The sequence below is a fragment of the Melospiza melodia genome, chromosome W (assembly GCF_035770615.1).
Source record: "Melospiza melodia melodia isolate bMelMel2 chromosome W, bMelMel2.pri, whole genome shotgun sequence".
Taxonomy (NCBI): Eukaryota; Metazoa; Chordata; class Aves; order Passeriformes; family Passerellidae; genus Melospiza; species Melospiza melodia.
In genome coordinates this window covers 39,347,483-39,419,571 of record NC_086225.1, presented here as the reverse complement: position 1 = coordinate 39,419,571, position 72,089 = coordinate 39,347,483, and the positions used below count along the sequence as shown (strand labels likewise).

Sequence of the window (72,089 nt, the reverse complement as noted above, 5' to 3'; positions counted from 1 at the left end):
TTGCCAACCTCTGTCTACCGCAAATGATCCAATACCCTTTTGGCAATTGCCGTGGATATTGGTCCGTCTCCAGAAACACATCCCAACTGTTTGAAACATTTGCTGCCCTGAGAAGTTTTTTCGAACAAATGTTCCAATTGAAGGAAGGACTGTTTCCATTGTCAATTCCACCTGGTTTACCATTGGATTCTTTTCTGACCAAAGGAAACTCTTTCACTGGCACACCAACCAAACAGGTTGAGAAAGGCTTTTCTGGTTCCGAATTAGACAGACATATAGTATCCGATCCGGCAGCCTTGGCTAAGGTCACCCTGACATTCGTTTTCAGTTGATCCCCAGGCAAATCTGCACGACAAAAAACAATTAACATCAAGCAAAACAAGTATACCATTTGATTCTGCCCCATCTCTTTCAAGAACTAAGTTTTGGCAGAATTCTTTCTAAACAAAAACAATAACCTAAATTTTCAGCCAAAAATTAGCTTTGTTAAACAAACATTCAGCATTCAATTCGTATACTCATAAATAACATTGGCACAAAATCAGAGTTCATGGGTTCCACCGATGCACAAAGAACGTCAGGCACAAGAGGCGTCAGGCGAGACCCGGGATCCTTCGATTCGGTCCACGTCTGCGTACTCGCTTCCTCAGTTCTAGGCTCGACAACAGGTTCTGAAGTGCGATATGGTTTGACGTTTTTGGCAGGAACCCACTTAATTCTTCCAGCACCTGTGGAAATAGAAGCATACCCTTTGCCCCACGTTATTAATTGAAACGGGCCTTCCATCTGTCCAGAGTCAGGGTTTCTAATTAGAAGAGGAGGATGTTCTTTCAGTTTTGCCTGTGTGCTATTTGAAAAGTGTCTAAAGATTGGTGGATCTGGTTCTGTACTTGAACTATTTAGAAAATTAAAACCATACAAAGCCTTACTCAGTCTCATCTGTGGGGTGATTTCCGTTCCCCCTCTCTGTTGATCTAATATGCGTTTTAAGGTTTGATGTGTTCTTTCAATGATTGCTTGGCTTGTGGGAGAGTGGGGAATACCAAAAATGTGTCGAACACCCCATTCATTTAAAAATGTGGCCAATTTTTGAGATATGTATGCGGGACCATTGTCAGTTTTTACTTCTTGGGGTCTACCCAATGAAGCAAAAGCTTGCAGGAAATGATGACAGGCATGGCTGCCAGTTTCACCTGTGTGAAGGGAAGCAAAAACTGCACCAGAGAACGTGTCTATGGAAACATGAATATTTTTAAATTTACCAAAAGAAGGCTATTTAGTAACACCTGTTTGCCACAACTGTAGGCTTTGTAAGCCTCGGGGGTTGATTGCTCCTGTAGAAACAGGAGGTTGTACCAATTGACAGTCAGGGCAAGTATGAATGATAGCTTTAGCTTGACTTTTAGTGATTTGGAACATTCGCATGAGTGCTTGTGCATTTTGGTGGAAAAAGGCATGACTCAATTTTGCTTGTTCAAAAATATTTGGCAATGTGTTAGAAATGACCATTGTCAGCTTGTCCGCTCTTGCATTTCCTTCCACTAAAAATCCAGGAAGTGAAGAATGCGCCCTAATGTGAGAAACAAAATATGGATTAGTCCTATATTGCAAAGTCATAAAAAGACATGAAAGCCAACGATGTAAAGTTTCATTACTAACATCCTTTAAAATGGAACCTTCTATTCTCCTGACTACATTAGCAACATAAGCAGAATCTGTGACCAAATTGAAAGGCTGAGGAAACAGCTGAAAAGCTCAAACTACTGCAGCAAGCTCAACAATTTGAGGGGATCCCTCTACTGTTTGAATATCAGATTCCCAAACATCAGTCTTTTGATTAAACCAAGTCACAACGGACTTGTGGCTTTTACCAGAGCCATCAGTGAAGAGAGTCACAGCATGTAAAGGTTCTTCACTTAATTTAGGTTTTTCTCTGAAACTCAATTTTGCTTGCAGTAGTTTGTGAGCTGGATAGTGTATGGAACAAACACCTGGAAAACCTAAGAATGCATATTGTAAATCATCAGAATTTTGCATTGCCCAATAGAAATAATAATTTTTCAATGGCAAATAGATAACTGAACATTCTTGACCTGCCAAAGTTAACAATCTGGTTCTAGCCTTAATTATAATGTATGCAATCATTTCTAAAACTGAGCAAATGGTCTTTGAAAACCTGTAGGGAGGAAAAACCCATTCCATTATTAACAAAGGATCTTGTTCTGTGGCATCCCACTGGAAAATGAGACCACAAAGCTGCATCTTCTCTCCTAAGATTGCAAGAAAGAAAGGATTTTCAGGAACGCAGCGATGAGCTTGTCTTTTTTGAAGAGCTTCTGTGACTTTGTCAAGAGCAGCACGAGCTTCAGGGGTTAAAGTTCTTGGCGAAGTGATGTCGCAACTTCCTCTCAGCAAATGGAAGAGCGGACTCAGTTCATCATTGGTGATTCCCACCATCGGTCTGACCCAGTTGATTTCTCCTAGAAGTTGTTGTAACTCTTGTAGGTTGTTGACTCTGGTTCGGATCTGAATTTTCTGTGGTATTATTGTCGTCTTCCATCGTCTTCCATCATCTTCCATCCCAGGTACTTCTAAGGTGAAACTTGTTGAATTTTCGTTGCAGAGATTTCAAGTCCAGCTTTTTGAATTTCAGCAACAACACAGTCGCGAGTTTCTTCCATCTCTTCCTTACAAAGGACTCCACCCTTAAAGCCAATTTTTCTTTCTCTGTATCTATAGATTGACAAAGACCAGAACAACCATGTTTTTGCTTAACTGAAAAAGAGTTCCCCGGAACCACAATTTCCCGAGTGGAAGCAGCCACCTCAGCCTCCACCCCAGGCCCAACAGAATCCAATTCAGGTTTCAGTGTCCCTGCACAAACAATTTTAGGAAGTACAGTCACTTTTTCATTTCCATCTTTTACACACTTTGTTCCATCCCCCTTACAAGAGTCACATATTTTTACATTAACAGAACAACGCGAAGAAAAGTCCAAAAGAGTCTCATTTTTTCCCAGAGAGAGAGAAGAAAGATTTTGTTCAACAGAGTTCAAAGCGATACTTTCAGCATTTGCAACAACACTTGTAACATTCTCCGATACTCACACAGTCTCCGGTTTACTGGAATTTAATGAGACAGAACCAGAAGCTTTGTTTTCTGAGTCCAAGTTGATCTTATTATTATCAGTTTGTTTAAAACAGTGCTCCAACAGCGCTCTACAAACCGGCATAAGTTCTCTTAAGCTTTCATCTTTTTTGAGAGAGACTAGTTTATAGATTCTCCAGTTTATCTGATCCCGAAAATGAAAAGTAAAAGCAGACTGCAGATTTAAATCTTGCGTATTCGCTTTAACCCAGATAAGTAAGTTTTTAAGCTCAGTTTTTGAAATTTCAGAGTGACCTTTTTCTTGTAACATTGTCCCTAATTGATGAAAAACATCCCATTCAACTTTTGATAAATTCGTTCCCATTTTTGTGTTCTTTTAATAATTTTCTTTTTCGCTATTTTGCCTCCCCACGTCACCCAAGCGCTCTCCCGAGATAAGTTACTTACAATTTTCTTGGCTTCGGCGGGAGAGATGATACAGTGTGCTCCTTGTTAACACTTGGGTCTCCGCAGCTGGTACTTCCACGATTTTTCTTTGTTTTTCTTCTATTCTACGTCCTCACACGAGGCACCAATGTGCGGGGGACGGGACAGGTATAAGTCCAATAGTGTCAGGAACCCACGCCTTAAAAAAGGAACCCACTAGGCCGCGGCAAAATATCCAAATATGGATAACATGGTAACCAGACCAGTGAAGAGATTTTTGCTTTTATTTCCAGCACATCAGTCTCAAAATACAAAATGGAGACATGACAGCTCACTGATCCACACCAAAAAATGTCTTCTTCAACAGGGCTCATACAGCAATACATAAAATCATCTCAGACTAGAATTCAGCCAATCAGACACAGAAAACACATCTTGACAAGAATTCTATCCAATCTTATAAAACATAGGTAATCGTAGCTAAAACAAAGACTAGTTGATAAGAGACAAAGAACAGAGTTCTATTCATGCTAACCTTCTAAAGATATACATTAAATAACCTTGTTGCCATTTTTCACGTCTACTGCTTGGGAAACTTTTCTGCTTGCATGGAAATCTTTTCTGCTTGCATGGGAAACTTTTCTGCAATGCTAACAAAACTCCAGTCTAAGGCCTACATACTTCTTTTTAACCATTTCTTAATAATCCTCTAACCTTATGGATTCCAACATCAGGCCTTTATCAGTTTCATAGCTTTGTGCCATAACAAACACAATTCAACCAACCACCATGCACCACGCTGTGAACACACGACGGTTCTAGAACTTGTTGATTTACCTCTAATTCAGCTGCCTCACCTCCCACAGTCCTTTTCTACTTAGCCAAAGTAATGGGCCTCAGCCCAAGGCCTTCCTTTTTTAAGCTTCTAGCTATATGCAGCAGCAAACCACTACTTTCTTCTGTGCCAAGACTTTAGGTAGACGATTTGCATCTGCCCTTCCAGTGAAACCTAATGGGGAGAGAAAAGCCTCTCAGAGATGTTTAGTCATTCCATTTTCTAGACAGGCCAAATCCAAAGAAAAGCAAGCTATGGGATTGTGTACTTGCTCTTACAAAACACCTGCTGCCCTCTGACAATCAACTAGCAGAAAACCAGCCAAACTGAGACTTGAGGCAAACGACCCTTGGAAGGGAAGAATGATGTGATCAATCAAGACAACACTTTTCCAGGCTACAGAGATATTGGAACTGTCAGCAAAGGCTTGAGAGCAAAGGCTGAACAAATGGGGAAAGGGTAAAAGAATCCCAAGAAAAACATGACCAAAGGTTAAAACAATTCCAAGAAAAACATGGGCAAGTAACCTGTTGAAGCCTTCAGGAAATCAGTGGCCGCTGATTGACATAGGCCATTCAAGTTAATTGACCCCTGCACCTTCCACTCCTTTTTCATAGGGTGAATTGAGACCAAGGAATCACAATTCCTTGGATTCTGTTCTTAACTTTAGGAGAGAAGTACAGCAGCTGAAGTACCTGTTACTGATGTGATACCCAGAAACACAGAGTTGACACATTTCATTCTTGGCCAATCACAACAAGCAAGACTAAGAGGATAAGGCTGGCTTATTTTCATGACATTTTTCTTGTTTTACAGCCTGCTCTGATTGCAGTGAAACATTTTCATTAGCTTCTCTCTGCAAGGAGAAAGTCCAGTTCACTGTCCTGCCCTACTGCTGCAAGTATACCATTTGGTTTGTCGAGCCAAAAAATTGAATTGGAAGGTACGGAGCTAAGAGCCGCTCCCGGGCGTCTTTCGGCAGAAGCCGCGCTAAGGAGAGCACTGTGAGCGGCACAATCGTCTTTGCGGGAAGAAGCCGCTTCTTCGCCTCCGGGAGCCGGAGAGAGCGGCACCTTCGGAAAGGTGAAGAAGGAAGCTGTACAACACTGGGATTGTGTGCGCAGCTTGCCAACTGATAGAAAACAGTACCTTTGCACTCTCCTGACTTTTCCAATCACATGAACATTCGATTGGAAGCTGTTTTGGACAACTTTTCTTCCTGCCAAACACTTGGCAGACATCCGTGCAACGTCTAGAACACGATGGGAGATGTTTTCTGTGCTGGCACAGTTTTTCCTAGCAGACATAGTGGAAAAGCTTTTTGCCGAGATGTAGATGAGAAGAGGCGCTAAAGACGAAGGTAGGATGCTCTCCGGAGCTAAGAGCCGCTCCCGGGCGTCTTTAGGCAGAAGCCGCGCTAAGGAGAGCACTGTGAGCGGCACAATCGTCTTTGCGCGAAGAAGCCGCTTCTTCGGCTCCGGGAGCCGGGGAGAGCGGCAGCTTCGGAAAGGTGAAGAAGCAAGCTGTACAACACTGGGATTGTGTGCGCACCTTGCCAACTGATACAAAACAGTACCTTTGCACTCTCCTGACTTTTCCAATCACATGAACATTCGATTGGAAGCTGTTTTGGACAACTTTTCTTTTCTTCCTGCCAAACACTTGGCAGACATCCGTGCAACGTCTAGAACACGATGGGAGATGTTTTCTGTGCTGGCACAGTTTTTCCTAGCAGACATAGTGGAAAAGCTTTTTGCTGAGATGTAGATGAGAAGAGGCGCTAAAGACGAAGGTAGGATGCTGTCCGGAGCTAAGAGCCGCTCCCGGGCGTCTTTCGGCAGAAGCCGCGCTAAGGAGAGCACTGTGAGCGGCACAATCGTCTTTGCGGGAAGAAGCCGCTTCTTCGCCTCCGGGAGCCGGAGAGAGCGGCACCTTCGGAAAGGTGAAGAAGGAAGCTGTACAACACTGGGATTGTGTGCGCAGCTTGCCAACTGATAGAAAACAGTACCTTTGCACTCTCCTGACTTTTCCAATCACATGGACATTCGATTGGAAGCTGTTTTGGACAACTTTTCTTTTCTTCCTGCCAAACACTTGGCAGACCTCCGTGCAACGTCTAGAACACGATGGGAGATGTTTTCTATGCTGGCACAATTTCTCCCTGCCAGATATAGTGGAAAAGCTTTTTGATAAGATGTAGACGACAAGAGAGGCTAAAGAGTGGATGTAAGCAAATGACACCCATCTTCAAAAAAGGCAATTCAGAGGACTCGCGATAGTACAAACCAGCCAGCCTCTTTTTTATCCCCAGGAAGTTGATGAAGCAGCTCTTCCTGGAAATCCTTGCCAGGCACATGAAAGACGACCAAATAATGTAGTTAGCATGATTTTTCAGGGGAATTTCATGCTGAACATCACTTTAAACTCCTCTGATGAATCAACTTGACTGGTAGATGAAGGGAATATTATCTGCCTGGGCTTCAGGGCGGTTTTTGACATATCTCTACATGGCAGCACACATACATATGGAAGCAATAGTGCAAAGGGGAGGGAATCAGTGTCTTTTCAGTGATGCTGAGGGAAAAGACAAGAGGCAGTGGGCACACACTGAAATACAGGAGATTGCCTTTGAACATCAGTAAATGTTTCTTTGCTGTGAGGGTGACTGAACCACGGCACAGACTGCCCAGAAAGATTGTGGAGCCTGGATCTTTGAAGACAATAAAAGTACACCCAGATAGAATCCTGGGCAAGAGGCTCTAGGTATCCTGGTTTAGGCAGGGGGGTTGGGCCTGGTTAGCCCCACCAACCCCTTCCACTCTCTTTCATTCTGTGCTAGTGAATTCTCTTCAAGATGCATTTCAAGCACTGGCATGACAAAGTTCTGTGCAGACAGAGATCCAAATGGACATGGCATCTAAGTTCCTTAAGCAGTGTTCAAGAAGAATGTAAAACTCTGGCACAAGTGTCTCTTCCCTAACTGAATCCCTTTCATGGGAAAATTCCCAGCTCTAGAAAGATCTTCTGATACGCATGCTTAAGACTGACACTGGCTGAGCAAATTTCTCCCTATGTGTATCTAAGACCAGTTAGGATCTTCACCCAAAGTGCTGTCAACATAGTCACAGAATGCCTATTGTTAAGAAGTGACAGCTTCCATCAGAATGGCAACTATTGGTCCACAAAATGGATTAATGGATGGGAATTATCTACGTGGGTTAAAACAAAAATAAAGAGTTGGTCTTTATTTATCAATTTCATTGCAATATTGATAAGGGAAGAAAAAGATCTAAGTCCTTGACTTTCTGAACTCGAGGAAAGATTTTAAAAATTCCTTGTAAAAATGTATGATCACAATCAGACTATTGAAACCATTTTAGTTGGGAACAAAGTTCCAAAATTGTCTAGATAGTGGCAAAGAAGCCAAGAAAATAGGAAAGAAACAAAAAGAGAGCAAAAGAGTCAGCTTCAGTGTACAAGCTCGTTCTAGAAGTAGTCTGCTGGGAAAAGGAACCCCCAGCTAAATTTCCAATGTATTCCTGCGCTTGATTCAGTAACTGGTCAATGTAAAAACCAATCCTTTTGTACAACTTCTTCCAGCAACAAAAACTCCAACAGGTTGACACTACCATCATGCCTGTTCCAGACATATTTAAAAGAGAAATGATGATTTTCTTGAAAACCTACTTGCATAAAAGTTGCAAGATGGTGGAGGGATTCCCACATCCTCCTTCCTCCATCTGGCTTGAAAGTATATTTGATAAAATATGCAACAAAGCACATGATTTATATGGGAGAGTCAAATGGATGATTTGGGAATTGATCTCTTGTTGATAGTAAACTTCATATCCACTCGGTGTGACCTTTTTAAAACAAAATGTGGAGCTGAGGCATGAATCTGCCACAACAATTGTAAAGCAAACATACACACTCCCCTTCACATGCCCCCCCTTCCACACACACCTAGGCACACACAGAGATCAGCATAGCAGATCATGAACACCTTGGAAAAGACTGAAATGCTAAATGCCTCTCCTGATGGGCTAAAGAGCTGGTGCAGTAATTCAAATGCCTGGTACAAAAATTCTGTTTAATATTTAGCTCCTATTTAAAACACAGCTTTTCATTTCATTCTATTTACAGAATATTTTAATTTCATTTGTTTCTTTAAAATTACTTAGTTCTCACCTGTTGTATGTCTAGGAATATTTTCTTCCAAAAATAGAAAAAAATAGATGATATCTTTTCAGCAGAAAACATTGGTTGATACAATTTTAAACCATCATGATATGGAAGAATTCTTCTGTCCCTCTCGAAGGTGGAAGAAGCATTTGGATCACAGATCATCTACAATGAAATACTTGACATGTTTAAGATGCTTTCAATCAATTTTGATCGTCAATTGCTTATTCGTTGTAAACAGTAATTTTTCAGTGAAGGGAAAGTGTGTGTGGTATATCTACATGATGTGTTCAAAGCCAGTTCCTACTAATGGCCAGGCTGAATTCCAGTAAATAATGTCCCGAATGATATTTTGCCGCCTTCTTTGGCACTTCATGAAATCTTACCCCGATGAAGTGCTGAAACACAGAGATTTTCTCTTAGAGAGTGTCTCATGTTGTAACCCATCCCATGGATTTTATGCTGTAATTCTTATCTCTTTTAAAATTTACTATCTTCTGTACAGTTTTCATGAAACTTTCTGTTACAGTAGTGAATAGCACAGATAAATGTCATTTTGTACAACTTTGAATTTACCCCAAGAGCTGAGAGAAAACTTGCTCCTATACTTCAATCCGAGTTTCTTCTATAGTCCAACTTTGTTTCTCTACCGTCAAGCTTCTCCTTTGTTGCTGCTCCAAGCCCCGTCCAAGGTGACCTAGAATACTTTCAGGGAGGGGACACCCACAACTTCTCTGGGCAACCTGTTCCAGTGTTCCAGCACTCCCACAGTAAAAAAGGCCTTCCTTTAATCTAATATGTGTAGGAAATCATAAATCTAGGCATAGAAGCTTGGAGTGCAAATTTGAAATTCTTTGGATTTGAAGCACATTTTATATGAATACTGACTTACAGATGACTAAAAGATGTTGATGGGCATTTGAGCTGACAAGTTTTGAAAAAGTGCACGGAAATTAAAATTGAAACCACTAAAATTAAAAACTCCTTGCCATTTTCTTTTTCCTCTCCTATTCAAAATTGCATATGTCAGATATCAGTGCTTCATGCAAACATCTCAGATGCTCTCAGAGAAAATGCTTTTCTTTCAGACTAAGTTGCGGTTGACGTAGAACACTAGCAGGAGTGAAAGTTTTTCTGGGCATCGGGGCAGCACCTACTCCTTGGATTTGTGTGCAGAATGCATTTTATCCAAACTGGAAAATAGATCCCAGCTCTGTTCTATTCATCATTCTTACTTCATCAGGCCTGAAGATTCTGTGAAAAGTAGCCTGTGGACCTTGAAGATAGCGCATGTGAAACAGATGAGAGGTGATAGAGAAGTTGAGGGAGAGAAGAAAGAGCATATGGCTGAAACCAGAAAGTATTTCTTCACGTGATCATGGAAGATTGCAGGAGCCACTTGGTGCTATCAAACCAGCCCGACTTGGCACTGGTGCCACCTTGGGTCTGGGAGCCATCTTGCATATTGTGCATTTTAAGGAGCCAGCTGGCCACTCCCAGCCATATGCCCCCAAACACAAACCACGGCCCTTTTCTCTGGCAAACAAAACTCAGCTGCCCAGCTTTTTGATGGCAGATGGCAGGAGCCACTTGGTACTATCAAACCAGCCCAACTTGGCACTGGTGCCACCTTGGCTCTGGGAACCATCCTGCCTATTGTAGCTTTTCAGGAGCCAGCCGGTCACTCTCAGACATAGGCCCCAGACACAAACCTCGGCCCGTTTCCCTGGCAAACAAAAGTAAGCTGCCCCGCTTCTGGATGGCAGATTGCAGGAGCTACTTAGTACTATCAAACCAGCCCGACTTGGCACTGGTGCCACCTTGGATCTGGGAACCATCCTGCGTATCGTGGATTTTCAGGGGCCAGCCGGCCACTCTCAGCCATATGCCCCCAAACACAAACCACGGCCCTTTTCTCTGGCAAACAAAACTCAACTGCCCCTCTTCTTGATGGCAAATTGCAGGACGCATTTGGTACTACAAAAACAGCCCGACTTGGCAGTGGTGCCACCTTGGGTCTGGGAACCATCCTGCGTATCGTGGATTCTAAGGAGCCAGCCGGCCACTCCCATCCATATGCCCCCAAAAACAAACCACGGACCTTTTCTCTGGCAAACAAAAATCAGCTGCCCCGCTTCTGGATGGCAGATTGCAGGAGCCACTTTGCACCATCAAACCAGCCCGACTTGGCACTGGTGCCACCTTGGATCTGGGAACCATCCTGCGTATCGTGGATTCTAAGGAGCCAGCCGGCCACTCCCATCCATATGCCCCCAAAAACAAACCACGGACCTTTTCTCTGGCAAACAAAAAACAACTTCCCCGCTTCTGGATGGCAGATTGCAGGAGCCACTTTGCACCATCAAACCAGACCGACTTGGCGCTGGTGCCACCTTGGATCTGGGAACCATCCTGCGTATCGTACATATTCAGGAACCAGCCGAACACTGCTGGCCATAGGCCCCCAGACACAAAACTTGGCACGTTTCCATGGCAAACAAAAGTAAGCTGCCCCGCTTCTGGATGGCAGATTGCGGGAGCCACTTGGTACTATCAAACCAGCCCAACTTGGCACTGGTGCCACCTTGGCTCTGGGAACCATCCTGCCTATCGTGGATTTTCAGGAAACAGCCGGCCACTCCCAGCCACAGGCCCCCAAACACAAACCACGGCCCATTGCCCTGGCAAACAAAACTCAGATGCCCCGCTTCTGGATGGCAGTTTGCAGGAGCCACTTGGGAATATCAAACCAGCCCAACTTGGCGCTGGTAGCACCTTGGATCTGGGAACCATCCTGCGTATCGTGGATTTTCAGGGGCCAGCTGGCCACTCCCAGCCATATGCCCCCAAACACAACCCACGGCTCTTTTCTCTGGCAAACAAAACTCAGCTGCCCCGCTTCTGGATGGCAGATTGCAGGAGGCACTTGACACTGTCAAACCAGCCTGACTTGCCACTGGTGCCACCTTGGCTCTGGGAACCATCCTGCGTATCGTGGATTCTAAGGAGCCAGCCGGCCACTCCCAGCCACAGGCCCCCAAACACAAACCACAGCCCTTTTCTCTGGCAAACAAAACTCAGCTGCCCCGCATCTGGATGGCAGATTGCAGGGCCCACTTGGGACTATCAAACCAGCCCGACTTGGCACTGGTGCCACCTTGGGTCTGGGAACTATCCTGCGTATCGTGGATTCTAAGGAGCCAGCCGGCCACTCCCAGCCATATGCCCCCAAAAACAAACCACGGACCTTTTCTCTGGCAAAAAAAAATTAGCTGCCACGCTTCTGGATGGCAGATTGCAGGAGCCACTTGGTACTATCAAACCAGCCCGACTTGGCACTGGTGCCACCTTGGGTCTGGAAGCCATCATGCGTATGGTTGATTTTCAGGAGTCAGTCGGGCTGGTTTGATGGTGCAAAGTGGCTCCTGCAATTTGCCATCCAGAAGAGGGGCAGCTGATTTTTGTTTGCCAGGGAAACGGGCCGTGGTTTGTGTCTGGGGGATTATGGCTGGGAGTTACTGGCTGGCTCCTGAAAAGCTACAATAGGCAGGATGGTGACCAGACCCATGGTGGCACCAGTGCCAAGTTGGGCTGGTTTGATAGAACCAAGTGGCTCCTGCAATCTGCCATGAAAAAGTTGGCAGGCGAGTTTTGTTTTCCAGGGAAAAGCGCCTTTGTTTGTGTTTGGGGGCCTGTGGCTGGGAGTGGCCGGCTGGCTCCTTAGAATCCACGAGAGGCAGGATGGTTCCCAGACCCAAGGTGGCACCAGTGCCAAGTCGGGCTGGTTTCGCAGTGTCAAGTACCTCCTGCAATCTGCCATCCAGAAGCGGTGCAGCTGAGTTTTTTTGCCAGAGAAACGGGCCGTTGTTTTTGATTGGGGTCTGTGGCCGAGAGTGGTCGGCTGGCTCCTGACAATCCACAATTCGCAGGATGGTTCCCAGACCCATGGTGGCACCAGTGCCAAGTTGGGCTGGTTTGATAGTACCAAGTGGCTCCTGCAATCTGCCATCCAGAAGCGGGGCAGCTGATTTTTGTTTGCCAGAGAAAATGTCCGTGGTTTGTTTTTGGGGGCATATGGCTGGGAGTGGCCGGCTGGCTCCTTAAAATGCTCGATACGCAGGATGGTTCCCAGACCCAAGGTGGCACCACTACCAAGTCGGGCTGTTTTTGTAGTACCAAGTGCGTCCTGCAATTTGCCATCAAGAAGAGGGGCAGTTGAGTTTTGTTTGCCAGAGAAAAGGGCCGTGGTTTGTGTTTGGGGGCATATGGCTGAGAGTGGCCGGCTGGCCCCTGAAAATCCATGATACACAGGATGGTTCCCAGAGCCAAGGGGGCACCAGTGCCAAGTTGGGCTGATTTGATAGTCCCAAGTGGCTCCTGCAATCTGCCATCCAGAAGAGGGGCACCTGAGTTTTGTTTGCCAGAGAAATGGGCCTAGGTTTGTTTTTGGGGGCCTGTGGCTGGGAGTGGCCGGCTGGCTCCAGAAAATCCATGATACGCCGGATGGTTCCCAGAGCCAAGGTGGCACCAGTGCCAAGTTGGGCTGGTTTGATAGTACCAAGTGGCTCCTGCAATCTGACATCAAAAAGTTGGCAGGCGAGTTTTGTTTGCCAGGGAAAAGCGCCGTTGTTTTTGTTTGGGGGCCTGTGGCTGGGAGTGGCCGGCTGGCTCCTTAGAATCCACGACACGCAGGATGGTTCCCAGGCCCAAGGTGGCACCAGTGCCAAGTTGGGCTGGTTTGATAGTCCCAAGTGGCTCCTGCAATTTGCCATCCAGAAGAGGGGCAGTTGAGTTTTGTTTGCCAGAGAAAAGGGCCGAGGTTTGTGTTTGGTGGCATATGGCTGGGAGTGGCCGGCTGGCCCCTGAAAATCCACGATACGCATGATAGTTCCCAGATCCATGGTGGCACTAGTGCCAAGTTTGGCTGGTTTGATAGTACCAAGCGGCTCCTGCAATCAGCCATCAAACAGTTGGCAGGCGAGTTTTGTTTTCCAGGGAAAAGCGCCGTTGTTTTTGTTTGGTGGCCAGTGGCTGGGAGTGGCCGGCTGGCTCCTTAGAATGCACGATACGCAGGATGGTTCCCAGGCCCAAGGTGGCACCACTGCCAAGTTGGGCTGGTTTGATAGTCCCAAGTGGCTCCTGCAAACTGCCATCCAGAAGCGGAGCAGCTGAGTTTTGTTTGCCAGGGAAATGGGCCGTGGTTTGTGTTTGGGGGCCTGTGGCTGGGAGTGGCCGGCTGGCTCCTTAGAATCCACGATACGCAGGATGGTTCCCAGAGCCAAGGTGGCACCAGTGGCAAGTCAGGCTGGTTTGACAGTGTCAAGTGCCTCCTGCAATCTGCCATCCAGAAGCGGGGCAGCTGAGTTTTGTTTGCCAGGGAAAAGGGCCGAGGTTTGTGTTTGGGGGCATATTGCTGGGAGTGGCCGGATGGCCCCTGAAAATCCACGATACGCAGGATGGTTCCCAGATCCAAGGTGGTACCAGTGCCAAGTTGGGCTGGTTTGATAGTCCCAAGTGTCTCCTGCAAACTGCCATCCAGAAGAGGGGCAGTTGAGTTTTTTTTGACAGAGAAAAGGGCCGTGTTTTGTGTTTGGGGCCTATGGCTGAGAGTGGCCGGCTGGCCCCTGATAATCCACGATAGGCAGGATGGTTCCCAGAGCCAAGGTGGCACCAGTGCCAGGTCGGGCTGGTTTGATGGTGCAAAGTGGCTCCTGCAATCTGCCATCCAGAAGCGGGGCAGCTGATTTTTGTTTGCCAGAGAAAAGGTCCGTGGTTTGTTTTTGGGGGCATATGGATGGGAGTGGCCGGCTGGCTCCTTAGAATCCACGATACGCAGGATGGTTCCCAGACCCAAGGTGGCACCACTGCCAAGTCGGGCTGTTTTTGTAGTACCAAGTGCGTCCTGCAATTTGCCATCAAGAAGAGGGGCAGTTGAGTTTTGTTTGCCCGAGAAAAGGGCCGTGGTTTGTGTTTGGGGGCATATGGCTGAGAGTGGCCGGCTGGCCCCTGAATATCCACGATAGGCAGGATGGTTCCCAGATCCAAGGTGGCACCAGTGCCAAGTTGGGCTGGTTTGATAGCACCAAGTGGCTCCTGCAATTTGCCATCCAGAAGAGGGGCAGTTGAGTTTTGTTTGCCAGAGAAAAGGGCCGAGGTTTGTGTTTGGGGGCATATGGCTGGGAGTGGCCAGCTGGCTCCTTAAAATGCACAATATGCAAGATGGCTCCCAGACCCAAGGTGGCACCAGTGCCAAGTCGGGCTGGTTTGATAGCACCAAGTGGCTCCTGCAATCTTCCATGATCACGTGAAGAAATACTTTCTGGTTTCAGCCATATGCTCTTTCTTCTCTCCCTCAACTTCTCTATCACCTCTCATCTGTTTCACATGCGCTATCTTCAAGGTCCACAGGCTACTTTTCACAGAATCTTCAGGCCTGATGCAGTAAGAATGATGAATAGAACAGAGCTGGGATCTATTTTCCAGTTTGGATAAAATGCATTCTGCACAAAAATCCAAGGAGTAGGTGCTGCCCCGATGCCCAGAAAAACTTTCACTCCTGCTAGTGTTCTACATCAACCGCAACTTAGTCTGAAAGAAAAGCATTTTCTCTGAGAGCATCTGAGATGTTTGCATGAAGCACTGATATCTGACATATGCAATTTTGAATAGGAGAGGAAAAAGAAAATGGCAAGGAGTTTTTAATTTTAGTGGTTTCAATTTTAATTTCCGTGCACTTTTTCAAAACTTGTCAGCTCAAATGCCCATCAACATCTTTTAGTCATCTGTAAGTCAGTATTCATATAAAATGTGCTTCAAATCCAAAGAATTTCAAATTTGCACTCCAAGCTTCTATGCCTAGATTTATGATTTCCTACACATATTAGATTAAAGGAAGGCCTTTTTTACTGTGGGAGTGCTGGAACACTGGAACAGGTTGCCCAGAGAAGTTGTGGGTGTCCCCTCCCTGAAAGTATTCAAGGTCACCTTGGACGGGGCTTGGAGCAGCAACAAAGGAGAAGCTTGACGGTAGAGAAACAAAGTTGGACTATAGAAGAAACTCGGATTGAAGTATAGGAGCAAGTTTTCTCTCAGCTCTTGGGGTAAATTCAAAGTTGTACAAAATGACATTTATCTGTGCTATTCACTACTGTAACAGAAAGTTTCATGAAAACTGTACAGAAGATAGTAAATTTTAAAAGAGATAAGAATTACAGCATAAAATCCATGGGATGGGTTACAACATGAGACACTCTCTAAGAGAAAATCTCTGTGTTTCAGCACTTCATCGGGGTAAGATTTCATGAAGTGCCAAAGAAGGCGGCAAAATATCATTCGGGACATTATTTACTGGAATTCAGCCTGGCCATTAGTAGGAACTGGCTTTGAACACATCATGTAGATATACCACACACACTTTCCCTTCACTGAAAAATTACTGTTTACAACGAATAAGCAATTGATGATCAAAATTGATTGAAAGCATCTTAAACATGTCAAGTATTTCATTGTAGATGATCTGTGATCCAAATGCTTCTTCCACCTTCGAGAGGGACAGAAGAATTCTTCCATATCATGATGGTTTAAAATTGTATCAACCAATGTTTTCTGCTGAAAAGATATCATCTATTTTTTTCTATTTTTGGAAGAAAATATTCCTAGACATACAACAGGTGAGAACTAAGTAATTTTAAAGAAACAAATGAAATTAAAATATTCTGTAAATAGAATGAAATGAAAAGCTGTGTTTTAAATAGGAGCTAAATATTAAACAGAATTTTTGTACCAGGCATTTGAATTACTGCACCAGCTCTTTTGCCCATCAGGAGAGGCATTTAGCATTTCAGTCTTTTCCAAGGTGTTCATGATCTGCTATGCTGATCTCTGTGTGTGCCTAGGTGTGTGTGGAAGGGGAGGCATGTGAAGGGGAGTGTGTATGTTTGCTTTACAATTGTTGTGGCAGATTCATGCCTCAGCTCCACATTTTGTTTTAAAAAGGTCACACCGAGTGGATATGAAGTTTACTATCAACAAGAGATCAATTCCCAAATCATCCATTTGACTCTCCCATATAAATCATGTGCTTTGTTGCATATTTTATCAAATATACTTTCAAGCCAGATGGAGGAAGGAGGATGTGGGAATCCCTCCACCATCTTGCAACTTTTATGCAAGTAGGTTTTCAAGAAAATCATCATTTCTCTTTTAAATATGTCTGGAACAGGCATGATGGTAGTGTCAACCTGTTGGAGTTTTTGTTGCTGGAAGAAGTTGTACAAAAGGATTGGTTTTTACATTGACCAGTTACTGAATCAAGCGCAGGAATACATTGGAAATTTAGCTGGGGGTTCCTTTTCCCAGCAGACTACTTCTAGAACGAGCTTCTACACTGAAGCTGACTCTTTTGCTCTCTTTTTGTTTCTTTCCTATTTTCTTGGCTTCTTTGCCACTATCTAGACAATTTTGGAACTTTGTTCCCAACTAAAATGATTTCAATAGTCTGATTGTGATCATACATTTTTACAAGGAATTTTTAAAATCTTTCCTCGAGTTCAGAAAGTCAAGGACTTAGATCTTTTTCTTCCCTTATCAATATTGCAATGAAATTGATAAATAAAGACCAACTCTTTATTTTTGTTTTAACCCACGTAGATAATTCCCATCCATTAATCCATTTTGTGGACCAATAGTTGCCATTCTGATGGAAGCTGTCACTTCTTAACAATAGGCATTCTGTGACTATGTTGACAGCACTTTGGGTGAAGATCCTAACTGGTCTTAGATACACATAGGGAGAAATTTGCTCAGCCAGTGTCAGTCTTAAGCATGCGTATCAGAAGATCTTTCTAGAGCTGGGAATTTTCCCATGAAAGGGATTCAGTTAGGGAAGAGACACTTGTGCCAGAGTTTTACATTCTTCTTGAACACTGCTTAAGGAACTTAGATGCCATGTCCATTTGGATCTCTGTCTGCACAGAACTTTGTCATGCCAGTGCTTGAAATGCATCTTGAAGAGAATTCACTAGCACAGAATGAAAGAGAGTGGAAGGGGTTGGTGGGGCTAACCAGGCCCAACCCCCCTGCCTAAACCAGGATACCTAGAGCCTCTTGCCCAGGATTCTATCTGGGTGTACTTTTATTGTCTTCAAAGATCCAGGCTCCACAATCTTTCTGGGCAGTCTGTGCCGTGGTTCAGTCACCCTCACAGTAAAGAAACATTTACTGATGTTCAAAGGCAATCTCCTGTATTTCAGTGTGTGCCCACTGCCTCTTGTCTTTTCCCTCAGCATCACTGAAAAGACACTGATTCCCTCCCCTTTGCACTATTGCTTCCATATGTATGTGTGCTGCCATGTAGAGATATGTCAAAAACCGCCCTGAAGCCCAGGCAGATAATATTCCCTTCATCTACCAGTCAAGTTGATTCATCAGAGGAGTTTAAAGTGATGTTCAGCATGAAATTCCCCTGAAAAATCATGCTAACTACATTATTTGGTCGTCTTTCATGTGCCTGGCAAGGATTTCCAGGAAGAGCTGCTTCATCAACTTCCTGGGGATAAAAAAGAGGCTGGCTGGTTTGTACTATCGCGAGTCCTCTTAATTGCCTTTTTTGAAGATGGGTGTCATTTGCTTACATCCACTCTTTAGCCTCTCTTGTCGTCTACATCTTATCAAAAAGCTTTTCCACTACATCTGGCAGGGAGAAATTGTGCCAGCACAGAAAACATCTCCCATCGTGTTCTAGACGTTGCACGGAGGTCTGCCAAGTGTTTGGCAGGAAGAAAAGAAAAGTTGTCCAAAACAGCTTCCAATCGAATGTCCATGTGATTGGAAAAGTCAGGAGAGTGCAAAGGTACTGTTTTCTATCAGTTGGCAAGCTGCGCACACAATCCCAGTGTTGTACAGCTTCCTTCTTCACCTTTCCGAAGGTGCCGCTCTCTCCGGCTCCCGGAGGCGAAGAAGCGGCTTCTTCCCGCAAAGACGATTGTGCCGCTCACAGTGCTCTCCTTAGCGCGGCTTCTGCCGAAAGACGCCCGGGAGCGGCTCTTAGCTCCGGAGAGCATCCTACCTTCGTCTTTAGCGCCTCTTCTCATCTACATCTCAGCAAAAAGCTTTTCCACTATGTCTGCTAGGAAAAACTGTGCCAGCACAGAAAACATCTCCCATCGTGTTCTAGACGTTGCACGGATGTCTGCCAAGTGTTTGGCAGGAAGAAAAGAAAAGTTGTCCAAAACAGCTTCCAATCGAATGTTCATGTGATTGGAAAAGTCAGGAGAGTGCAAAAGTACTGTTTTCTATCAGTTGGCAAGCTGCGCACACAATCCCAGTGTTGTACAGCTTGCTTCTTCACCTTTCCAAAGGTGCCTCTCTCTCCGGGTCCCGGAGCCGAAGAAGCGGCTTCTTCGCGCAAAGACGATTGTGCCGCTCACAGTGCTCTCCTTAGCGCGGCTTCTGCCGAAAGACGCCCCGGAGCGGCTCTTAGCTCCGTACCTTCCAATTCAATTTTTTGGCTCGACAAACCAAATGGTATACTTGCAGCAGTAGGGCAGGACAGTGAACTGGACTTTCTCCTTGTAGAGAGAAGCTAATGAAAATGTTTCACTGCAATCAGAGCAGGCTGTAAAACAAGAAAAGTGTCCTGAAAATAAGCCAGCCTTATCCTCTTAGTCTTGCTTGTTGTGATTGGCCAAGAATGAAATGTGTCAACTCTGTGTTTCTGGGTATCACATCAGTAACAGGTACTTCAGCTGCTGTACTTCTCTCCTAAAGTTAAGAACAGAATCCAAGGAATTGTGATTCCTTGGTCTCAATTCACCCTATGAAAAAGGAGTGGAAGGTGCAGGGGTCAATTAACTTGAATGGCCTATGTCAATCAGCGGCCACTGATTTCCTGAAGGCTTCAACAGGTTACTTGCCCATGTTTTTCTTGGAATTGTTTTAACCTTTGGTCATGTTTTTCTTGGGATTCTTTTACCCTTTCCCCATTTGTTCAGCCTTTGCCCTCAAGCCTTTGCTGACATTTCCAATATCTCGGTAGCCTGGAAAAGTGTTGTCTTGATTGATCACATCATTATTCCCTTCCAAGGGTCGTTTGCCTCAAGTCTCAGTTTGGCTGGTTTTCTGCTAGTTGATTGTCAGAGGGCAGCAGGTGTTTTGTAAGAGCAAGTACACAATCCCATAGCTTGCTTTTCTTTGGATTTGGCCTGTCTAGAAAATGGAATGACTAAACATCTCTGAGAGGCTTTTCTCTCCCCATTAGGTTTCACTGGAAGGGCAGATGCAAATCGTCTACCTAAAGTCTTGGCACAGAAGAAAGTAGTGGTTTGCTGCTGCATATAGCTAGAAGCTTAAAAAAGGAAGGCCTTGGGCTGAGGCCCATTACTTTGGCTAAGTAGAAAAGGACTGTGGGAGGTGAGGCAGCTGAATTAGAGGTAAATCAACAAGTTCTAGAACCGTCGTGTGTTCACAGCGTGGTGCATGGTGGTTGGTTGAATTGTGTTTGTTATGGCTTAAAGCTATGGAACTGATAAAGGCCTGATGTTGAATCCATAATGTTAGAGGATTTTTGAGAAATGGTTAAAAAGAAGTATGTAGGCCTTAGACTGGAGTTTTGTTAGCATTGCAGAAAAGTTTCCCATGCAAGCAGAAAAGATTTCCGTGCAAGCAGAAAAGTTTCCCAAGTAGTAGACGTGAAAAATGGAAACAAGGTTATTTAATGTATATCTTTAGAAGGTTAGCATGAATAGAACTCTGTTCTTTGTCTCTTATCAACTAGTCTTTGTTTTAGCTACGATTACCTATGTTTTATAAGATTGGATAGAATGCTTGTCAAGATGTGTTTTCTGTGTCTGATTGGCTGAATTCTAGTCTGAGATGATTTTATGTATTGCTGTATGAGCCCTGTTGAAGGAGACATATTTTGGTGTGGATCAGTGAGCTGTCATGTCTCCATTTTGTATTTTGAGACTGATGTGCTGGAAATAAAAGCAAAAATCTCTTCACTGGTCTGGTTACCATGTTATCCATATTTGGATATTTTGCCGCAACCTAGTGGGTTCCTTTTTTAAAGCGTGTGTTCCTGACACTATTGGACTTATACCTGTCCCGTCCCCCGCATATTGGTGCCTCGTGTGAGAACGTAGAATAGAAGAAAAAGAAAAAAATTGTAGAAGTACCAGCTGCAGAGACCCAAGTGTTAACAAGGAGCACACTGTATCATCTCTCTCGCCGAAGCCAAGAAAATTATAAGTAACTTATCTCGGGAGAGCGCTTGGGTGATGTTGGGAGGCAAAATAGAGAAAAAGAAAATTATTAAAAGAACACAAAAATGGGAACGAATTTATCAAAAGTTGAATGGGATGTTTTTCATCATTTAGAGACAATGTTACAAGAAAAAGGTCACTCTGAAATTTCAAAAACTGAGCTTAAAAACTTACTTATCTGGGTTAAAGCGAATACGCAAGATTTAAATCTGCAGTCTGCTTTTACTTTTCATTTTTGGGATCAGATAAACTGGAGAATCTATAAACTAGTCTCTCTCAAAAAAGATGAAAGCTTAAGAGAACTTATGCCGGTTTGTAGAGCGCTGTTGGAGCGCTGTTTTAAACAAACGGATAATAATAAGATCAACTTGGACTCAGAAAACAAAGCTTCTGGTTCTGTCTCATTAAATTCCAGTAAACCGGAGACTGTGTGAGTATCGGAGAATGTTACAAGTGTTGTTGCAAATGCTGAAAGTATTGCTTTGAACTCTGTTGACCAAAATCTTTCTTCTCTCTCTCTGGGAAAAAATGAGACTCTTTTGGACTTTTCTTTGCGTTGTTCTGTTAATGTAAAAATATGTGACTCTTGTAAGGGGGATGGAACAAAGTGTGTAAAAGATGGAAATGAAAAAGTGACTGTACTTCCTAAAATTGTTTGTGCAGGGACACTGAAACCTGAATTGGATTCTGTTGGGCCTGGGGTGGAGGCTGAGGTGGCTGCTTCCACTCGGGAAATTGTGGTTCCGGGGAACTCTTTTTCAGTTAAGCAAAAACATGGTTGTTCTGGTTGATGCCGAATTTTGCCCCAAAAGGCGAGAATAACTGCTTAAGAGACTCAGTCTAAGTCAGATAAGCAGGAGGTATTTTATTACGACGCGTCAGAGAAATCACAAAATGGATTTCTGAATTATGTACAGCAAAAGCGGGTTTTTATACAATTCTAAACAAGGATTACATCATTTATTACACGCATATTCATAGGCAGGCGGGGTCTTCCGGGAATTCCTGGTTTTCCTTAGTTAAATTTTAAGCTCTTCCTAATTTGGACTTCTTCCTGTTATCTTTGGCATGTTTTTCCATGGCTTGGCTGAAGTTACTGTTGTACTTGGCTTGATCCTAGCGGCTTGGCAGGTCACTTTAACTTATTGGCTTCCACTTCTGTTTCTTCAAATACTCTAATTCCAAAGTTTCTTCTGTGTGTGTATTTTAGACTACCTTATCCAAATATTGAGAGTGTTTTTTACATTGCCTTATCTAAATATCTGATCAAAGGTCTTCCTGAAAGTGTGTTTTTAGGTTATTTATTAACTGCTGCTATTCCCTTGATATATTTTTGAGTATCTTTTAATTCTTTTTTTTTCAGAAGCTATTAGCCATTATAATAAATGGCTTCATTTCCCCCCTTTTCTTATAACCTACGAATTCTTTCGTCAAATTCTAACCCTGTAGGGCGCTGATATGCTCGTACCATAGCCCAGATCATTTGGGTTCTTTTCATTATGATTCTCAGTCGCCACCACGTACAAATATTTGTGAGAGTTAATAGTAACAGAACTATGATTATTATCAGCATTGGGTGCACCAAATAGTTAAAGACTTGTATAGCTGTTGGGGAGTATCCCACAAAGATATCCCACCAATGATGCTGGCCTACTTGTTCTACTTTAGTCAGGACATTCTTTATTTTTTCTGAATTATGTTCTACCTGCCATACCATTCGTTTTGTTGTTTGATTTACCTTTTGTATCAATTCCTTTACTTTAGGATGTGTGAGCATTGCTTTAAGAACTTCGATGTCCATCCCTATTTGTAATTTCGGTATCTCTTGATATAGGTCGAAATCTGCGTTAATTAGCTGTTGAGTAGTTATTGGGACAGTATAATGAAAATCACAACCTACTATCTTGGTGAAGTTGCATACACAGAAGTTAGTATTATTAGTCTTTTCTTGGCAATTATCTATGGTGACATTGTCACAAGCTGTCCTCACGCAAGCGCACCCATTCCCTATATAATAAACTTGTGATTGTGTTTTATTATGCGGAAGCATTTCAAAGGTACATACACTGTTCTCGGCATCTAAGCATAGATCTTCTGCTTCTACTACAGCGTTTTCACAAACATAGTCTAATTGTCCTCTAGGAATACATGCTTCTGTGCTAACCGATTGCCACCTATTTTTGGTATTATCATAACTAGCCCAGACATTATGGTCTATTGGCCTGACAATAACATCTTGATGTATTGTCCCTAGAGTGAGGATAGGAAAGATAGCTCTTTCCTCTGCTGCACTAATGGTAAGGACATAGGCTTCGATGTGTTCCTGTTGAGGCTCATAAGTGAAATTTACTAATTGCCACCAGGCTTGGTGGTCCTTCTCAAATTGTGTAGTATGATCATCCTTTAATATTGTTTCTCTTATTTCCTGAGGTAATATACCTGACGTTCCTTCTCTCAGTATTCCTGCCGCTACTGATTGTACCCATTGTTGTGTCTGAGGGCACTGGATAGCTAATGCAATTTCCTTGCTAAGTTCCCCTGTATAGTTAGCGAACTTCAAAAAATCCTCTTCAGTGTGGTTTGCTACCATGGTTAGCAATTTTGCTACTAGCGATTGTGTTTCTGCTAATGTAAGCATGGATGAACTGAGGGGCATTTTTAGTTTTCCTAAGTTCGACGTGACGGTACTTAATTTATTCACTAATACTTCTTGATCTATCGTGTTTAATATACCAAATCCAGTGCCAATCCACCCACTCAAATCTCTTTGTGCTCTTCTATGATGAGACCTTGTTGCTAGCCATGCATTCCATCCCTTAAGGCTTTGCTTTATAAACGGTTGGCAATCCTTCTGCAAATACGTAATATCGGTGTGGAAGTTCATCTGCACCTTTTTCAGGGAATAAGTGGGGTCTAACAATAATTTTTGTTCGTTAGATTTTCTTATCACCTGAGGCCCTATAAAGGTTAGGTTATGTACTACTTTACATACCACCGGTGGAGTGGTTTCTTGGGGCAAGTCTAGATCTGGATACAATGGAATCACGTCTTCCGGTAATGCTACCTTATATGCGACAGCACGCTTAGGGAAGCCAAAACCCATTTCCAGGGCTTTCAGCTCCCTTTCACATGTGAACGTCATCGACTGTTCCAATCTAAATGCCATCTCACACTGTGCTTTCCCTTCCTCAGGACCATTAGATGCTACAATCTTTCCCGCAGAAAAGAGAAGAGGGTGTAAGTCAAGGGTTATGTTTTCAGGATGTATTTCCCCAAGCGGATCTTCTCTAAAAACTACTGAATTTCGGGGTTGTGATCCGGGTGGATCTCCCCTGAAGTCACTCCACTGGCATGAAATTGGGCCCTTTTGCTGAATCCAGACAGTGGGTTTCCCCATTTTCACTGGACTAAAGGTGATTAAGTTGTGTTCAGAGGCTGCCATCAAGGGTTGAATTGTTAATACCAGCCGCCTTGTTTTTCCTTCTATTGGGTCAAGCTCTCGACACCCGACTTGAATTTGGTCTCCCTCGTACGCTACCATGGAGGGCTGATCCCATACTTTACTCGCATATGGCTGATTGTTACGTAAGGCATACACCTCAAAGTAGGGCCCCTTCGGTCCCGTTTCCAACTCCGGGTGGATACACTGGTGTGCATTAGACCATGGGTCTATTGAGACAGAGCCTTGGGGAAGAACTATACTTATCATTAGTCCAATGATCAGGGTTGTGAAGATCTGCGGTGAAGTCAGGATCATGATGTCTGCTCCTCTTGTTTATTCTCCGGAGCTTTCTTGACTCGTGAGTAATGGATCCACGTAGGTCGCTCCTTGATCCGAACCGCGGTGAAGGTAGTCAGCAGCACTTGGAAAGGTCCCTCCCACTTTTCTTGTAGGGGTTTTCCTAAAAGATTCTTAACATACACCCAATCGCCGGGATTAAACGGATGCAACTTACAATCAGGTTGTTTAGGTTGGTGTCCTATCACCACAGTAGCATTCTTATCGAACTGTTTCCCCACCGTAATTATATAATCATAAATGTACTGATTACCGATTTGGTCTATAGCGTCCCCATTTACAACTTGCATAGCATAGGGTCTACCATACAGAATTTCAAATGGACTTAACTTTTCTTTTGATCTTGGTTTGACTCTCAGTCTGAGCAGAGCAATAGGCAAAGCCTGATACCACTGCAAATTAGTCTCCTGGCATATTTTGGCAATTTGCTGTTTGATGAGATGATTCATCTTTTCCACTTGCCCACTGGCCTGTGGACGATAAGGTGTGTGTAGTTGCCATTTGATTTGTAATGCTTTGCTTATTGCTCTCACCACTTTTGCACAGAAATGTGTACCTCTATCCGAAGAAATGCTTTTCGGTACCCCAAACCGTGGAATAATTTCATTCAACAGTACTTTAGTCACCTCTCTTTCCTTATTTGTCCTACAAGGGAATGCTTCAGGCCACCCAGAAAATGTATCAGTTAATACCAACAAATATCGAAACCCCCCTTTTCTTGGGAGTTCAGAAAAATCAATTTGCCATACTTCACCTGGAAATTTACCTCGATTTATGGCTCCTTGGTGTACCTTGGTTCCCGTATTCGGGTTATTTCTCAGACACCGCTCGCACTGGGATGTAACGTGTTTTACAGTAGTAAATAATTTTGGTCCTGCTATCCTAGCTCACAAATGTTGGTAAAGTGGATCTAGGCCCCAATGGGCCTTTTCATGCTCCGTTTTCACAATCTGCCACATTAGGTTCCCTGGTATTATCAATTGTCCTGTCTCTAATTGTCCCCATCCACTGTCTAACAGTTTACCTTTATTCCTTTGGATCCATCTGTGATCAGATTCCTGGTATTCTGGCTTGATATCAGTATCCAGCTGCTACTGCTACAGCCACTACTCGAGCTAGCCTCTTATCTTCCTTTTTCTTTTCCTCTATTTCTCTATTATTATATACTTTCCATGCCTCATTCAGCAACGTCTCCAGGTTTTTATTTGCTGGATGTTCAAGCTTTTGTAATTTCTTCCTGATGTCTGGGTTACTCTGTCCCATCATCAACCCTAGCAAGTGCTGTTTCCCTTCTTCCGTTGCTGGGTCCAGGGGTGTGTATTGTCTCATGGCTGCTCTAAGTCTATCCAAAAACTCTGACGGGGTCTCATCCTTTCCCTGCCTAATGTCATATAGCATTGACCAATTGATAGCCTTAGGGATCGCGTTACGCAAGCCCATCGCTATCAGCTTTCTATACTGCACCAGTCGTCGATAGTGCTCTTCGTTGCCCAGGTCCCATTCTGGTTTACTGCTGGGGAAATTATCTTCTAGTCTCCCTGATAATACTTGAGCATGTCGTTTTCCTGTTTCCAATACGAGTTCCCTTTCTGTATCTGTCAATTCTGACAGCATCACCTCTATATCTTCCCAATCAATATCTAAATTCTTTGCCATTAATTCAAACCTCTTCGCTACTCCCTCTGGATTCCTCCTGAAATTCCTTGCCTCATCCCTCCAATTGTTCAGATCACTCGTGGAGAACGGCACCTTTACCCTAGTCCTTTCTCCTACCATTGGCATAAGTTGTCGGAGAGGAGCTATTGTATGATTCCCTTCTTTTTGCTTTGCTTCCCTCTGTGCCACAGATCTGGTATAATACGAATGACTGGTCCCTTCCCCGGGATCTTCCTCCTTTGCCTCAATGTCTTCCCTATTCTTTCTCTTCTCCTTTCTCTTTCCCTTTCCCTGTTCTTCATCTTCACCTTCTATTCCTGTTAATTCTTTTCCTATTACTCCCCTAGCATGGTTTACACAGTCCAACCGCCTCTCACTCTGCATTTGTCGCCTTTCTTCCCGCATCTGCCGGCGCCTATCCTGTTCCGGGCTACTGTCCTCATCTTCTGTTCCCCTTCCATCTCTCTTATCCTCTATCTGAATTACTATATTCAGCTTCTGTGAGTTGTTCTCTGCCTCCCTTTCGCATATCTCATTGTCATTCTTCTCACTATACTTCAGCTTAGAGACATCGCCTCCTAGTGAGTTACTTTTATCCCCAGTCCTCGGTGTGCTGGTTTCTATTCTACAGGTACCTGATTTTCTAAAACCCCCATTCCTGGGTGTGCTACTATCCCCATATGGACTTAGTTCGGGCAGGCTGCGTGTTTCCCCTCGACTCTCTGCTTCATGTGGACTGCCTTCTTCCCTCTCAACTTCTAGTCTGGGTGGGCTGTCAGCATCCCTGTAGCTCCCCGACCCCTGTGGACTATCTGGTCCCTGTGGACTGCTTTCCCTCTTGTCAATCCCCGATTTTAATGGACTATCCTCCTCCCAAGTGTTGTCTAATTTCTGAGGGCTGTGCCCAAACTTAGATTTCCACCATCGTTCCAGCTCCTTTAATGGGCTAGGGTCCCCTTGTTCCTCCTTTGGCCTGGGAAGAGGCCCTTCCCGTCCTGGGGCGAATGGATGGTATTCCCATAGGCTTATTTTGCTCTCCTTTCCACTATCCCTTCTTGTTAATTTAAGACATTGTTGCCCAATGCTACATGCATCACAGCAACGTTCTTTAGGCTTTGAACCTTTCTTATCTTTTTCCAGGGCTAGTACTAAGGGGTCCTGAGGTGCTACGTTTACCCCGCACTCTCTTTGCCACTCCGGTTTATTTCTTAGGGTAAAGAACATGTCAGCATACATTACTTCGTCCCATTTATTAAGTCGGCGGAGGAAAAGCATCAATTGCAAAATAGTGTTATAATTAGTTGTTCCCTCCGGCGGCCATTTCTCATTGTCATCTAACTTGTACAACGGCCACCACTGTGTACAATATTTAAGGAGTGCCTTTTTACTTATGTTTCCCCCCGGGATCCCTCCCAAGTCCTTCCAGTGCTTTAGGATACATCCTAAGGGGGTTTTCATATTTATGTCCTTACTCTGTTGGCCTCCCATTGCTATTCCCTGTGTCTAACCAGATCAGTCTCTGTTGTCTCGCATGTACTGTTACTAATTTATTTTAACACTTCATACACACAATCTGCAATCGCTTCGTCCTTTTCCGACCTGGCTTCTCGCGAAGAACAGGAAATGCGGAGTGGGACTCCCTCTCGCTTCGCAGCGATGCTGCGTCTCATTCACTCTCACTCATACCCACACCTTTACGAAATAGTTCCTACCTTTTAGTCTATATCAGAACGGACTGTTTTACCAGGTTTGGTCACGAGAGGTCGCCTACTGACCGCGAGATACCGGTTTGCCACACTCATGCAATCACAACTGTAGACAGTATAACAGTTGCAGGGGGGTGACAAATTTCTTCCCAGACGTCTATCAACTTATTCTCTTCTAAAAGATGACAGAGAGAGCGACAAGATGTTTCCTGTAAGATTTTGCAACAGACACATACAAAAAGATCACCGGCTGACAGACCTCTCAGAGAGCAATCTTAGTTCTTAACCCTTAATCCACAGTATTATAACATTAAATACAATATTGAAAACAGTTTCCCACACAGTAAAAAACAGACCAAAGATACCAAGATAAACAAGCACTCCTTCAAACCAAATGCTGGGACTCTAACCCAGTAACTGGGACTCTAACCCAGTCGCAGGACTTTAACCTGCGTTTCTATTTCTGGGAGTCTAACCCAGTAGGGATTCTTTTACCGGGGCGTCCCCCAGCTTTCCCATCGGGCAGTCACATCTGACCCCCGTTCCCAACAAAGCGCTTTATCCCAAAACCAATAAACAATTAAAATACCTCTTAATTGGAGCAGGAGATGCAGGGTACTCTTTGTCCACCGAAAGCACTGGTCCGGGGGGGAGTCTCTTCTGACAAAAGTTAGTCAGGGGCGCCAGAGGGTCCCGACCCCGGACCCGGCTAGGGGAGGACCCCTCAAGGCCTGGATCTCCTGTCTGGTCCCATCTGGGGTGCCAGAAAATGATGCCGAATTTTGACCCAAAAGGCGAGAATAACTGCTTAAGAGACTCAGTCTAAGTCAGATAAGCAGGAGGTATTTTATTACGATGCGTCGGAGAAATCACAAAATGGATTTCTGAATTATGTACAGCAAAAGCGGGTTTTTATACAATTCTAAACAAGGATTACATCATTTATTACATGCATATTCATAGGCAGGCGGGGTCTTCCGGGAATTCCTGGTTTTCCTTAGTTAAATTTTAAGCTCTTCCTAATTTGGACTTCTTCCTGTTATCTTTGGCATGTTTTTCCATGGCTTGGCTGAAGTTACTGTTGTACTTGGCTTGATCCTAGCGGCTTGGCAGGTCACTTTAACTTATTGGCTTCCACTACTGTTTCTTCAAATACTCTAATTCCAAAGTTTCTTCTGTGTGTGTATTTTAAACTACCTTATCCAAATATTGAGAGTGTTTTTTACATTGCCTTATCTAAATATCTGATCAAAAGTCTTCCTGAAAGTGTGTTTTTAGGTTATTTATTAACTGCTGCTATTCCCTTGATATATTTTTGAGTATCTTTTAATTCTTTTATTTTCAGAAGCTATTAGCCATTATAATAAATGGCTTCATGGTGTTTGTCAATCTATAGATACAGAGAAAGAAAAATTGGCTTTAAGGGTGGAGTCCTTTGAAAGGAAGAGATGGAAGAAACTCGCGACTGTGTTGTTGCTGAAATTCAAAAAGCTGGACTTGAAATCTCTGCAACGAAAATTCAACAAGTTTCACCTTAGAAGTACCTGGGATGGAAGATGATGGAAGACGATGGAAGACGACAATAATACCACAGAAAATTCAGATCCGAACCAGAGTCAACAACCTACAAGAGTTACAACAACTTCTAGGAGAAATCAACTGGGTCAGACCGATGCTGGGAATCACCAATGATGAACTGAGTCCGCTCTTCCATTTGCTGAGAGGAAGTTGCGACATCACTTCGCCAAGAACTTTAACCCCTGAAGCTCGTGCTGCTCTCGACAAAGTCACAGAAGCTCTTCAAAAAAGACAAGCTCATCGCTGCGTTCCTGAAAATTCTTTCTTTCTTGCAATCTTAGGAGAGAAGATGCAGCTTTGTGGTCTCATTTTCCAGTGGGATGCCACAGAACAAGATCCTTTGTTAATAATGGAATGGGTTTTTCCTCCCTACAGGTTTTCAAAGACCATTTGCTCAGTTTTAGAAATGATTGCATACATTATAATTAAGGCTAGAACCAGATTGTTAACTTTGGCAGGTCAAGAATGTTCAGTTATCTATTTGCCATTGAAAAATGATTATTTCAATTGGGCAATGCAAAATTCTGATGATTTACAATATGCATTCTTAGGTTTTCCAGGTGTTTGTTCCATACACTATCCAGCTCACAAACTACTGCAAGCAAAATTGAGTTTCAGAGAAAAACCTAAATTAAGTGAAGAACCTTTACATGCTGTGACTCTCTTCACTGATGGCTCTGGTAAAAGCCACAAGTCCGTTGTGACTTGGTTTAATCAAAAGACTGATGTTTGGGAATCTGATATTCAAACAGTAGAGGGATCCCCTCAAATTTTTGAGCTTGCTGCAGTAGTTTGAGCTTTTCAGCTGTTTCCTCAGCCTTTTAATTTGGTCACAGATTCTGCTTATGTTGCTAATGTAGTCAGGAGAATAGAAGGTTCCATTTTAAAGGATGTTAGTAATGAAACTGTACATCGTTGGCTTTCATGTCTTTTTATAACTTTGCAATATAGAACTAATCCATATTTTGTTTCTCACATTAGGGCGCATTCTTCACTTCCTGGATTTTTAGTGGAAGGAAATGCAAGAGCGGACAAGCTGACAATGGTCATTTCTAACACATTGCCAAATATTTTTGAACAAGCAAAATTGAGTCATGCCTTTTTCCACCAAAATGCACAAGCACTCATGCGAATGTTCCAAATCACTAAAAGTCAAGCTAAAGCTATCATTCATACTTGCCCTGACTGTCAATTGGTACAACCTCCTGTTTCTACAGGAGCAATCAACCCCCGAGGCTTACAAAGCCTACAGTTGTGGCAAACAGGTGTTACTAAATAGCCTTCTTTTGGTAAATTTAAAAATATTCATGTTTCCATAGACTCGTTCTCTGGTGCAGTTTTTGCTTCCCTTCACACAGGTGAAACTGGCAGCCATGCCTGTCATCATTTCCTGCAAGCTTTTGCTTCATTGGGTATACCCCAAGAAGTAAAAACTGACAATGGTCCCGCATACATATCTCAAAAATTGGCCACATTTTTAAATGAATGGGGTGTTCGACACATTTTTGGTATTCCCCACTCTCCCACAAGCCAAGCAATCATTGAAAGAACACATCAAACCTTAAAACGCATATTAGATCAACAGAGAGGGGGAACGGAAATCACCCCACAGATGAGACTGAGTAAGGCTTTGTATGGTTTTAATTTTCTAAATAGTTCAAGTACAGAACCAGATCCACCAATCTTTAGACACTTTTCAAATAGCACACAGGCAAAACTGAAAGAACATCCTCCTCTTCTAATTAGAAACCCTGACTCTGGACAGATGGAAGGCCCGTTTCAATTAATAACGTGGGGCAAAGGGTATGCTTCTATTTCCACAGGTGCTGGAAGAATTAAGTGGGTTCCTGCCAAAAACGTCAAACCGTATCGCACTTCAGAACCTGTTGTCGAGCCTAGAACTGAGGAAGCGAGTACGCAGACGTGGACCGAATGGAAGGATCCCGGGTCTCGCCTGACGCCTCTTGTGCCTGACGTTCTTTGTGCATCGGTGGAACCCATGAACTCTGATTTTGTGCCAATGTTATTTATGAGTATACGAATTGAATGCTGAATGTTTGTTTTACAAAGCTAGTTTTTGGCTGAAAATTTAGGTTATTGTTTTTGTTTAGAAAGAATTCTGCCAAAACTTAGTTCTTGAAAGAGATGGGGCAGAATCAAATGGTATACTTGTTTTGCTTGATTTTAATTGTTTTTTGTCGTGCAGATTTGCCTGTGGATCAACCGAAAACGAATGTTTGGGTGACCTTAGCCAAGGCTGCCGGATCGGATACTATATGTCTGTCTAATTCGGAACCAGAAAAGCCTTTCTCAACCTGTTTGGTTGGTGTGCCAGTGAAAGAGTTTCCTTTGGTCAGAAAAGAATCCAATGGTAAACCAGGTGGAATTGACAATGGAAACAGTCCTTCCTTCAATTGGAACATTTGGTCCAACAAACTTCTCAGGGCAGCAAATGTTTCAAACAGTTGGGATGTGTTTCTGGAGACGGACCAATATCCACGGCAATTGCCAAAAGGGTATTGGATCATTTGCGGAGACAGAGGTTGGCAAGGCATTCCAGCCCACCTTGAAGGTGGCCCTTGTAGCATTGGTATGCTTACCATAATTGCCCCCACTGCCAAAGCAGTGATGAAAAAGAAACAAAGGAAAACAAGAGCTGTTCCTCATTATGATGAGAACTGTCAGAGTGATTTTATGCCTTGGAATGCCGCCAGAAGGCTTTCAGCAGGTATATTTCTACCCCAATTGGCTTCAGCTGTGGCATTGAGACAATTAGATCGAGTTGGATGTTGGCTGAGCAAACAAGCTAATGCCACATCCTCCGCAATCAGTGATATGTTGACCGATGTTGATAGTATTAGACATGCTACTCTTCAAAACAGAGCAGCCATTGATTTTCTCTTACTGGCACAAGGACATGGTTGTGAGGAATTTGAAGGATTGTGTTGTATGAATTTGTCTGATCATTCTGAATCCATTCACAAAAGCATTCAAAAATTAAAGGATCTGACAGCCCAAATTAAAGAAGATGGAGGTTCCTGGTTGGATGATTTGTTTCAAAATCGGAGTTTTGCACCTTGGCTAAGGCAACTTTGCAAGATAGGTCTTTACATATTAGGTGTTCTAATACTGATATTGATAGTGGCACCTTGTATACTCTGTTGTGTTCGGCGAATGATGAACAAAACAGTCCGAAAAGTTTTTGTCATTCAAGCAGGAGAATTAGGAAGTAGAAGCACAGAGAGTGTACGAAATCTCACGAAAGCAGTAGATGAGGGTATTGACATGAACGAAGGTTTTGAATTAAGGCCTTGGAATCGACCAGAGTTTTTTGAACGATGCCTTGTGACTGTTGCCAAACGTGATTCATATCTCTCTTTCAGGGATTGGGTCTTCACAGCATTAAGTTGCTGTGCCATAATATAGCAATGCTTCAGTTTAGTGAAAATAGGTCTTCAGCAGATAATAAGCAGAAATTTTGCAATAGAGCTATGAAATGCAAATAGCAAGCGACAAGAAAATGAAAGCTTCTGGGTCAAACAGAGAGGGGGAAATGTTGGAATCCATAAGGTTAGAGGATTTTTAAGAAATGGTTACAAAGAAGTATGTAGGCCTTAGACTGGAGTTTTGTTAGCATTGCAGAAAAGTTTCCCATGCAAGCAGAAAAAGTTTTCCATGCAAGCAGAGAAGTTTCCCAAGCAGTAGACATGACAAATAACAATAGGCTTCTGTAGAACTGGCTTTAGGATGGCAACAAGGTTATTTAATGTATATCTTTAGAAGGCTAGCATGAATAGAACTCTGTTCTTTGTCTCTTATCAACTAGTCTTTGTTTTAGCTACGATTACCTATGTTTTATAGGATTGGATAGAATGCTTGTCAAGATGTGTTTTCTGTGTCTGATTGGCTGAATTCTAGTCTGAGATGATTTTATGTATTGCTGTATGAGCCCTGTTGAAGGAGACATTTTTTTGGTGTGGATCAGTGAGCTGTCATGTCTCCATTTTGTATTTTGAGACTGATGTGCTGGAAATAAAAGCAAAAATCTCTTCACTGGTCTGGTTACCATGTTATCCATATTTGGATATTTTGCCGTGACCTAGAGGGTTCCTTTTTTAAGGCGTGGGTTCCTGACACTATTGGACTTATACCTGTCCCATCCCCCGCATATTGGTGCCTCGTGTGAGGACGTAGAATAGAAGAAAAACAAAGAAAAATCGTGGAAGTACCAGCTGCGGAGACCCAAGTGTTAACAAGGAGCACACTGTATCATCTCTCCCGCCGAAGCCAAGAAAATTGTAAGTAACTTATCTCGGGAGAGCGCTTGGGTGACGTTGGGAGGCAAAATAGAGAAAAAGAAAATTATTAAAAGAACACAAAAATGGGAACGAATTTATCGAAATTTGAATGGGATGTTTTCCATCAATTAGAGACAATGTTACAAGAAAAAGGTCACTCTGAAATTTCAAAAACTGAGCTTAAAAACTTACTTATCTGGGTTAAAGCGAATACGCAAGATTTAAATCTGCATTCTGCTTTTACTTTTCATTTCTGGGATCAGATAAACTGGAGAATCTATAATCTAGTCTCTCTCAAAAAAGATGAAAGCTTAAGAGAACTTATGCCGGTTTGTAGAGCGCTGTTGGAGCGCTGTTTTAAACAAACGGATAATAATAAGATCAACTTGGACTCAGAAAACAAAGCTTCTGGTTCTGTCTCATTAAATTCCAGTAAACCGGAGACTGTGTGAGTATGGGAGAATGTTACAAGTGTTGTTGCAAATGCTGAAAGTATTGCTTTGAACTCTGTTGAACAAAATCTTTCTTCTCTCTCTCTGGGAAAAAATGAGACTCTTTTGGACTTTTCTTCGCGTTGTTCTGTTAATGTAAAAATATGTGACTCTTGTAAGGGGGATGGAACAAAGTGTGTAAAAGATGGAAATGAAAAAGTGACTGTACTTCCTAAAATTGTTTGTGCAGGGACACTGAAACCTGAATTGGATTCTGTTGGGCCTGGGGTGGAGGCTGAGGTGGCTGCTTCCACTCGGGAAATTGTGGTTCCGGGGAACTCTTTTTCAGTTAAGCAAAAACATGGTTGTTCTGGTGTTTGTCAATCTATAGATACAGAGAAAGCAAAATTGGCTTTAAGGGTGGAGTCCTTTGAAAGGAAGAGATGGAAGAAACTCGCGACTGTGTTGTTGCTGAAATTCAAAAAGCTGGACTTGAAATCTCTGCAACGAAAATTCAACAAGTTTCACCTTAGAAGTACCTGGGATGGAAGACGATGGAAGACGACAATAATACCACAGAAAATTCAGATCCGAACCAGAGTCAACAACCTACAAGAGTTACAACAACTTCTAGGAGAAATCAACTGGGTCAGACCGATGCTGGGAATCACCAATGATGAACTGAGTCCGCTCTTCCATTTGCTGAGAGGAAGTTGCGACATCACTTCGCCAAGAACTTTAACCCCTGAAGCTCGTGCTGCTCTCGACAAAGTCACAGAAGCTCTTCAAAAAAGACAAGCTCATCGCTGCGTTCCTGAAAATCCTTTCTTTCTTGCAATCTTAGGAGAGAAGATGCAGCTTTGTGGTCTCATTTTCCAGTGGGATGCCACAGAACAAGATCCTTTGTTAATAATGGAATGGGTTTTTCCTCCCTACAGGTTTTCAAAGACCATTTGCTCAGTTTTAGAAATGATTGCATACATTATAATTAAGGCTAGAACCAGATTATTAACTTTGGCAGGTCAAGAATGTTCAGTTATCTATTTGCCATTGAAAAATGATTATTTCAATTGGGCAATGCAAAATTCTGATGATTTACAATATGCATTCTTAGGTTTTCCAGGTGTTTGTTCCATACACTATCCAGCTCACAAACTACTGCAAGCAAAATTGAGTTTCAGAGAAAAACCTGAATTAAGTGAAGAACCTTTACATGCTGTGACTCTCTTCACTGATGGCTCTGGTAAAAGCCACAAGTCCGTTGTGACTTGGTTTAATCAAAAGACTGATGTTTGGGAATCTGATATTCAAACAGTAGAGGGATCCCCTCAAATTTTTGAGCTTGCTGCAGTAGTTTGAGCTTTTCAGCTGTTTCCTCAGCCTTTTAATTTGGTCACAGATTCTGCTTATGTTGCTAATGTAGTCAGGAGAATAGAAGGTTCCATTTTAAAGGATGTTAGTAATGAAACTTTACATCGTTGGCTTTCATGTCTTTTTATAACTTTGCAATATAGAACTAATCCATATTTTGTTTCTCACATTAGGGCGCATTCTTCACTTCCTGGATTTTTAGTGGAAGGAAATGCAAGAGCGGACAAGCTGACAATGGTCATTTCTAACACATTGCCAAATATTTTTGAACAAGCAAAATTGAGTCATGCCTTTTTCCACCAAAATGCACAAGCACTCATGCGAATGTTCCAAATCACTAAAAGTCAAGCTAAAGCTATCATTCATACTTGCCCTGACTGTCAATTGGTACAACCTCCTGTTTCTACAGGAGCAATCAACCCCCGAGGCTTACAAAGCCTACAGTTGTGGCAAACAGGTGTTACTAAATAGCCTTCTTTTGGTAAATTTAAAAATATTCATGTTTCCATAGACACGTTCTCTGGTGCAGTTTTTGCTTCCCTTCACACAGGTGAAACTGGCAGCCATGCCTGTCATCATTTCCTGCAAGCTTTTGCTTCATTGGGTATACCCCAAGAAGTAAAAACTGACAATGGTCCCGCATACATATCTCAAAAATTGGCCACATTTTTAAATGAATGGGGTGTTCGACACATTTTTGGTATTCCCCACTCTCCCACAAGCCAAGCAATCATTGAAAGAACACATCAAACCTTAAAACGCATATTAGATCAACAGAGAGGGGGAACGGAAATCACCCCACAGATGAGACTGAGTAAGGCTTTGTATGGTTTTAATTTTCTAAACAGTTCAAGTACAGAACCAGATCCACCAATCTTTAGACACTTTTCAAATAGCACACAGGCAAAACTGAAAGAACATCCTCCTCTTCTGATTAGAAACCCTGATGTCGCAGACATTTCTCCACAGAAATCCTTTCTTTCGGATTTGTGTGTCTTCGGGAGGCCAGAGGCCTCCGAAGAGAAGGTAAACAATTATTATCAGCTGCTGTGGAATGCAACAGGGACACCTTGATTGGTTCATTTCCTATGTTTATAATTAAGGGCCAATCACCAGTACAAGCTAGGGGACTGAGTCCCTGGACACAGCTTTGTTTGGGATTCTTTTCTATCTATTCTTAGCTTAGCTAGCAGCTCTGCAAACCTCTCTCTATGTTCTATTTAGAATAGTCATAATGTATTATATATCATATCTTAATAAATAAGCCTTCTGATCAAGATACAAGATTCACCGTCTCTCTCTCACCAGCAGCGACCCACTCAGGTCGCTGTAATATCTGGTGACCCCTCGTGTAAGAGCAAAAATTAATCTAATAAGACCAGAGGAGCAAAAATTGCTGCACTGGGTAAAAATCCTGTATGTGTACCATTTGAGGGTTGCTTTGAAGTGACCACAGAAGTGGATTCAAGCCAGGAGCTGAAGAACTGAAGATCCTGATATGGACAGAGTTCACAGCCAAGGCTGACCACAACAGAACTTTCTTCTGGAAAATCATCAGGAAACATGGTAGACAAGAACAGCACACCTGCAGAGCTGGCCAGAGAAAGCTGGACTCTTTCAAAAGGTACTGTTCACTTTTCTATCCCTGATGAACCAGCCCTTCGTAGTTTGTGGCTGTTCGTATGGCAGACCCATGCCTTGCCAGAAGAGATTCAATTCTCCCCTTCAGAGGAAAAAATTATGGCCCTCTGGAAACATTGGTGTAGGGAAGACGGTTTCCTTTTGTCAAAAACAGATATCTATGAATTCTTTCGATGGGCAAAGCTTTTTGGGTTCTTTGCTGATGTCTTATATGCTTTAGATGCTTTCGTCTGGGAGTGCATGGACTCGATTATTCAGCGTGTCTACACTGAGGGACGCGTGTTGCCTTCTACCTATCCAGCATTTATAAAGCTTTTCCCAGTTCTGAAACGCAAAGCAGCTTGTTTTCAATGGATCTCTCATTGTTATGGCCAGGCTCCGTTTCCACCACCTTTGGCAGAAGACCCCGTGGGTGGTGACTTAGGGTTTTTTCCCCCCCCCCTGCTTCGCGGCGGCGGGGGCTGAAACTTTGCGGCCCGAAGAAGTTTTTTTTACTCTTGCTCCGGAGCATGCTCAGATGGAGTCGTCTCCTTCCCCCCCTTCTCTCTCTCCGGGGGGATGGGAGTGGCCGCTCAAGCCAGCGCCGGCCTCTGAGGCTTCCTCCAAGGCCCTGCCAGAGCCGTCACTCCAGGAGATCCCGCCCGCGGTTTCACCGGCATCCCCGCCCCTGCCAGCGCCTGTGTCGGAGAAGGCGGAAGAGACAACACCTTCGGCGATTGACCTGTTGCTAAGCAACGGCGACGCTCCGCCGCTTCTCCAGGCTCCGCTGATGCCCGTGCCGTGCCCGCCGCCGCTCTCAGAGACAAGGGACGCAGCAACAGCGTGTTCCCGAGCGTCCCCGCCTGCTCCAGCCGAGACGGTTCCTGTTCAGGATGGGGCTGAAAACGGCGTTGAGCCCGCGGGACCCTCGGAGCAGCCCGCGGCGGATCCCACGGTTCCCTCCCCAGTTCCGGCTCCCTCCCCGCTGCTTCCACCGGACGTCCCAGCAGTCGCTCCGGCGGGGGGTCTCTCCTTCCGTGGAGCGGGGGCTGCCCGCCAACTCACTGTTGTGGCAGTCCAGCTGCCTGTTTTTAAGATCAGCATTCTCGGCGGTTTGGGGGTGGTTTTTCGGGGATTGTCCCATGGAGGCCGCCGCCTCTCTTGTGCCCTAGTGGCATGGGGGGGCAGGTGCATCCAGAGAGTTCTGCCTCTGATCCCCAGCCCGGAGGGGATGGGGATGAAGCCATGGGGCAGATGAGAGACAAACCCGATGCAGTGCAGAGGGAGAGGGCACAGCTGGAGGAGACCATAGCTGGTTTGCTGTGGGAAACAAACATCTCCAGACCCCAGATGGGATTGCTGGGGAAGGCTTCTATTTCCCTGCTGCTGGCATGCCTCAGTGGTTTAGGGGAAAGGAAGCGTCTCACTACCCGTGCTGCCATTGTGCTTGCAGCAAGGTTCAGGCCTGCGGGAATGCAGTGCCTTCCTTATGAGTTTGGCCTGGGCCGTTGGGCTCAGGAGGTTCCTGGGCCAGGGCCATCACTTGGCCTCTTGATGTTTTTGGGAATTGTGGTTTGTCCTACCGGTCCAGGTCCACCTGTGTGAGCCAGTTTTGGGGTTCCTGGTCCGGCATGGGCCAGGGCCCCCAGGGCCTTTCCTTCTTTGTTTTTCGATTCAAAAAAAAAAAAAATTAAATAAAAAAGATTGAAAATACTGGGCAGCAGCTCTGAAGCGCTGAAGCATTGAAGGGCCAGAAAGGACATTCCAAAATTGTTCAAGTTGTTTCAAATCGTTTCAAATTGTATTAAGACTGTCAATGGTTTTTGATAACTATTGATGGAACTCTTTTGCAGAAGTCTGTTTCAGGACCAAAAGGACTCTCAGATATTCCAAGGGAAACACCTTCGGCTCTTGGACTGTTCCTGAAATTCATCTGCATGGACTCAAATTCTCTTTACATTGTATTTTGCATTTTTCTTATATTATAGCATTGTTTTAGTGATTTGTTAGTTATTGTATATTCTATAGGTGAAGAAACTTCCTGTTCATTCCACATCAGCATTTTTCTTTTATTTTATACAATTTAGAAAGGTGAGATGTCGCAGACATTTCTCCACAGAAATCCTTTCTTTCGGATTTCTGTGTCTTCGGGAGGCCAGAGGCCTCCGAAGAGAAGGTAAACAATTATTATCAGCTGCTGTGGAATGCAACAGGGACACCTTGATTGGTTCATTTCCTATGTTTATAATTAAGGGCCAATCACCAGTACAAGCTAGGGGACTGAGTCCCTGGACACAGCTTTGTTTGGGATTCTTTTCTATCTATTCTTAGCTTAGCTAGCAGCTCTGCAAACCTCTCTCTATGTTCTATTTAGTATAGTCATAATGTATTATATATCATATCTTGAAAAATAAGCCTTCTGATCAAGATACAAGACTCACCGTCTCTCTCTCTCACCAGCAGCGACCCACTCAGGTCGCTGTAATACCCTGACTCTGGACAGATGGAAGGCCCGTTTCAATTAATAACGTGGGGCAAAGGGTATGCTTCTATTTCCACAGGTGCTGGAAGAATTAAGTGGGTTCCTGCCAAAAACGTCAAACCGTATCGCACTTCAGAACCTGTTGTCGAGCCTAGAACTGAGGAAGCGAGTACGCAGACGTGGACCGAATGGAAGGATCCCGGGTCTCGCCTGACGCCTCTTGTGCCTGACGTTCTTTGTGCATCGGTGGAACCCATGAACTCTGATTTTGTGCCAATGTTATGTATGAGTATACGAATTGAATGCTGAATGTTTGTTTAACGAAGCTAATTTTTGGCTGAAAATTTAGGTTATTGTTTTTGTTTAGAAAGAATTCTGCCAAAACTTAGTTCTTGAAAGAGATGGGGCAGAATCAAATGGTATACTTGTTTTGCTTGATTTTAATTGTTTTTTGTCGTGCAGATTTGCCTGTGGATCAACCGAAAACGAGTGTTTGGGTGACCTTAGCCAAGGCTGCCGGATCGGATACTATATGTCTGTCTAATTCGGAACCAGAAAAGCCTTTCTCAACCTGTTTGGTTGGTGTGCCAGTGAAAGAGTTTCCTTTGGTCAGAAAAGAATCCAATGGTAAACCAGGTGGAATTGACAATGGAAACAGTCCTTCCTTCAATTGGAACATTTGGTCCAACAAACTTCTCAGGGCAGCAAATGTTTCAAACAGTTGGGATGTGTTTCTGGAGACGGACCAATATCCACGGCAATTGCCAAAAGGGTATTGGATCATTTGCGGAGACAGAGGTTGGCAAGGCATTCCAGCCCACCTTGAAGGTGGCCCTTGTAGCATTGGTATGCTTACCATAATTGCCCCCACTGCCAAAGCAGTGATGAAAAAGAAACAAAGGAAAACAAGAGCTGTTCCTCATTATGATGAGAACTGTCAGAGTGATTTTATGCCTTGGAATGCCGCCAGAAGGCTTTCAGCAGGTATATTTCTACCCCAATTGGCTTCAGCTGTGGCATTGAGACAATTAGATCGAGTTGGATGTTGGCTGAGCAAACAAGCTAATGCCACATCCTCCGCAATCAGTGATATGTTGACCGATGTTGATAGTATTAGACATGCTACTCTTCAAAACAGAGCAGCCATTGATTTTCTTTTACTGGCACAAGGACATGGTTGTGAGGAATTTGAAGGATTGTGTTGTATGAATTTGTCTGATCATTCTGAATCCATTCACAAAAGCATTCAAAAATTAAAGGATCTGACAGCCCAAATTAAAGAAGATGGAGGTTCCTGGTTGGATGATTTGTTTCAAAATTGGAGTTTTGCACCTTGGCTAAGGCAACTTTGCAAGATAGGTCTTTACATATTAGGTGTTCTAATACTGATATTGATAGTGGCACCTTGTATACTCTGTTGTCTTCGGCGAATGATGAACAAAACAGTCCGAGAAGTTTTTGTCATTCAAGCAGGAGAACTAGGAAGTAGAAGCACAGAGAGTGTACGAAATCTCACGAAAGCAGTAGATGAGGGTATTGACATGAACGAAGGTTTTGAATTAAGGCCTTGGAATCGACCAGAGTTTTTTGAACGATGCCTTGCGACTGTTGCCAAACGTGATTCATATCTCTCTTTCAGGGATTGGGTCTTCACAGCATTAAGTTGCTGTGCCGTAATATAGCAATGCTTCAGTTTAGTGAAAATAGGTCTTCAGCAGATAATAAGCAGAAATTTTGCAATAGAGCTATGAAACGCAAATAGCAAGCGACAAGAAAATGAAAGCTTCTGGGTCAAACAGAGAGGGGGAAACGTTGGAATCCATAAGGTTAGAGGATTTTTAAGAAATGGTTACAAAGAAGTATGTAGGCCTTAGACTGGAGTTTTGTTAGCATTGCAGAAAAGTTTCCCATGCAAGCAGAAAAAGTTTTCCATGCAAGCAGAAAAGTTTCCCAAGCAGTAGACGTGACAAATAACAATAGGCTTCTGTAGAATTGGCTTTAGGATGGCAACAAGGTTATTTAATGTATATCTTTAGAAGGTAAGCCTGAATAGAACTCTGTTCTTTGTCTCTTATCAACTAGTCTTTGTTTTAGCTATGATTACCTATGTTTTATAAGATTGGATAGAATGCTTGTCAAGATGTGTTTTCTGTGTCTGATTGGCTGAATTCTAGTCTGAGATGATTTTATGTATTGCTGTATGAGCCCTGTTGAAGGAGACATTTTTTTGGTGTGGATCAGTGAGCTGTCATGTCTCCATTTTGAATTTTGAGACTGATGTGCTGGAAATAAAAGCAAAAATCTCTTCACTGGTCTGGTTACCATGTTATCCATATTTGGATATTTTGCCGCGGCCTAGTGGGTTCCTTTTTTAAGGCGTGGGTTCCTGACACTATTGGACTTATACCTGTCCCATCCCCCGCATATTGGTGCCTCGTGTGAGGACGTAGAATAGAAGAAAAAGAAAGAAAAATCGTGGAAGTACCAGCTGCGGAGACCCAAGTGTTAACAAGGAGCATACTGTATCATCTCTCCCGCCGAAGCCAAGAAAATTGTAAGTAACTTATCTCGGGAGAGCGCTTGGGTGACGTTGGGAGGCAAAATAGCGAAAAAGAAAATTATTAAAAGAACACAAAAATGGGAACGAATTTATCAAAAGTTGAATGGGATGTTTTTCATCAATTAGAGACAATGTTACAAGAAAAAGGTCACTCTGAAATTTCAAAAACTGAGCTTAAAAACTTACTTATCTGGGTTAAAGCGAATACGCAAGATTTAAATCTGCAGTCTGCTTTTACTTTTCAGTTTTGGGATCAGATAAACTGGAGAATCTATAATCTAGTCTCTCTCAAAAAAGATGAAAGCTTAAGAGAACTTATGCCGGTTTGTAGAGCGCTGTTGGAGCACTGTTTTAAACAAACTGATAATAATAAGATCAACTTGGACTCAGAAAACAAAGCTTCTGGTTCTGTCTCATTAAATTCCAGTAAACCGGAGACTGTGTGAGTATCGGAGAATGTTACAAGTGTTGTTGCAAATGCTGAAAGTATTGCTTTGAACTCTGTTGAACAAAATCTTTCTTCTCTCTCTCTGGGAAAAAAATGAGACTCTTTTGGACTTTTCTTCGCGTTGTTCTGTTAATGTAAAAATATGTGACTCTTGTAAGGGGGATGGAACAAAGTGTGTAAAAGATGGAAATGAAAAAGTGACTGTACTTCCTAAAATTGTTTGTGCAGGGACACTGAAGCCTGAATTGGATTCTGTTGGGCCTGGGGTGGAGGCTGAGGTGGCTGCTTCCACTCGGGAAATTGTGGTTCCGGGGAACTCTTTTTCAGTTAAGCAAAAACATGGTTGTTCTGGTGTTTGTCAATCTATAGATACAGAGAAAGAAAAATTGGCTTTAAGGGTGGAGTCCTTTGAAAGGAAGAGATGGAAGAAACTGGCGACTGTGTTGTTGCTGAAATTCAAAAAGCTGGACTTGAAATCTCTGCAACGAAAATTCAACAAGTTTCACCTTAGAAGTACCTGGGATGGAAGATGATGGAAGACGATGGAAGACGACAATAATACCACAGAAAATTCAGATCCGAACCAGAGTCAACAACCTACAAGAGTTACAACAACTTCTAGGAGAAATCAACTGGGTCAGACCGATGCTGGGAATCACCAATGATGAACTGAGTCCGCTCTTCCATTTGCTGAGAGGAAGTTGCGACATCACTTCGCCAAGAACTTTAACCCCTGAAGCTCGTGCTGCTATCGACAAAGTCACAGAAGCTCTTCAAAAAAGACAAGCTCATTGCTGCGTTCCTGAAAATCCTTTCTTTCTTGCAATCTTAGGAGAGAAGATGCAGCTTTGTGGTCTCATTTTCCAGTGGGATGCCACAGAACAAGATCCTTTGTTAATAATGGAATGGGTTTTTCCTCCCTACAGGTTTTCAAAGACGATTTGCTCAGTTTTAGAAATGATTGCATACATTATAATTAAGGCTAGAACCAGATTGTTAACTTTGGCAGGTCAAGAATGTTCAGTTATCTATTTGCCATTGAAAAATGAGTATTTCAATTGGGCAATGCAAAATTCTGATGATTTACAATATGCATTCTTAGGTTTTCCAGGTGTTTGTTCCATACACTATCCAGCTCACAAACTACTGCAAGCAAAATTGATTTTCAGAGAAAAACCTAAATTAAGTGAAGAACCTTTACAAGCTGTGACTCTCTTCACTGATGGCTCTGGTAAAAGCCACAAGTCCGTTGTGACTTGGTTTAATCAAAAGACTGATGTTTGGGAATCTGATATTCAAACAGTAGAGGGATCCCCTCAAATTGTTGAGCTTGCTGCAGTAGTTTGAGCTTTTCAGCTGTTTCCTCAGCCTTTTTATTTGGTCACAGATTCTGCTTATGTTGCTAATGTAGTCAGGAGAATAGAAGGTTCCATTTTAAAGGATGTTAGTAATGAAACTTTACATCGTTGGCTTTCATGTCTTTTTATAACTTTGCAATATAGAACTAATCCATATTTTGTTTCTCACATTAGGGCGCATTCTTCACTTCCTGGATTTTTAGTGGAAGGAAATGCAAGAGCGGACAAGCTGACAATGGTCATTTCTAACACATTGCCAAATATTTTTGAACAAGCAAAATTGAGTCATGCCTTTTTCCACCAAAATGCACAAGCACTCATGCGAATGTTCCAAATCACTAAAAGTCAAGCTAAAGCTATCATTCATACTTGCCCTGACTGTCAATTGGTACAACCTCCTGTTTCTACAGGAGCAATCAACCCCCGAGGCTTACAAAGCCTACAGTTGTGGCAAACAGGTGTTACTAAATAGCCTTCTTTTGGTAAATTTAAAAATATTCATGTTTCCATAGACACGTTCTCTGGTGCAGTTTTTGCTTCCCTTCACACAGGTGAAACTGGCAGCCATGCCTGTCATCATTTCCTGCAAGCTTTTGCTTCATTGGGTATACCCCAAGAAGTAAAAACTGACAATGGTCCCGCATACATATCTCAAAAATTGGCCACATTTTTAAATGAATGGGGTGTTCGACACATTTTTGGTATTCCCCACTCTCCCACAAGCCAAGCAATCATTGAAAGAACACATCAAACCTTAAAACGCATATTAGATCAACAGAGAGGGGGAACGGAAATCACCCCACAGATGAGACTGAGTAAGGCTTTGTATGGTTTTAATTTTCTAAACAGTTCAAGTACAGAACCAGATCCACCAATCTTTAGACACTTTTCAAATAGCACACAGGCAAAACTGAAAGAACATCCTCCTCTTCTAATTAGAAACCCTGACTCTGGACAGATGGAAGGCCCGTTTCAATTAATAACGTGGGGCAAAGGGTATGCTTCTATTTCCACAGGTGCTGGAAGAATTAAGTGGGTTCCTGCCAAAAACGTCAAACCGTATCGCACTTCAGAACCTGTTGTCGAGCCTAGAACTGAGGAAGCGAGTACGCAGACGTGGACCGAATGGAAGGATCCCGGGTCTCGCCTGACGCCTCTTGTGCCTGACGTTCTTTGTGCATCGGTGAACCCATGAACTCTGATTTTGTGCCAATGTTATTTATGAGTATACGAATTGAATGCTGAATGTTTGTTTAACGAAGCTAATTTTTGGCTGAAAATTTAGGTTATTGTTTTTGTTTAGAAAGAATTCTGCCAAAACTTAGTTCTTGAAAGAGATGGGGCAGAATCAAATGGTATACTTGTTTTGCTTGATTTTTGTGGGGGCCTGAGTTAACTTATGTATTGTAAATATATGTATGGCAGTGAAAGATCTTTGTATTGTATTAGTGACCCTGCCCTGATTCTAGTTATTGTAAATGGGCTGCAGCTGTGATGTCCTTGATTGGGCAGCAGCTGTAGCCCATGGAGGTAGCTGAGATAAAAGGGGGCGGGGTGGTCAGGGAGAGCCTGGCAGAGGAGCCCTGACCGAGAAGCAACAACACCACTGCTGTGAAGATCTGCCATGAGAAAGCCACCCAGAAGGTATGAGGCTCTGGAAATATAATTGTACAGCAATATGAATACAACACCACTGCTGTGAAGATCTGCCGTGAGAAGACCATCGAGAGAAGGTATGGGACTCAGGAAATATAATTGTACAGCAATGTGAATACAACATCTGGTGACCCCGACGTGATAAAGAACGTGCAGCCGAACATCGAAAGAAGGTATGGAATCCCCCGGACAGCCGCGAGCTGTGGCAGCCAGAGAGCTGGGACTCCAGAAGAAAGGACAGCAGAGAGCTGGGACTCCAGAAGATAGGACAGCTGCGAGCTGTGGCAGCCAGAGAGCTGGGACAGAAGAAAGGACAGCAGAGAGCTGGGACTCGAGAAGTAAAGACAGCTGCGAGCTGTGGCAGCCAGAGAGCTGGGACAGAAGAAAGGACAGCCGAGAGCTGAGACTCCAGAAGAAAGGACAGCCGAGAGCTGGGACTGTAAAGTATGTATTCAGGACAGCTGAGAGCTGGGACTCTAAAATATAGAACATCTAGGGATTTGTGTGTGTGTTTAAAGACAGCTGCGAGCTGTAGCAGCTTGAGAGCTAAAATAAATATGTGTATTGTAGTTATAAAGTTGCTAGAAGTAAAGAGGAAAAAAAAGAAAAAAAAAAAAAAAAAAAAAAAAAGTAAAAAAAAAAAAAAAAGAAAAAAAAAGAAAAAAAAAAAAAAGGAAAAAGAAAAGAAAAAAAAAGGAAAAAAAGGGGAATATGTATATATTCTATGTATGAGCTGTAGCAGCCAGAGAGCTGGGACTAGACAGCTGCGAGCTGTGGCAGCCTGAGAGCTGGAACAGAAGATAGGACAGCTGAGAGCTGGCAGCCTGAGAGCTGGAACAGAAGAAAAGACAGCTGCGAGCTGTGGCAGCCTGGGAGCTGGGACAGATATACATATTGTAATTGTAAAGTAAGTAAAAGTAAAGGGGGAAATGTAGGGGGCTGAGTGAATGTGTATCTGGGGGCCTGAGTTAACTTATGTATTGTAAATATATGTATGGCAGTTAAAGATCTCTCTATTGTATTAGTGACCCTGCCCTGATTCTGGTTATTGTAAATGGGCTGCAGCTGTGATGTCCTTGATTGGGCAGCAGCTGTAGCCCATGGAGGTAGCTGAGATAAAAGGGGGCGGGGTGGTCAGGGAGAGCCTGGCAGAGGAGCCCTGACCGAGAAGCAACAACACCACTGCTGTGAAGATCTGCCATGAGAAAGCCACCCAGAAGGTATGAGGCTCTGGAAATATAATTGTACAGCAATATGAATACAACACCACTGCTGTGAAGATCTGCCGTGAGAAGACCATCGAGAGAAGGTATGGGACTCAGGAAATATAATTGTACAGCAATGTGAATACAACATCTGGTGACCCCGACGTGATTCGAACATGCAGCCAAGGAAAGAAGGTATGGAATCCCCCGGACAGCTGCAAGCTGTGGCAGCCAGAGAGCTGGGACAGAAGATAGGACAGCAGAGAGCTGGGACAGAAGAAAAGACAGCTGAGAGCTGGGACTATAGAAGTAAAGACAGCTGTGAGCTGTGGCAGCCTGAGAGCTGGGACAGATATGTGTGTGTGGCAGCCTGAGAGCTGGGACAGATATGTGTGTGTGGCAGCCTGAGAGCTGGGACAGATATGTGTGTGTGGCAGCCTGAGAGCTGGGACAGATATGTGTGTGTGGCAGCCTGAGAGCTGGGACAGATATGTGTGTGTGGCAGCCTGAGAGTTGGGACAGATATGTGTATTGTAGTTGTAGGGTTGCTAGAAGTAAAAGGAAAAAAAAAAGAAGAAGAAAAAAAAAAGAAAAAAAAAAAAAAAAAAAAGAGAAAAAAAAAGAAAAAAGAGAAAAAAAAAAAGAAAAAAAAGGAGGATATGTATATATTCTATGTATGAGCTGTGGCAGCCAGAGAGCTGGGACTAGACAGCTGTGAGCTGTGGCAGCCTGAGAGCTGGGACAAAAATGTCTATGGTAATTGTAAAATTGGTAAAAGTAAAGGGGGAAATGTGGGGGCCTGAGTTAACTTATGTATTGTAAATATATGTATGGCAGTGAAAGATCTTTGTATTGTATTAGTGACCCTGCCCTGATTCTAGTTATTGTAAATGGGCTGCAGCTGTGATGTCCTTGATTGGGCAGCAGCTGTAGCCCATGGAGGTAGCTGAGATAAAAGGGGGCGGGGTGGTCAGGGAGAGCCTGGCAGAGGAGCCCTGACCGAGAAGCAACAACACCACTGCTGTGAAGATCTGCCATGAGAAAGCCACCCAGAAGGTATGAGGCTCTGGAAATATAATTGTACAGCAATATGAATACAACACCACTGCTGTGAAGATCTGCCGTGAGAAGACCATCGAGAGAAGGTATGGGACTCAGGAAATATAATTGTACAGCAATGTGAATACAACAGATTTTAATTGTTTTTTGTCGTGCAGATTTGCCTGCGGATCAACCGAAAACGAGTGTTTGGGTGACCTTAGCCAAGGCTGCCGGATCGGATACTATATGCCTGTCTAATTCGGAACCAGAAAAGCCTTCCTCAACCTGTTTGGTTGGTGTGCCAGTGAAAGAGTTTCCTTTGGTCAGAAAAGAATCCAATGGTAAACCAGGTGGAATTGACAATGGAAACAGTCCTTCCTTCAATTGGAACATTTGTTTGAAAAAACTTCTCAGGGCAGCAAATGTTTCAAACAGTTGGGATGTGTTTCTGGAGACGGACCAATATCCACGGCAATTGCCAAAAGGGTATTGGATCATTTGCGGAGACAGAGGTTGGCAAGGCATTCCAGCCCACCTTGAAGGTGGCCCTTGTAGCATTGGTATGCTTACCATAATTGCCCCCACTGCCAAAGCAGTGATGAAAAAGAAACAAAGGAAAACAAGAGCTGTTCCTCATTATGATGAGAACTGTCAGAGTGATTTTATGCCTTGGAATGCCGCCAGAAGGCTTTCAGCAGGTATATTTCTACCCCAATTGGCTTCAGCTGTGGCATTGAGACAATTAGATCGAGTTGGATGTTGGCTGAGCAAACAAGCTAATGCCACATCCTCCGCAATCAGTGATATGTTGACCGATGTTGATAGTATTAGACATGCTACTCTTCAAAACAGAGCAGCCATTGATTTTCTTTTACTGGCACAAGGACATGGTTGTGAGGAATTTGAAGGATTGTGTTGTATGAATTTGTCTGATCATTCTGAATCCATTCACAGAAGCATTCAAAAATTAAAGGATCTGACAGCCCAAATTAAAGAAGATGGAGGTTCCTGGTTGGATGATTTGTTTCAAAATTGGAGTTTTGCACCTTGGCTAAGGCAACTTTGCAAGATAGGTCTTTACATATTAGGTGTTCTAATATTGATATTGATAGTGGCACCTTGTATACTCTGTTGTCTTCGGCGAATGATGAACAAAACAGTCTGAGAAGTTTTTGTCATTCAAACAGGAGAACTAGGAAGTAGAAGCACAGAGAGTGTACGAAATCTCACGAAAGCAGTAGATGAGGGTATTGACATGAACGAAGGTTTTGAATTAAGGCCTTGGAATCGACCAGAGTTTTTTGAACGATGCCTTGTGACTGTTGCCAAACGTGATTCATATCTCTCTTTCAGGGATTGGGTCTTCACAGCATTAAGTTGCTGTGCCGTAATATAGCAATGCTTCAGTTTAGTGAAAATAGGTCTTCAGCAGATAATAAGCAGAAATTTTGCAATAGAGCTATGAAACGCAAATAGCAAGCGACAAGAAAATGAAAGCTTCTGGGTCAAACAGAGAGGGGGAAATGTTGGAATCCATAAGGTTAGAGGATTTTTAAGAAATGGTTACAAAGAAGTATGTAGGCCTTAGACTGGAGTTTTGTTAGCATTGCAGAAAAGTTTCCCATGCAAGCAGAAAAAGTTTTCCATGCAAGCAGAAAAGTTTCCCAAGCAGTAGACGTGACAAATAACAATAGGCTTCTGTAGAATTGGCTTTAGGATGGCAACAAGGTTATTTAATGTATATCTTTAGAAGGTTAGCATGAATAGAACTCTGTTCTTTGTCTCTTATCAACTAGTCTTTGTTTTAGCTACGATTACCTATGTTTTATAAGATTGGATAGAATGCTTGTCAAGATGTGTTTTCTGTGTCTGATTGGCTGAATTTTAGTCTGAGAGGATTTTATGTATTGCTGTATGAGCCCTGTTGAAGGAGACATTTTTTGGTGTGGATCAGTGAGCTGTCATGTCTCCATTTTGTATTTTGAGACTGATGTGCTGGAAATAAAAGCAAAAATCTCTTCACTGGTCTGGTTACCATGTTATCCATATTTGGATATTTTGCCGCGGCCTAGTGGGTTCCTTTTTTAAGGCGTGGGTTCCTGACACTATTGGACTTATACCTGTCCCGTCCCCCGCATATTGGTGCCTCGTGTGAGGACGTAGAATAGAAGAAAAAGAAAGAAAAATCGTGGAAGTACCAGCTGCGGAGACCCAAGTGTTAACAAGGAGCACACTGTATCATCTCTCCCGCCGAAGCCAAGAAAATTGTAAGTTACTTATCTCAGGAGAGCGCTTGGGTGACGTTGGGAGGCAAAATAGCGAAAAAGAAAATTATTAAAAGAACACAAAAATGGGAACGAATTTATCAAAAGTTGAATGGGATGTTTTTCATCAATTAGAGACAATGTTACAAGAAAAAGGTCACTCTGAAATTTCAAAAACTGAGCTTAAAAACTTACTTATCTGGGTTAAAGCGAATACGCAAGATTTAAATCTGCAGTCTGCTTTTACTTTTCATTTTTGGGATCAGATAAACTGGAGAATCTATAATCTAGTCTCTCTCAAAAAAGATGAAAGCTTAAGAGAACTTATGCCGGTTTGTAGAGCGCTGTTGGAGCACTGTTTTAAACAAACGGATAATAATAAGATCAACTTGGACTCAGAAAACAAAGCTTCTGGTTCTGTCTCATTAAATTCCAGTAAACCGGAGACTGTGTGAGTATCGGAGAATGTTACAAGTGTTGTTGCAAATGCTGAAAGTATTGCTTTGAACTCTGTTGAACAAAATCTTTCTTCTCTCTCTCTGGGAAAAAATGAGACTCTTTTGGACTTTTCTTTGCGTTGTTCTGTTAATGTAAAAATATGTGACTCTTGTAAGGGGGATGGAACAAAGTGTGTAAAAGATGGAAATGAAAAAGTGACTGTACTTCCTAAAATTGTTTGTGCAGGGACACTGAAACCTGAATTGGATTCTGTTGGGCCTGGGGTGGAGGCTGAGGTGGCTGCTTCCACTCGGGAAATTGTGGTTCCGGGGAACTCTTTTTCAGTTAAGCAAAAACATGGTTGTTCGGGTGTTTGTCAATCTATAGATACAGAGAAAGAAAAATTGGCTTTAAGGGTGGAGTCCTTTGAAAGTAATGATGGAAGAAACTCGCGACTGTGTTGTTGCTGAAATTCAAAAAGCTGGACTTGAAATCTCTGCAACGAAAATTCAACAAGTTTCACCTTAGAAGTACCTGGGATGGAAGATGATGGAAGACGATGGAAGACGACAATAATACCACAGAAAATTCAGATCCGAACCAGAGTCAACAACCTACAAGAGTTACAACAACTTCTAGGAGAAATCAACTGGGTCAGACCGATGGTGGGAATCACCAATGATGAACTGAGTCCGCTCTTCCATTTGCTGAGAGGAAGTTGCGACATCACTTCGCCAAGAACTTTAACCCCTGAAGCTCGTGCTGCTCTCGACAAAGTCACAGAAGCTCTTCAAAAAAGACAAGCTCATCGCTGCGTTCCTGAAAATCCTTTCTTTCTTGCAATCTTAGGAGAGAAGATGCAGCTTTGTGGTCTCATTTTCCAGTGGGATGCCACAGAACAAGATCCTTTGTTAATAATGGAATGGGTTTTTCCTCCCTACAGGTTTTCAAAGACCATTTGCTCAGTTTTAGAAATGATTGCATACATTATAATTAGGGCTAGAACCAGATTGTTAACTTTGGCAGGTCAAGAATGTTCAGTTATCTATTTGCCATTGAAAAATGATTATTTCAATTGGGCAATGCAAAATTCTGATGATTTACAATATGCATTCTTAGGTTTTCCAGGTGTTTGTTCCATACACTATCCAGCTCACAAACTACTGCAAGCAAAATTGAGTTTCAGAGAAAAACCTAAATTAAGTGAAGAACCTTTACATGCTGTGACTCTCTTCACTGATGGCTCTGGTAAAAGCCACAAGTCCGTTGTGACTTGGTTTAATCAAAAGACTGATGTTTGGGAATCTGATATTCAAACAGTAGAGGGATCCCCTCAAATTGTTGAGCTTGCTGCAGTAGTTTGAGCTTTTCAGCTGTTTCCTCAGCCTTTTAATTTGGTCACAGATTCTGCTTATGTTGCTAATGTAGTCAGGAGAATAGAAGGTTCCATTTTAAAGTATGTTAGTAATGAAACTTTACATCGTTGGCTTTCATGTCTTTTTATAACTTTGCAATATAGAACTAATCCATATTTTGTTTCTCACATTAGGGCGCATTCTTCACTTCCTGGATTTTTAGTGGAAGGAAATGCAAGAGCGGACAAGCTGACAATGGTCATTTCTAACACATTGCCAAATATTTTTGAACAAGCAAAATTGAGTCATGCCTTTTTCCACCAAAATGCACAAGCACTCATGCGAATGTTCCAAATCACTAAAAGTCAAGCTAAAGCTATCATTCATACTTGCCCTGACTGTCAATTGGTACAACCTCCTGTTTCTACAGGAGCAATCAACCCCCGAGGCTTACAAAGCCTACAGTTGTGGCAAACAGGTGTTACTAAATAGCCTTCTTTTGGTAAATTTAAAAATATTCATGTTTCCATAGACACGTTCTCTGGTGCAGTTTTTGCTTCCCTTCACACAGGTGAAACTGGCAGCCATGCCTGTCATCATTTCCTGCAAGCTTTTGCTTCATTGGGTATACCCCAAGAAGTAAAAACTGACAATGGTCCCGCATACATATCTCAAAAATTGGCCACATTTTTAAATGAATGGGGTGTTCGACACATTTTTGGTATTCCCCACTCTCCCACAAGCCAAGCAATCATTGAAAGAACACATCAAACCTTAAAACGCATATTAGATGAACAGAGAGGGGGAACGGAAATCACCCCACAGATGAGACTGAGTAAGGCTTTGTATGGTTTTAATTTTCTAAATAGTTCAAGTACAGAACCAGATCCACCAATCTTTAGACACTTTTCAAATAGCACACAGGCAAAACTGAAAGAACATCCTCCTCTTCTAATTAGAAACCCTGACTCTGGACAGATGGAAGGCCCGTTTCAATTAATAACGTGGGGCAAAGGGTATGCTTCTATTTCCACAGGTGCTGGAAGAATTAAGTGGGTTCCTGCCAAAAACGTCAAACCGTATCGCACTTCAGAACCTGTTGTCGAGCCTAGAACTGAGGAAGCGAGTACGCAGACGTGGACCGAATGGAAGGATCCCGGGTCTCGCCTGACGCCTCTTGTGCCTGACGTTCTTTGTGCATCGGTGGAACCCATGAACTCTGATTTTGTGCCAATGTTATTTATGAGTATACGAATTGAATGCTGAATGTTTGTTTAACAAAGCAAATTTTTGGCTGAAAATTTAGGTTATTGTTTTTGTTTAGAAAGAATTCTGCCAAAACTTAGTTCTTGAAAGAGATGGGGCAGAATCAAATGGTATACTTGTTTTGCTTGATTTTAATTGTTTTTTGTCGTGCAGATTTGCCTGTGGATCAACCGAAAACGAGTGTTTGGGTGACCTTAGCCAAGGCTGCCGGATCGGATACTATATGTCTGTCTAATTCGGAACCAGAAAAGCCTTTCTCAACCTGTTTGGTTGGTGTGCCAGTGAAAGAGTTTCCTTTGGTCAGAAAAGAATCCAATGGTAAACCAGGTGGAATTGACAATGGAAACAGTCCTTCCTTCAATTGGAACATTTGTTCGAAAAAACTTCTCAGGGCAGCAAATGTTTCAAACAGTTGGGATGTGTTTCTGGAGACGGGCCAATATCCACGGCAATTGCCAAAAGGGTATTGGATCATTTGCGGAGACAGAGGTTGGCAAGGCATTCCAGCCCACCTTGAAGGTGGCCCTTGTAGCATTGGTATGCTTACCATAATTGCCCCCACTGCCAAAGCAGTGATGAAAAAGAAACAAAGGAAAACAAGAGCTGTTCCTCATTATGATGAGAACTGTCAGAGTGATTTTATGCCTTGGAATGCCGCCAGAAGGCTTTCAGCAGGTATATTTCTACCCCAATTGGCTTCAGCTGTGGCATTGAGACAATTAGATCGAGTTGGATGTTGGCTGAGCAAACAAGCTAATGCCACATCCTCCGCAATCAGTGATATGTTGACCGATGTTGATAGTATTAGACATGCTACTCTTCAAAACAGAGCAGCCATTGATTTTCTTTTACTGGCACAAGGACATGGTTGTGAGGAATTGGAAGGATTGTGTTGTATGAATTTGTCTGATCGTTCTGAATCCATTCACAAAAGCATTCAAAAATTAAAGGATCTGACAGCCCAAATTAAAGAAGATGGAGGTTCCTGGTTGGATGATTTGTTTCAAAATTGGAGTTTTGCACCTTGGCTAAGGCAACTTTGCAAGATAGGTCTTTACATATTAGGTGTTCTAATACTGATATTGATAGTGGCACCTTGTATACTCTGTTGTCTTCGGCGAATGATGAACAAAACAGCCCGAGAAGTTTTTGTCATTCAAGCAGGAGAACTAGGAAGTAGAAGCACAGAGAGTGTACGAAATCTCACGAAAGCAGTAGATGAGGGTATTGACATGAACGAAGGTTTTGAATTAAGGCCTTGGAATCGACCAGAGTTTTTTGAACGATGCCTTGTGACTGTTGCCAAACGTGATTCATATCTCTCTTTCAGGGATTGGGTCTTCACAGCATTAAGTTGCTGTGCCGTAATATAGCAATGCTTCAGTTTAGTGAAAATAGGTCTTCAGCAGATAATAAGCAGAAATTTTGCAATAGAGCTATGAAACGCAAATAGCAAGCGACAAGAAAATGAAAGCTTCTGGGTCAAACAGAGAGGGGGAAATGTTGGAATCCATAAGGTTAGAGGATTTTTAAGAAATGGTTACAAAGAAGTATGTAGGCCTTAGACTGGAGTTTTGTTAGCATTGCAGAAAAGTTTCCCATGCAAGCAGAAAAAGTTTTCCATGCAAGCAGAAAAGTTTCCCAAGCAGTAGACGTGACAAATAACAATAGGCTTCTGTAGAATTGGCTTTAGGATGGCAACAAGGTTATTTAATGTATATCTTTAGAAGGTTAGCATGAATAGAACTCTGTTCTTTGTCTCTTATCAACTAGTCTTTGTTTTAGCTACGATTACCTATGTTTTATAAGATTGGATAGAATGCTTGTCAAGATGTGTTTTCTGTGTCTGATTGGCTGAATTCTAGTCTGAGATGATTTTATGTATTGCTGTATGAGCCCTGTTGAAGGAGACATTTTTTGGTGTGGATCAGTGAGCTGTCATGTCTCCATTTTGTATTTTGAGACTGATGTGCTGGAAATAAAAGCAAAAATCTCTTCACTGGTCTGGTTACCATGTTATCCATATTTGGATATTTTGCCGCGGCCTAGTGGGTTCCTTTTTTAAGGCGTGGGTTCCTGACACTATTGGACTTATACCTGTCCCGTCCCCCGCATATTGGTGCCTCGTGTGAGGACGTAGAATAGAAGAAAAACAAAGAAAAATCGTGGAAGTACCAGCTGCGGAGACCCAAGTGTTAACAAGGAGCACACTGTATCATCTCTCCCGCCGAAGCCAAGAAAATTGTAAGTAACTTATCTCGGGAGAGCGCTTGGGTGACGTTGGGAGGCAAAATAGCGAAAAAGAAAATTATTAAAAGAACACAAAAATGGGAACGAATTTATCAAAAGTTGAATGGGATGTTTTTCATCAATTAGAGACAATGTTACAAGAAAAAGGTCACTCTGAAATTTCAAAAACTGAGCTTAAAAACTTACTTATCTGGGTTAAAGCGAATACGCAAGATTTAAATCTGCAGTCTGCTTTTACTTTTCATTTTTGGGATCAGATAAACTGGAGAATCTATAAACTAGTCTCTCTCAAAAAAGATGAAAGCTTAAGAGAACTTATGCCGGTTTGTAGAGCGCTGTTGGAGCACTGTTTTAAACAAACTGATAATAATAAGATCAACTTGGACTCAGAAAACAAAGCTTCTGGTTCTGTCTCATTAAATTCCAGTAAACCGGAGACTGTGTGAGTATCGGAGAATGTTACAAGTGTTGTTGCAAATGCTGAAAGTATTGCTTTGAACTCTGTTGAACAAAATCTTTCTCCTCTCTCTCTGGGAAAAAATGAGACTCCTTTGGACTTTTCTTCGCGTTGTTCTGTTAATGTAAAAATATGTGACTCTTGTAAGGGGGATGGAACAAAGTGTGTAAAAGATGGAAATGAAAAAGTTGTTTGTGCAGGGACACTGAAACCTGAATTGGATTCTGTTGGGCCTGGGGTGGAGGCTGAGGTGGCTTCTTCCACTCGGGAAATTGTGGTTCCGGGGAACTCTTTTTCAGTTAAGCAAAAACATGGTTGTTCTGGTGTTTGTCAATCTATAGATACAGAGAAAGAAAAATTGGCTTTAAGGGTGGAGTCCTTTGAAAGGAAGAGATGGAAGAAACTCGCGACTGTGTTGTTGCTGAAATTCAAAAAGCTGGACTTGAAATCTCTGCAACGAAAATTCAACAAGTTTCACCTTAGAAGTACCTGGGATGGAAGATGATGGAAGACGATGGAAGACGACAATAATACCACAGAAAATTCAGATCCGAACCAGAGTCAACAACCTACAAGAGTTACAACAACTTCTAGGAGAAATCAACTGGGTCAGACCGATGGTGGGAATCACCAATGATGAACTGAGTCCACTCTTCCATTTGCTGAGAGGAAGTTGTGACATCACTTCGCCAAGAACTTTAACCCCTGAAGCTCGTGCTGCTCTCGACAAAGTCACAGAAGCTCTTCAAAAAAGACAAGCTCATCGCTGCGTTCCTGAAAATTCTTTCTTTCTTGCAATCTTAGGAGAGAAGATGCCGCTTTGTGGTCTCATTTTCCAGTGGGATGCCACAGAACAAGATCCTTTGTTAATAATGGAATGGGTTTTTCCTCCCTACAGGTTTTCAAAGACCATTTGCTCAGTTTTAGAAATGATTGCATACATTATAATTAAGGCTAGAACCAGATTGTTAACTTTGGCAGGTCAAGAATGTTCAGTTATCTATTTGCCATTGAAAAATGATTATTTCAATTGGGCAATGCAAAATTCTGATGATTTACAATATGCATTCTTAGGTTTTCCAGGTGTTTGTTCCATACACTATCCAGCTCACAAACTACTGCAAGCAAAATTGAGTTTCAGAGAAAAACCTAAATTAAGTGAAGAACCTTTACATGCTGTGACTCTCTTCACTGATGGCTCTGGTAAAAGCCACAAGTCCGTTGTGACTTGGTTTAATCAAAAGACTGATGTTTGGGAATCTGATATTCAAACAGTAGAGGGATCCCCTCAAATTGTTGAGCTTGCTGCAGTAGTTTGAGCTTTTCAGCTGTTTCCTCAGCCTTTCAATTTGGTCACAGATTCTGCTTATGTTGCTAATGTAGTCAGGAGAATAGAAGGTTCCATTTTAAAGGATGTTAGTAATGAAACTTACATCGTTGGCTTTCATGTCTTTTTATAACTTTGCAATATAGAACTAATCCATATTTTGTTTCTCACATTAGGGCGCATTCTTCACTTCCTGGATTTTTAGTGGAAGGAAATGCAAGAGCGGACAAGCTGACAATGGTCATTTCTAACACATTGCCAAATATTTTTGAACAAGCAAAATTGAGTCATGCCTTTTTCCACCAAAATGCACAAGCACTCATGCGAATGTTCCAAATCACTAAAAGTCAAGCTAAAGCTATCATTCATACTTGCCCTGACTGTCAATTGGTACAACCTCCTGTTTCTACAGGAGCAATCAACCCCCGAGGCTTACAAAGCCTACAGTTGTGGCAAACAGGTGTTACTAAATAGCCTTCTTTTGGTAAATTTAAAAATATTCATGTTTCCATAGACACGTTCTCTGGTGCAGTTTTTGCTTCCCTTCACACAGGTGAAACTGGCAGCCATGCCTGTCATCATTTCCTGCAAGCTTTTGCTTCATTGGTTATACCCCAAGAAGTAAAAACTGACAATGGTCCCGCATACATATCTCAAAAATTGGCCACATTTTTAAATGAATGGGGTGTTCGACACATTTTTGGTATTCCCCACTCTCCCACAAGCCAAGCAATCATTGAAAGAACACATCAAACCTTAAAACGCATATTAGATCAACAGAGAGGGGGAACGGAAATCACCCCACAGATGAGACTGAGTAAGGCTTTGTATGGTTTTAATTTTCTAAATAGTTCAAGTACAGAACCAGATCCACCAATCTTTAGACACTTTTCAAATAGCACACAGGCAAAACTGAAAGAATATCCTCCTCTTCTAATTAGAACCCCTGACTCTGGACAGATGGAAGGCCCGTTTCAATTAATAACGTGGGGCAAAGGGTATGCTTCTATTTCCACAGGTGCTGGAAGAATTAAGTGGGTTCCTGCCAAAAACGTCAAACCGTATCGCACTTCAGAACCTGTTGTCGAGCCTAGAACTGAGGAAGCGAGTACGCAGACGTGGACCGAATGGAAGCATCCCGGGTCTCGCCTGACGCCTCTTGTGCCTGACGTTCTTTGTGCATCGGTGGAACCCATGAACTCTGATTTTGTGCCAATGTAATTTATGAGTATACGAATTGAATGCTGAATGTTTGTTTAACAAAGCTAATTTTTGGCTGAAAATTTAGGTTATTGTTTTTGTTTAGAAAGAATTCTGCCAAAACTTAGTTCTTGAAAGAGATGGGGCAGAATCAAATGGTATACTTGTTTTGCTTGATTTTAATTGTTTTTTGTCGTGCAGATTTGCCTGTGGATCAACCGAAAACCATGTTTGGGTGACCTTAGCCAAGGCTGCCGGATCGGATACTATATGCCTGTCTAATTCGGAACCAGAAAAGCCTTTCTCAACCTGTTTGGTTGGTGTGCCAGTGAAAGAGTTTCCTTTGGTCAGAAAAGAATCCAATGGTAAACCAGGTGGAATTGACAATGGAAACAGTCCTTCCTTCAATTGGAACATTTGTTCGAAAAAACTTCTCAGGGCAGCAAATGTTTCAAACAGTTGGGATGTGTTTCTGGAGACGGGCCAATATCCACGGCAATTGCCAAAAGGGTATTGGATCATTTGCGGAGACAGAGGTTGGCAAGGCATTCCAGCCCACCTTGAAGGTGGCCCTTGTAGCATTGGTATGCTTACCATAATTGCCCCCACTGCCAAAGCAGTGATGAAAAAGAAACAAAGGAAAACAAGAGCTGTTCCTCATTATGATGAGAACTGTCAGAGTGATTTTATGCCTTGGAATGCCGCCAGAAGGCTTTCAGCAGGTATATTTCTACCCCAATTGGCTTCAGCTGTGGCATTGAGACAATTAGATCGAGTTGGATGTTGGCTGAGCAAACAAGCTAATGCCACATCCTCCGCAATCAGTGATATGTTGACCGATGTTGATAGTATTAGACATGCTACTCTTCAAAACAGAGCAGCCATTGATTTTCTTTTACTGGCACAAGGACATGGTTGTGAGGAATTGGAAGGATTGTGTTGTATGAATTTGTCTGATCGTTCTGAATCCATTCACAAAAGCATTCAAAAATTAAAGGATCTGACAGCCCAAATTAAAGAAGATGGAGGTTCCTGGTTGGATGATTTGTTTCAAAATTGGAGTTTTGCACCTTGGCTAAGGCAACTTTGCAAGATAGGTCTTTACATATTAGGTGTTCTAATACTGATATTGATAGTGGCACCTTGTATACTCTGTTGTCTTCGGCGAATGATGAACAAAACAGCCCGAGAAGTTTTTGTCATTCAAGCAGGAGAACTAGGAAGTAGAAGCACAGAGAGTGTACGAAATCTCACGAAAGCAGTAGATGAGTGTATTGACATGAACGAAGGTTTTGAATTAAGGCCTTGGAATCGACCAGAGTTTTTTGAACGATGCCTTGTGACTGTTGCCAAACGTGATTCATATCTCTCTTTCAGGGATTGGGTCTTCACAGCATTAAGTTGCTGTGCCGTAATATAGCAATGCTTCAGTTTAGTGAAAATAGGTCTTCAGCAGATAATAAGCAGAAATTTTGCAATAGAGCTATGAAACGCAAATAGCAAGCGACAAGAAAATGAAAGCTTCTGGGTCAAACAGAGAGGGGGAAATGTTGGAATCCATAAGGTTAGAGGATTTTTAAGAAATGGTTACAAAGAAGTATGTAGGCCTTAGACTGGAGTTTTGTTAGCATTGCAGAAAAGTTTCCCATGCAAGCAGAAAAAGTTTTCCATGCAAGCAGAAAAGTTTCCCAAGCAGTAGACGTGACAAATAACAATAGGCTTCTGTAGAATTGGCTTTAGGATGGCAACAAGGTTATTTAATGTATATCTTTAGAAGGTTAGCATGAATAGAACTCTGTTCTTTGTCTCTTATCAACTAGTCTTTGTTTTAGCTACGATTACCTATGTTTTATAAGATTGGATAGAATGCTTGTCAAGATGTGTTTTCTGTGTCTGATTGGCTGAATTCTAGTCTGAGATGATTTTATGTATTGCTGTATGAGCCCTGTTGAAGGAGACATTTTTTGGTGTGGATCAGTGAGCTGTCATGTCTCCATTTTGTATTTTGAGACTGATGTGCTGGAAATAAAAGCAAAAATCTCTTCACTGGTCTGGTTACCATGTTATCCATATTTGGATATTTTGCCGCGGCCTAGTGGGTTCCTTTTTTAAGGCGTGGGTTCCTGACACTATTGGACTTATACCTGTCCCGTCCCCCGCATATTGGTGCCTCGTGTGAGGACGTAGAATAGAAGAAAAACAAAGAAAAATCGTGGAAGTACCAGCTGCGGAGACCCAAGTGTTAACAAGGAGCACACTGTATCATCTCTCCCGCCGAAGCCAAGAAAATTGTAAGTAACTTATCTCGGGAGAGCGCTTGGGTGACGTTGGGAGGCAAAATAGCGAAAAAGAAAATTATTAAAAGAACACAAAAATGGGAACGAATTTATCAAAAGTTGAATGGGATGTTTTTCATCAATTAGAGACAATGTTACAAGAAAAAGGTCACTCTGAAATTTCAAAAACTGAGCTTAAAAACTTACTTATCTGGGTTAAAGCGAATACGCAAGATTTAAATCTGCAGTCTGCTTTTACTTTTCATTTTTGGGATCAGATAAACTGGAGAATCTATAAACTAGTCTCTCTCAAAAAAGATGAAAGCTTAAGAGAACTTATGCCGGTTTGTAGAGCGCTGTTGGAGCACTGTTTTAAACAAACTGATAATAATAAGATCAACTTGGACTCAGAAAACAAAGCTTCTGGTTCTGTCTCATTAAATTCCAGTAAACCGGAGACTGTGTGAGTATCGGAGAATGTTACAAGTGTTGTTGCAAATGCTGAAAGTATTGCTTTGAACTCTGTTGAACAAAATCTTTCTCCTCTCTCTCTGGGAAAAAATGAGACTCTTTTGGACTTTTCTTCGCGTTGTTCTGTTAATGTAAAAATATGTGACTCTTGTAAGGGGGATGGAACAAAGTGTGTAAAAGATGGAAATGAAAAAGTTGTTTGTGCAGGGACACTGAAACCTGAATTGGATTCTGTTGGGCCTGGGGTGGAGGCTGAGGTGGCTTCTTCCACTCGGGAAATTGTGGTTCCGGGGAACTCTTTTTCAGTTAAGCAAAAACATGGTTGTTCTGGTGTTTGTCAATCTATAGATACAGAGAAAGAAAAATTGGCTTTAAGGGTGGAGTCCTTTGAAAGGAAGAGATGGAAGAAACTCGCGACTGTGTTGTTGCTGAAATTCAAAAAGCTGGACTTGAAATCTCTGCAACGAAAATTCAACAAGTTTCACCTTAGAAGTACCTGGGATGGAAGATGATGGAAGACGATGGAAGACAACAATAATACCACAGAAAATTCAGATCCGAACCAGAGTCAACAACCTACAAGAGTTACAACAACTTCTAGGAGAAATCAACTGGGTCAGACCGATGGTGGGAATCACCAATGATGAACTGAGTCCACTCTTCCATTTGCTGAGAGGAAGTTGTGACATCACTTCGCCAAGAACTTTAACCCCTGAAGCTCGTGCTGCTCTCGACAAAGTCACAGAAGCTCTTCAAAAAAGACAAGCTCATCGCTGCGTTCCTGAAAATTCTTTCTTTCTTGCAATCTTAGGAGAGAAGATGCAGCTTTGTGGTCTCATTTTCCAGTGGGATGCCACAGAACAAGATCCTTTGTTAATAATGGAATGGGTTTTTCCTCCCTACAGGTTTTCAAAGACCATTTGCTCAGTTTTAGAAATGATTGCATACATTATAATTAAGGCTAGAACCAGATTGTTAACTTTGGCAGGTCAAGAATGTTCAGTTATCTATTTGCCATTGAAAAATGATTATTTCAATTGGGCAATGCAAAATTCTGATGATTTACAATATGCATTCTTAGGTTTTCCAGGTGTTTGTTCCATACACTATCCAGCTCACAAACTACTGCAAGCAAAATTGAGTTTCAGAGAAAAACCTAAATTAAGTGAAGAACCTTTACATGCTGTGACTCTCTTCACTGATGGCTCTGGTAAAAGCCACAAGTCCGTTGTGACTTGGTTTAATCAAAAGACTGATGTTTGGGAATCTGATATTCAAACAGTAGAGGGATCCCCTCAAATTGTTGAGCTTGCTGCAGTAGTTTGAGCTTTTCAGCTGTTTCCTCAGCCTTTCAATTTGGTCACAGATTCTGCTTATGTTGCTAATGTAGTCAGGAGAATAGAAGGTTCCATTTTAAAGGATGTTAGTAATGAAACTTACATCGTTGGCTTTCATGTCTTTTTATAACTTTGCAATATAGAACTAATCCATATTTTGTTTCTCACATTAGGGCGCATTCTTCACTTCCTGGATTTTTAGTGGAAGGAAATGCAAGAGCGGACAAGCTGACAATGGTCATTTCTAACACATTGCCAAATATTTTTGAACAAGCAAAATTGAGTCATGCCTTTTTCCACCAAAATGCACAAGCACTCATGCGAATGTTCCAAATCACTAAAAGTCAAGCTAAAGCTATCATTCATACTTGCCCTGACTGTCAATTGGTACAACCTCCTGTTTCTACAGGAGCAATCAACCCCCGAGGCTTACAAAGCCTACAGTTGTGGCAAACAGGTGTTACTAAATAGCCTTCTTTTGGTAAATTTAAAAATATTCATGTTTCCATAGACACGTTCTCTGGTGCAGTTTTTGCTTCCCTTCACACAGGTGAAACTGGCAGCCATGCCTGTCATCATTTCCTGCAAGCTTTTGCTTCATTGGGTATACCCCAAGAAGTAAAAACTGACAATGGTCCCGCATACATATCTCAAAAATTGGCCACATTTTTAAATGAATGGGGTGTTCGACACATTTTTGGTATTCCCCACTCTCCCACAAGCCAAGCAATCATTGAAAGAACACATCAAACCTTAAAACGCATATTAGATCAACAGAGAGGGGGAACGGAAATCACCCCACAGATGAGACTGAGTAAGGCTTTGTATGGTTTTAATTTTCTAAATAGTTCAAGTACAGAACCAGATCCACCAATCTTTAGACACTTTTCAAATAGCACACAGGCAAAACTGAAAGAATATCCTCCTCTTCTAATTAGAAACCCTGACTCTGGACAGATGGAAGGCCCGTTTCAATTAATAACGTGGGGCAAAGGGTATGCTTCTATTTCCACAGGTGCTGGAAGAATTAAGTGGGTTCCTGCCAAAAACGTCAAACCGTATCGCACTTCAGAACCTGTTGTCGAGCCTAGAACTGAGGAAGCGAGTACGCAGACGTGGACCGAATGGAAGGATCCCGGGTCTCGCCTGACGCCTCTTGTGCCTGACGTTCTTTGTGCATCGGTGGAACCCATGAACTCTGATTTTGTGCCAATGTAATTTATGAGTATACGAATTGAATGCTGAATGTTTGTTTAACAAAGCTAATTTTTGGCTGAAAATTTAGGTTATTGTTTTTGTTTAGAAAGAATTCTGCCAAAACTTAGTTCTTGAAAGAGATGGGGAAGAATCAAATGGTATACTTGTTTTGCTTGATTTTAATTGTTTTTTGTCGTGCAGATTTGCCTGTGGATCAACCGAAAACCATGTTTGGGTGACCTTAGCCAAGGCTGCCGGATCGGATACTATATGCCTGTCTAATTCGGAACCAGAAAAGCCTTTCTCAACCTGTTTGGTTGGTGTGCCAGTGAAAGAGTTTCCTTTGGTCAGAAAAGAATCCAATGGTAAACCAGGTGGAATTGACAATGGAAACAGTCCTTCCTTCAATTGGAACATTTGTTCGAAAAAACTTCTCAGGGCAGCAAATGTTTCAAACAGTTGGGATGTGTTTCTGGAGACGGACCAATATCCACGGCAATTGCCAAAAGGGTATTGGATCATTTGCGGAGACAGAGGTTGGCAAGGCATTCCAGCCCACCTTGAAGGTGGCCCTTGTAGCATTGGTATGCTTACCATAATTGCCCCCACTGCCAAAGCAGTGATGAAAAAGAAACAAAGGAAAACAAGAGCTGTTCCTCATTATGATGAGAACTGTCAGAGTGATTTTATGCCTTGGAATGCCGCCAGAAGGCTTTCAGCAGGTATATTTCTACCCCAATTGGCTTCAGCTGTGGCATTGAGACAATTAGATCGAGTTGGATGTTGGCTGAGCAAACAAGCTAATGCCACATCCTCCGCAATCAGTGATATGTTGACCGATGTTGATAGTATTAGACATGCTACTCTTCAAAACAGAGCAGCCATTGATTTTCTTTTACTGGCACAAGGACATGGTTGTGAGGAATTGGAAGGATTGTGTTGTATGAATTTGTCTGATCGTTCTGAATCCATTCACAAAAGCATTCAAAAATTAAAGGATCTGACAGCCCAAATTAAAGAAGATGGAGGTTCCTGGTTGGATGATTTGTTTCAAAATTGGAGTTTTGCACCTTGGCTAAGGCAACTTTGCAAGATAGGTCTTTACATATTAGGTGTTCTAATACTGATATTGATAGTGGCACCTTGTATACTCTGTTGTGTTCGGCGAATGATGAACAAAACAGTCCGAGAAGTTTTTGTCATTCAAGCAGGAGAACTAGGAAGTAGAAGCACAGAGAGTGTATGAAATCTCACGAAAGCAGTAGATGAGGGTATTGACATGAACGAAGGTTTTGAATTAAGGCCTTGGAATCGACCAGTTTTTTGAACGATGCCTTGTGACTGTTGCCAAACGTGATTCATATCTCTCTTTCAGGGATTGGGTCTTCACAGCATTAAGTTGCTGTGCCGTAATATAGCAATGCTTCAGTTTAGTGAAAATAGGTCTTCAGCAGATAATAAGCAGAAATTTTGCAATAGAGCTATGAAACGCAAATAGCAAGCGACAAGAAAATGAAAGCTTCTGGGTCAAACAGAGAGGGGGAAATGTTGGAATCCATAAGGTTAGAGGATTTTTAAGAAATGGTTACAAAGAAGTATGTAAGCCTTAGACTGGAGTTTTGTTAGCATTGCAGAAAAGTTTCCCATGCAAGCAGAAAAAGTTTTCCATGCAAGCAGAAAAGTTTCCCAAGCAGTAGACATGACAAATAACAATAGGCTTCTGTAGAATTGGCTTTAGGATGGCAACAAGGTTATTTAATGTATATCTTTAGAAGGTTAGCATGAATAGAACTCTGTTCTTTGTCTCTTATCAACTAGTCTTTGTTTTAGCTACGATTACCTATGTTTTATAAGATTGGATAGAATGCTTGTCAAGATGTGTTTTCTGTGTCTGATTGGCTGAATTCTAGTCTGAGATGATTTTATGTATTGCTGTATGAGCCCTGTTGAAGGAGACATTTTTTGGTGTGGATCAGTGAGCTGTCATGTCTCCATTTTGTATTTTGAGACTGATGTGCTGGAAATAAAAGCAAAAATCTCTTCACTGGTCTGGTTACCATGTTATCCATATTTGGATATTTTGCCGCGGCCTAGTGGGTTCCTTTTTTAAGGCGTGGGTTCCTGACACTATTGGACTTATACCTGTCGCGTCCCCCGCATATTGGTGCCTCGTGTGAGGACGTAGAATAGAAGAAAAACAAAGAAAAATCGTGGAAGTACCAGCTGCGGAGACCCAAGTGTTAACAAGGAGCACACTGTATCATCTCTCCCGCCAAAGCCAAGAAAATTGTAAGTAACTTATCTCGGGAGAGCGCTTGGGTGACGTTGGGAGGCAAAATAGCGAAAAAGAAAATTATTAAAAGAACACAAAAATGGGAACGAATTTATCAAAAGTTGAATGGGATGTTTTTCATCAATTAGAGACAATGTTACAAGAAAAAGGTCACTCTGAAATTTCAAAAACTGAGCTTAAAAACTTACTTATCTGGGTTAAAGCGAATACGCAAGATTTAAATCTGCAGTCTGCTTTTACTTTTCATTTTTGGGATCAGATAAACTGGAGAATCTATAAACTAGACTCTCTCAAAAAAGATGAAAGCTTAAGAGAACTTATGCCGGTTTGTAGAGCGCTGTTGGAGCACTGTTTTAAACAAACGGATAATAATAAGATCAACTTGGACTCAGAAAACAAAGCTTCTGGTTCTGTCTCATTAAATTCCAGTAAACCGGAGACTGTGTGAGTATCGGAGAATGTTACAAGTGTTGTTGCAAATGCTGAAAGTATTGCTTTGAACTCTGTTGAACAAAATCTTTCTTCTCTCTCTGGGAAAAAATGAGACTCTTTTGGACTTTTCTTCGCGTTGTTCTGTTAATGTAAAAATATGTGACTCTTGTAAGGGGGATGGAACAAAGTGTGTAAAAGATGGAAATGAAAAAGTGACTGTACTTCCTAAAATTGTTTGTGCAGGGACACTGAAACCTGAATTGGATTCTGTTGGGCCTGGGGTGGAGGCTGAGGTGGCTGCTTCCACTCGGGAAATTGTGGTTCCGGGGAACTCTTTTTCAGTTAAGCAAAAACATGGTTGTTCTGGTGTTTGTCAATCTATAGATACAGAGAAAGAAAAATTGGCTTTAAGGGTGGAGTCCTTTGAAAGGAAGAGATGGAAGAAACTCGCGACTGTGTTGTTGCTGAAATTCAAAAAGCTGGACTTGAAATCTCTGCAACGAAAATTCAACAAGTTTCACCTTAGAAGTACCTGGGATGGAAGATGATGGAAGACGATGGAAGACGACAATAATACCACAGAAAATTCAGATCCGAACCAGAGTCAACAACCTACAAGAGTTACAACAACTTCTAGGAGAAATCAACTGGGTCAGACCGATGCTGGGAATCACCAATGATGAACTGAGTCCGCTCTTCCATTTGCTGAGAGGAAGTTGCGACATCACTTCGCCAAGAACTTTAACCCCTGAAGCTCGTGCTGCTCTCGACAAAGTCACAGAAGCTCTTCAAAAAAGACAAGCTCATCGCTGCATTCCTGAAAATCCTTTCTTTCTTGCAATCTTAGGAGAGAAGATGCAGCTTTGTGGTCTCATTTTCCAGTGGGATGCCACAGAACAAGATCCTTTGTTAATAATGGAATGGGTTTTTCCTCCCTACAGGTTTTCAAAGACCATTTGCTCAGTTTTAGAAATGATTGCATACATTATAATTAAGGCTAGAACCAGATTGTTAACTTTGGCAGGTCAAGAATGTTCAGTTATCTATTTGCCATTGAAAAATGATTATTTCAATTGGGCAATGCAAAATTCTGATGATTTACAATATGCATTCTTAGGTTTTCCAGGTGTTTGTTCCATACACTATCCAGCTCACAAACTACTGCAAGCAAAATTGAGTTTCAGAGAAAAACCTAAATTAAGTGAAGAACCTTTACATGCTGTGACTCTCTTCACTGATGGCTCTGGTAAAAGCCACAAGTCCGTTGTGACTTGGTTTAATCAAAAGACTGATGTTTGGGAATCTGATATTCAAACAGTAGAGGGATCCCCTCAAATTGTTGAGCTTGCTGCAGTAGTTTGAGCTTTTCAGCTGTTTCCTCAGCCTTTTAATTTGGTCACAGATTCTGCTTATGTTGCTAATGTAGTCAGGAGAATAGAAGGTTCCATTTTAAAGGATGTTAGTAATGAAACTTACATCGTTGGCTTTCATGTCTTTTTATAACTTTGCAATATAGAACTAATCCATATTTTGTTTCTCACATTAGGGCGCATTCTTCACTTCCTGGATTTTTAGTGGAAGGAAATGCAAGAGCGGACAAGCTGACAATGGTCATTTCTAACACATTGCCAAATATTTTTGAACAAGCAAAATTGAGTCATGCCTTTTTCCACCAAAATGCACAAGCACTCATGCGAATGTTCCAAATCACTAAAAGTCAAGCTAAAGCTATCATTCATACTTGCCCTGACTGTCAATTGGTACAACCTCCTGTTTCTACAGGAGCAATCAACCCCCGAGGCTTACAAAGCCTACAGTTGTGGCAAACAGGTGTTACTAAATAGCCTTCTTTTGGTAAATTTAAAAATATTCATGTTTCCATAGACACGTTCTCTGGTGCAGTTTTTGCTTCCCTTCACACAGGTGAAACTGGCAGCCATGCCTGTCATCATTTCCTGCAAGCTTTTGCTTCATTGGGTATACCCCAAGAAGTAAAAACTGACAATGGTCCCGCATACATATCTCAAAAATTGGCCACATTTTTAAATGAATGGGGTGTTCGACACATTTTTGGTATTCCCCACTCTCCCACAAGCCAAGCAATCATTGAAAGAACACATCAAACCTTAAAACGCATATTAGATCAACAGAGAGGGGGAACGGAAATCACCCCACAGATGAGACTGAGTAAGGCTTTGTATGGTTTTAATTTTCTAAATAGTTCAAGTACAGAACCAGATCCACCAATCTTTAGACACTTTTCAAATAGCACACAGGCAAAACTGAAAGAACATCCTCCTCTTCTAATTAGAAACCCTGACTCTGGACAGATGGAAGGCCCGTTTCAATTAATAACGTGGGGCAAAGGGTATGCTTCTATTTCCACAGGTGCTGGAAGAATTAAGTGGGTTCCTGCCAAAAACGTCAAACCGTATCGCACTTCAGAACCTGTTGTCGAGCCTAGAACTGAGGAAGCGAGTACGCAGACGTGGACCGAATGGAAGGATCCCGGGTCTCGCCTGACGCCTCTTGTGCCTGACGTTCTTTGTGCATCGGTGGAACCCATGAACTCTGATTTTGTGCCAATGTTATTTATGAGTATACGAATTGAATGCTGAATGTTTGTCTAACGAAGCAAATTTTTGGCTGAAAATTTAGGTTATTGTTTTTGTTTAGAAAGAATTCTGCCAAAACTTAGTTCTTGAAAGAGATGGGGCAGAATCAAATGGTATACTTGTTTTGCTTGATTTTAATTGTTTTTTGTCGTGCAGATTTGCCTGCGGATCAACCGAAAACGAGTGTTTGGGTGACCTTAGCCAAGGCTGCCGGATCGGATACTATATGTCTGTCTAATTCGGAACCAGAAAAGCCTTTCTCAACCTGTTTGGTTGGTGTGCCAGTGAAAGAGTTTCCTTTGGTCAGAAAAGAATCCAATGGTAAACCAGGTGGAATTGACAATGGAAACAGTCCTTCCTTCAATTGGAACATTTGTTCCAACAAACTTCTCAGGGCAGCAAATGTTTCAAACAGTTGGGATGTGTTTCTGGAGACGGACCAATATCCACGGCAATTGCCAAAAGGGTATTGGATCATTTGCGGAGACAGAGGTTGGCAAGGCATTCCAGCCCACCTTGAAGGTGGCCCTTGTAGCATTGGTATGCTTACCATAATTGCCCCCACTGCCAAAGCAGTGATGAAAAAGAAACAAAGGAAAACAAGAGCTGTTCCTCATTATGATGAGAACTGTCAGAGTGATTTTATGCCTTGGAATGCCGCCAGAAGGCTTTCAGCAGGTATATTTCTACCCCAATTGGCTTCAGCTGTGGCATTGAGACAATTAGATCGAGTTGGATGTTGGCTGAGCAAACAAGCTAATGCCACATCCTCCGCAATCAGTGATATGTTGACCGATGTTGATAGTATTAGACATGCTACTCTTCAAAACAGAGCAGCCATTGATTTTCTTTTACTGGCACAAGGACATGGTTGTGAGGAATTGGAAGGATTGTGTTGTATGAATTTGTCTGATCGTTCTGAATCCATTCACAAAAGCATTCAAAAATTAAAGGATCTGACAGCCCAAATTAAAGAAGATGGAGGTTCCTGGTTGGATGATTTGTTTCAAAATTGGAGTTTTGCACCTTGGCTAAGGCAACTTTGCAAGATAGGTCTTTACATATTAGGTGTTCTAATACTGATATTGATAGTGGCACCTTGTATACTCTGTTGTGTTCGGCGAATGATGAACAAAACAGTCCGAGAAGTTTTTGTCATTAAAGCAGGAGAACTAGGAAGTAGAAGCACAGAGAGTGTACGAAATCTCACGAAAGCAGTAGATGAGGGTATTGACATGAACGAAGGTTTTGAATTAAGGCCTTGGAATCGACCAGAGTTTTTTGAACGATGCCTTGTGACTGTTGCCAAACGTGATTCATATCTCTCTATTGGGTCTTCACAGCATTAAGTTGCTGTGCCGTAATATAGCAATGCTTCAGTTTAGTGAAAATAGGTCTTCAGCAGATAATAAGCAGAAATTTTGCAATAGAGCTATGAAACGCAAATAGCAAGCGACAAGAAAATGAAAGCTTCTGGGTCAAACAGAGAGGGGGAAATGTTGGAATCCATAAGGTTAGAGGATTTTTAAGAAATGGTTACAAAGAAGTATGTAGGCCTTAGACTGGAGTTTTGTTAGCATTGCAGAAAAGTTTCCCATGCAAGCAGAAAAAGTTTTCCATGCAAGCAGAAAAGTTTCCCAAGCAGTAGACGTGACAAATAACAATAGGCTTCTGTAGAATTGGCTTTAGGATGGCAACAAGGTTATTTAATGTATATCTTTAGAAGGTTAGCATGAATAGAACTCTGTTCTTTGTCTCTTATCAACTAGTCTTTGTTTTAGCTACGATTACCTATGTTTTATAAGATTGGATAGAATGCTTGTCAAGATGTGTTTTCTGTGTCTGATTGGCTGAATTCTAGTCTGAGATGATTTTATGTATTGCTGTATGAGCCCTGTTGAAGGAGACATTTTTTGGTGTGGATCAGTGAGCTGTCATGTCTCCATTTTGTATTTTGAGACTGATGTGCTAGAAATAAAAGCAAAAATCTCTTCACTGGTCTGGTTACCATGTTATCCATATTTGGATATTTTACCGCGACCTAGTGGGTTCCTTTTTTAAGGCGTGGGCTCCTGACACTATTGGACTTATACCTGTCGCGTCCCCCGCATATTGGTGCCTCGTGTGAGGACGTAGAATAGAAGAAAAACAAAGAAAAATCGTGGAAGTACCAGCTGCGGAGACCCAAGTGTTAACAAGGAGCACACTGTATCATCTCTCCCGCCGAAGCCAAGAAAATTGTAAGTAACTTATCTCGGGAGAGCGCTTGGGTGACGTTGGGAGGCAAAATAGCGAAAAAGAAAATTATTAAAAGAACACAAAAATGGGAACGAATTTATCAAAAGTTGAATGGGATGTTTTTCATCAATTAGAGGCAATGTTACAAGAAAAAGGTCACTCTGAAATTTCAAAAACTGAGCTTAAAAACTTACTTATCTGGGTTAAAGCGAATACGCAAGATTTAAATCTGCAGTCTGCTTTTACTTTTCATTTTTGGGATCAGATAAACTGGAGAATCTATAAACTAGTCTCTCTCAAAAAAGATGAAAGCTTAAGAGAACTTATGCCGGTTTGTAGAGCGCTGTTGGAGCACTGTTTTAAACAAACTGATAATAATAAGATCAACTTGGACTCAGAAAACAAAGCTTCTGGTTCTGTCTCATTAAATTCCAGTAAACCGGAGACTGTGTGAGTATCGGAGAATGTTACAAGTGTTGTTGCAAATGCTGAAAGTATTGCTTTGAACTCTGTTGAACAAAATCTTTCTTCTCTCTCTCTGGGAAAAAATGAGACTCTTTTGGACTTTTCTTCGCGTTGTTCTGTTAATGTAAAAATATGTGACTCTTGTAAGGGGGATGGAACAAAGTGTGTAAAAGATGGAAATGAAAAAG

The 72,089-nt window shown here is 42.3% G+C and overlaps 1 protein-coding gene across 1 annotated transcript; it reads right to left on the bottom strand.

Moving 5' to 3' along the window:
* Positions 1-22,350: 22,350 nt before the first annotated feature.
* LOC134431540 (uncharacterized) lies at positions 22,351-28,131 on the bottom strand. Its single transcript, XM_063179536.1, has 3 exons — positions 27,979-28,131; positions 22,877-24,723; positions 22,351-22,365 (listed from the first exon to the last, which is right to left on the bottom strand). Exons 2-3 carry the CDS (start codon positions 24,566-24,568, stop codon positions 22,351-22,353), a joined length of 1,707 nt encoding a protein of 568 aa, XP_063035606.1. The 5' UTR covers positions 24,569-24,723; positions 27,979-28,131.
* Between the last annotated feature and the right edge of the window lie 43,958 nt (positions 28,132-72,089).

Bases quoted from the DNA above. Each gene is read 5' to 3' on its own strand.
- LOC134431540 (XM_063179536.1), bottom strand. From the start codon at position 24,568: ATGATCCTGACTTCACCGCAGATCTTCACAACCCTGATCATTGGACTA.